This window comes from Castanea sativa, chromosome 4, assembly GCF_040712315.1.
Source record: "Castanea sativa cultivar Marrone di Chiusa Pesio chromosome 4, ASM4071231v1".
Taxonomy (NCBI): domain Eukaryota; kingdom Viridiplantae; phylum Streptophyta; class Magnoliopsida; order Fagales; family Fagaceae; genus Castanea; species Castanea sativa.
In genome coordinates this window covers 24,974,461-25,046,549 of record NC_134016.1, presented here as the reverse complement: position 1 = coordinate 25,046,549, position 72,089 = coordinate 24,974,461, and the positions used below count along the sequence as shown (strand labels likewise).

The 72,089-nt window shown below is 38.3% G+C and overlaps 2 protein-coding genes across 2 annotated transcripts; one reads left to right on the top strand and one right to left on the bottom strand.

Moving 5' to 3' along the window:
- Positions 1 to 21,933: 21,933 nt before the first annotated feature.
- LOC142631638 (mitogen-activated protein kinase kinase 9) lies at positions 21,934 to 23,272 on the bottom strand. The gene has a single exon (XM_075805854.1). It carries the CDS (start codon positions 23,121 to 23,123, stop codon positions 22,161 to 22,163), a length of 963 nt encoding a protein of 320 aa, XP_075661969.1. The 5' UTR covers positions 23,124 to 23,272; the 3' UTR covers positions 21,934 to 22,160.
- A 5,885-nt stretch (positions 23,273 to 29,157) lies between these two features.
- Positions 29,158 to 29,565, top strand: LOC142632627 (uncharacterized). Its single transcript, XM_075807000.1, has one exon. It carries the CDS (start codon positions 29,158 to 29,160, stop codon positions 29,563 to 29,565), a length of 408 nt encoding a protein of 135 aa, XP_075663115.1.
- Positions 29,566 to 72,089: the final 42,524 nt, after the last annotated feature.

The following is a 72,089-nucleotide window of genomic DNA, read 5'->3' as shown; positions in this document are numbered from 1 at the left end:
CGTCGCGAACAGTGATTAGTCTCTGGTTGAAAGTTTTGAGAATACACTGTGCGAAAGCAAAAAGAGATTCTATAGGCAAGATACGTACACATTTTGAGAATGAAATTGATTGGGGGGAGGGGGGGTAGATAACACATTGAATAAGAATGACATTAGAGAATGATTAATATAACATAGTTAGGTTCAAACTTATAGGCTTTAATCTTTTGAATTAGGTGGTATATAGGTTATATTAACTACTCAGTCAAAGGCTCTTTAAAGTGTTATCTCTCATACAAGTAGTATCAAAGCTCAAGTGATGGGTGGTGAAGGTGGCAAGGGTGTTCAGGGTTTGTTTGCTAGCGGCGACATAGCAAGTATAAAGGGCCAACACAAATGACCTAGAAATAGGCCCAACAAAGGATGGTGTGCGACAAAGGTGGCAGGTGTTTAGGACAGAGGCAACTTTTTGCATTTTGGAGCCTAAGGTAAAGATTAAAAAAAAACAAAATAAAATTTTCCCACAATATTTATTAACCAAAAAAAAAGTGGTTTGAGGTTTTTTTTTTTTTGAGATTTGTTGATTTGTTATTTATTGTTGAGATAGAAAGAGAGAGGGAGAGATTTCAGCTTCTAGGTCACAAAAAATTATCTTTTCTATTTTTTATATATTGGTATAATTCATTGGCCTCCTTTTCCCATTTGTTTTTTTCTAAGAATTTATTAACCAAAAGAATGTTGCCAATGGTGCTAAATCATGGTAAAGTGTGAGTTTCTAATGCACATAATTCTGCAGGCCAGTTCCCATGGATGAACATGAGAGGTTGAAAGCATAGTTTAAGATGATAAAATGTATTTTTTTTTCTTTAATTTAAGGAATTGAGAAGAGGGACAATTAGCTTTTTTCACATGATACCATCCAAGATAACGGCAGAATTGACGGCGGTATGGAAAATGTAACACGAGTTATTATTTAGGGTATTAACCATGCATTTTCAAAATTTAAAGTACAAAATATAATTTTGAGTATTTTTTAGGGTGGTAAAGTATAATTTCTCTAATTTTTAACCATAGCTTAACAATTAGAATTAACAACATTAAGATTTTTGAAAAAAAAAATAGAATATTATAATGCTATAAGAGATAATGATTTATTGATTAAATTTGCCACAAACTTCAAGAAATATGTGTCATTTCTAATAGTTTTGAGAGATGAAATAATTATATAATATGCCTTGAGTATACTAAGGGCCTATTTGAGAACAATTTATTTAGTTTTTTTTTTTTTTGGAAAAAAAAAATTGCAAAAAGTGTGCTAAAGTGTACCTTGAAAAAGTGAGAAAATGTGGGAAAAATTAATGTTTTAAAAAGTTGTACATAAAAACTAAAACTTAAAACTAATGTCAAACTCTCCCTAAATAGTTACTCTTAGAGAGGTGCGATCAAAAAATTGCTCTTTGTGAGGGTATCATTTTCTTAAATCTTAGAGGAGATTTAATGTAATTTATCTATTAGTGGGACGCAAAAAGCTTTGGCTAAAAACCCTAGGGAGTCTCTAATTAGACTAGAGAAACAACTTATTGATGAATATTCTTCTATCCTACTCCAGGAGGAAGAGTACTGGGCTCTGAAATCCAGAATTAATGCAGCAACTTTCGGGGATCGAAATACTTCCTTTTTTCATGTCACCACAGTAGTTAGAAGGCTAAGAAATAAGATTAGGTGTATCAAAGATGGCACCGGGGAGTGGATTGTTGAGGAAGAAGCTATGAAGGAGCACATTTTGAGGGGGTTTAAGAATCTATATTCCACTGGTTTGAGTATGTCCCCCATTTCATCCCCAATCTTAGAGTTTTCTTGTTGTGTTCTGATAGGGACGAAGATGCTCAGACCGTCCATGGTCATCACGCCATCAGCCGTCCAGAAGGTAGCGTCCAGATGAGTCTAACGGGCATGGTCGTCCTTGGACGAAAAACAAACCTACATCATTCATCCAAGGGAGGCGCACACCCCCGTCCTGAAGGAATTGGTCCACATGAAGACCCTTGGACGAGGTAATCTACACTTGGGAATTACTAAGTACATTTTACCACTCTGTGACTTACGCGTAACTTCCGGTGACCGTTTTATGAGAAGATATAACTCTCAAACGGTTGTAGGAGTTATCCATGAACCCCCGACCTCCTCAAATCTAGGAGAGGCTACAATTCTAATAACTGCTCCTAGAACACTATATAAACATCCGTTCAGACCAATGAAAAGTACGTTTTTACAATTCCCAAAAAGTTGGAATTCCAAAAATACAGGGAGAAAACTAACTTTGCCATCGGAGGGTTCTTGCCCGGCGATCCTGGTCACCTTTGATCGCTTTTCTTTGTCTTTCAGGCCATCAAGAAAGCAAGTGGTCCTTTCAAGTCCGAAGCATCCAGCCTACTGATTTTCTTTGCATCATCAGTTGGCGCCGTCTGTAGAAAAAAACAAAAAAACAAACGAGCACTGTTCACTGTTCTTTTCATTCGACTGTGTTTTTGTTGTCAAGGATTAGCCTTTCCCAGACAAAAGGCTGAATGGTTCGAACAAGATCAAGGGCTACTAGCCCAGGCCACCAGGAGAGTAGGGATGCTTCTAGCAACCCCCTTCGCGATCGCAGGTCAGCGCCTGTCATGCAACCGCCTTCTATTCAACATATACAATCCATGGCTGCCGCTATGGCAGAACTGACACGTCAGAATCAGGAGTTGAATAGGGAGATCAACCTCAGGAGGCAGCGCCAAGATGGGCACGCGGATGGACGGGCACCGAGTCAAGAAGGTGGAGGAGAAAATGTCGAGTTCGAAAATCAGACAAGGGGTACCGCTTCAAGAAGAGTGCCACACTTGGAAAAAGAGATGGACCAGATGAGAAAAGCCATGGATGAGATGAGGGAAAACATGAGGCGGGCGAACCTAGTGGATGATATGGTTCACCGAACGGACTCCCCTTTCACGGCTTCCATCAACAGTCACCCCCTACCTCCAAAATTAAAAATGCATTCTTTGGATTCGTATGATGGAAATCGCGACCTGTGCGATCACATTGCTACTTTCAAGACGACCATGCACCTTCAAGGGGTCTCGGACGAGATTATGTGTAGAGCTTTCCCCACCACACTTAAGGGACCAGCGCGGGTGTGGTTCAGTAAAATACCTCCAAACTCGGTGGGATCATTTGAAGCGTTGAGTAAGTTGTTTGTCAATAATTTCATTGGTGGACAGCGCCACAAGCGTTCCTCTTCTAGTCTGCTGACTATAGAATAAGGGGAAAATGAGAGTTTGCGATCCTCTATCACCCGGTTTAATAGGGAGGCCTTGACGGTGGACGAAATGGATGACAAGTTATTATTGGCCGCTTTCCACAATGGGGTCAATTCTGACTTGTTCATTCATAAGCTCTACGAGCAGGAACCACAGACTATGGCCGAGCTTTTCCATTCGGCCCAAAATTTTATGAATGCTGAGGACGCTATCATAGCCAAGAAAAGAAAAAGGGCAGAACACTCGGAAGCAGATTACCATCGTTATTCAAATCAGGGACCTCGTCCAAAGAAAGCTCGGGTAGACGAGAGGAAAGATAAGGATGGTAAGAAAGCGAGTTCCTCCACGAGGAATCAGCAATACACGCCCCTGGCTATGCCACTAGAGCAGGTTCTTATGCAGATCAAGGATGATCCGTCCTTGAAGTGGCCAGATAAAATGAAAGGAGACCCTAACAAGCGTAATAGGAGCAAGTACTGCCACTTTCACAGAGACCACGGGCATGATACGGACGAGTACTTTGACTTGAAGCAGCAGATAGATAATCTCATTAGACAAGGAAAACTAAGGAACTTCCTTAGACGAGACCAAAGAGATGAGAAAATGAAAGCCAAGGTAAAAGAATCATCACGTCCCCCACTAGGAGAAATAAGGGTAATTATAGGAGGAAACTCGACAGTGCAGTCATCCAAGTCAAGGAAAACATACCTGAAGGTGGTGCAGAACATCCAGCTATCCGGACGGCCTCCTAGGACGAGGGAAGTAGACGAGCAGGCCGTTACATTCACGGACGAGGAAGCAGGACGACTTCACCACCCACACGATGACGCGATAGTCATCACCCTACTCATTTCTGACTACATGACCAGGAGGGTGTTGATAGACAATGGTAGTTCTGCAGACATTCTCTACTACCCCGCATTCCAGCAAATGAGGCTAGGACGAGATCAGCTTTGACCAGTGAATTCGCCGTTGGTAGGATTCGGAGGAATGAAGGTGCAACCGGTGGGCACCATCACATTACTAGTGGTCGTTGGAACATATCCACAGCAGATAACCAAGGAGGTAAATTTCCTTGTTATTGATTGTGCATCGTCATATAATGCAATTATTGGAAGACCAACTCTGAATAGCTGGAAGGCGGTAACCTCTACCTACCACTTGTCCATCAAATTTCCAATCGAGCACGGAGTAGGCCAAGTACAAGGAGATCAGTTGGCCGCCAGAGAATGCTACTTAGCTATGCTGGCGATGGACGAGCATATACAGGCAATGAGTATAGACGAGAGAAGGATCGCGGCGGAGCCTACTGAAGTATTAGAAGACGTCCCTTTGGACGAGAACCAGCCTGAGAAGTTTACTAGAATTGGGGCGAGCATGGAAGAGGGGGCAAAGCACGCTTTGGTCCGGTTTCTGAAGAAAAGCCTCGATGTCTTTGCATGGAGTCATAAGGACATGCTTGGCATTGATCCAAGTGTCATTACCCATAGCTTGAACATGTGTCCTTATTCAAAGCCAGTGCGTCAGAAGAAAAGGATTTTCGCTCCTGAGCGAGACAATGCCATTAAGGAATAAGTACAGAAGTTGGTCGCCGCGGAGTTCATTCGAGAAATTTATTATCCAGATTGGTTAGCGAACGTGGTCATGGTCAAGAAAGCTAACGGCAAGTGGCGAATGTGCGTGGACTTCACTGATTTAAACAAAGCTTGCCCCAAGGATAGTTACCCATTGCCACGCATTGACCAGCTGGTGGACTCGACGGCAGGTCACAGAGTGCTTAGCTTCATGGACGCTTTCTCAGGTTACAACCAGATACAGATGGATGAAGCGGATCAAGAGAAGACCTCATTCATTACAAACCAAGGGTTGTATTGCTACAAGGTAATGCCCTTTGGTTTGAAGAACGCAGGGGCGACTTACTAGAGGCTGGTTAACCATATGTTCCGTCCTCAAATCGGGCAAAATGTGGAGGTTTATGTAGACGACATGCTGGTAAAAAGCCAGGACGAGGATAATCATCTGGACGACCTTCAAGAGACTTTTGATACATTGCAGTGGTATAACATGAAATTAAATTCAAGCAAGTGTGCTTTCGGAGTTTCGTCGGGGAAATTTTTGGGGTTTATGGCGTCGTACAGAGGAATTGAAGCAAATCCGGACAAAATTCAGGCGATACTGAATATGGAACCACCAAAAAATATCAAGGAAGTCCAGTCTTTTACCGGACGGGTCGCCGCCCTTAACAGGTTTGTCTCGTAAGCTACTGATAAGTGTTTGGCTTTCTTTAAAGTCCTTAGGAAGGCATTTGAGTGGACGGACGAGTGTCAAAGGGCCTTCCAAGACTTGAAGTCATATCTCATGACAGCGTCGCTGCTGAGTCCTTCTGTACCTGGAGAAAATCTGTATTTATACTTGGCAGTGTCCTCACACGCAGTAAGCTCAACTTTGGTCAGAGAAGAGGGGAGAATCCAGAAACCGGTCTATTACACAAGCCATGCAATGAGAGGAGCAGAAGGACGATACCCGATGATGGAGAAATTAGCCTTTGCATTGATCACGGCTTCTAGGAAGCTGAGGCATTATTTCTAGGCTCACATCATCAACATCCTAATAGACCATCCCATAAAGAAGGCAATGAACAAGTTGGAAGCTGCTGGACGGCTAGTACAGTGGGCTGTTGAGCTTAGCGAGTTTGATATCAGATACCTCCCAAGGAGTACGATAAAGGCGCAAGCATTAGTAGATTTCATCACAGAGTTCACCCCCAGCCAGGACGACCTGGACAAGAACGAAGGAATTGAAAGGTGGGTGATTAATGTAGACGGATCATCCACACTGTATGCAGGAGGGATTGGAGTTATACTGAAGTCCCCCGAGGGTGACAAGCTGGAGTACGCTACTCGTCTACAGTATCAAACCACCAACAACGAGACTGAGTATGAAGCACTACTCAAAGGATTGGAATTGACTAAGTCTTTAGGGGCGGAGTCGATAACAATCAGAGGAGATTCTCAACTAGTCATCAGCCAAGTAAATGGAATGTGTGATACTAAGGAGGACCGGATGAAGAAATACCTCAGCAGAGTGAAACGACTCGCACGAAAGTTTTCAGCGATAAGTTTTGTTCAACTCCCCAGGGAGGAAAATATGGAGGTGCCTTAGCAAAAGCAGCTTCAGCAGGAGTTACGGACGTGTACGACAACGTCCAGTATATGCCAAGCATAGACATTCCTGACATACAGCAGATAGGAGGAGGAGAAAATTGGATGAGTCCAATAGTAATTTATCTTAAAGAAGGAAGGCTTCTAGAGGACAAAGATGAAGCTAGGAAGTTGAGGGTCAGGGCAGCCAAGTACGTCCTCATAAATGAAGTGTTGTACAAGCGAGGTTTTTCTCAACCTTATTTAAGGTGCTTGGCTCCTGACGAGTCAAATTATGTTTTGAGGGAAGTCCATGAAGGAGCATGTGGAAATCATTCAGGGGCGAGATCACTAGTCCATAAGATCGTCCGTGCCGGCTACTATTGGCCTACAATGCAGGCAGATGCTAAAGTCTATGTCAAGGTATATGATCAGTGTCAGCGCTATAGCAATGTACCTAGACGGCCGTCAGAGTACCAGACCCCAATGATGGCCCCGTGGCCCTTTGCACAGTGGGGACTGGATATCCTAGGTCCCTTCCCCGTGGGAACCAGACAAATGAAGTTTTTGGTGGTAGGAATCGATTACTTTACCAAGTAGGTAGAAGCCGAGCCTCTTGCAGCAATCACTCAGCAAAACGTGAAAAATTTTGTATGGAAGAATATTCTATGTAGGTTCGGAGTACCCAGGGTATTAGTATCGGACAACGGACGTCAATTCGACAACGCACCCTTCAGGGACTTTTGCAATCATTTTGGGATCAAGAATCACTATTCCTCACCCTCCCATCCACAAGCAAATGGACAAGCAGAAGTAGCAAACCGTTCCCTGCTGAAAATCATCAATACTTGGCTCGAAGGGGCAAAAGGGATATGGCCAGACAAGCTACCAGGTGTTCTTTGGGCCTATAGGACGACTGTACGAACTCCGACAGGAGAGACTCCCTTTAAACTAGCCTATGGAAGTGAAGCTGTCATACCAGCGAAAGTTCATATGGCTAGTCACCGAGTGATGGAGTACCAGGAGAAAGAGAATGGGGAACAACTTCGTCTTGACCTCGATCTTATTGACGAGGTAAGAATGGATGTGGAGCAAAGGACAGCAAGGTACAAAAATCTTATGGCCAGACAACATGATGCCATGGTGAAACCCAGACGGTTCAGTGTGGGGGACCTTGTCCTCAAAAGAGTCTCCTTAGCAACTAGGAACCCAGCTTATTGAAAATTAGGACCCAATTGGGAAGGACCCTACAGGGTAATCAACTGCAAGAGGCAAGGGTCTTACTACCTAGAAGCTCTGGACGGGCGGAAGTTAGAGCATCCCTGGAACGTGGAGCATCTGAGGAGGTACTATCAGTGATAAGCAGGGACGAGGGAAGTCGGTGACAAAGTTACAGCTATGATTTGCGTGTTTGCTTATATTTACTGTTGTGTTCTTACTACTACTATGATGTGTATTAAGAATAAAAAGTGCATTAGTTCTTAAACTTTTGCACCATTTTACAAGCCAACTTATGAAAGACAAGGCTATGTATTTCCTAAAGTATTTTAATAAGGCACTAGCTTATAAGCATGTGCCATACCTGTGGACAATGTTCATATAATAATATGGTTTGAATTTCTAATGTATTCAATGCATAAATCTAATTTCTATAATAATACCCACAAGGGGGACAAAAGCCTAAGACGAATTAAAATCTTTGGACGCAGTAATACTCGTCCAAGCTTTCCTTTAAATAAGGATAAAGCAAAAAGTAAAAAAAAATGGCCAAGGCATACTCGTCCAAGCATTCCTTGAAATAAGGATAAAGAAAAAAGAAAAAAGAAAAAAGAAAAAGGGGCCAAGGCATACTCGTCCAAGCATTCCTTGAAATAAGGATAAAGCAAAGAGAAAAAAGCTAAGGCATGCTCGTCCAAGATTTCCTTTAAATGAGTATAAAGCAAAAAGAAAAGGCTAAGGCCCACTCGTCTAAGAAAGAAAGTAGGCATTAAGGCATAAGATTCCAAAGACGAGCAGCTAGTCAATACGAGTAAAATATAAACGTTATGAACTCCTTGCGAGAAGACGAGTAATAATTTCCTAAAGGACAAGCAAAAGTAATGCAGTCATCATTATCATCCTAAGTGGGTCGTCCATAAAAAAATCGCATAGACGATCATTCAACACTTAGAACATTGTTTAAAAGACAATTGCATAAATGGTAACAACAATGTATAAGCTCGTCCATACAATAGATAACAGATAAAGAAAATATTCTTTAGTCTAAAGAGGGTAGACGACCACCGTCCAAAAACCCTTATAAAATAAGCCTTAAAAGGCAACTATTAATAAACTCGTCCAGAACACTCTAGACGAGTTAATTGTACTTGAATACATTTTAAATAAAAAAAAAGAAAGAAAGGAGAGAAAACCAAACAACAATAGCACTAGTTAAAAAAAAAATTTCTTCAAGAGGGGGGGGCAACGTCCTGAGCTAGTTTGGTGGAAGCGTCATCCTCGATGTTGACATCGTCTGAGCCTGTGTGAAGGAGAGAACTTGTAGCAGCACCATGGTTGAGTTTAATGGTGCTAAAGTCAACTCCAGGAAAGTTGTCTATAACGTCCATCCTAAAATCTTCAAACCCTGCTGCATAGTTCGTGTCCAGTAGGTCAGTGAACTATTTGGACGCTTTGAACTCCTCCACTGCCTCATCTTTAGCTTTCTTGAGAAGAAGACTCAGCTCGTCATTCTTCTTTTGAAGAACGTCGAGACGGTCGTCCTTCCTAGCAGCATCGGATTTCAGCTCCCCCACCAAAGCCTTCAACTCCTTAGCCTCGTCCTTGGCCTTGTTTGCCACCTCGGCCCAAGTCCTACAGTCGTTCTTGATCTCTTCTATTCTTTTCTCTAGAAGGATCCTCGTCCTGTCCATCTCTGTGGCCTGCCTGGACGCAGCTATGAATTTTGACATTGCCTACATGGAAGATAAGAGGGTTCAAGAGATAAAAATAACATTGAATAACATAGTCAAACCAAGACGAGGCAAAAATGGTCACCTTAAAAAGATCGTGGACGCCGGAGTACTCAAACTCCATCAAAGACATGTCATAGCACGCAGCCACGTCCTCGCCTTTCACAGCCTCTTGGAATCGTTCCCAAGCCAAATCCTCGTTCTCCAATAAATTTGTAGAAATCCTTTGAGGAGGCTGGGACGAATCAGGGGCAGGGGACTTGGATGGAGTGACGCTAATAGGCATAGACGAGTCAATATCGACGACTAGGATGGACAACTGGGAGGAAGGAGGATCAGGCCTAGCAGTTTCGGGCCTGGACGACCCATGCTTGGCCTTCTTTCCCCGACGACTGGGCAAGCTAGCCAAGTCCAAGTGCTTGGACAAGCTTTTCCTCTTGTCTCCAGCAGCAGGACGAGGCTGGGTTTGAACTTCAGGTCTAGCCACCTCGTCAATCACCTCCTTTCCCTTATTTCCCTTCATGGTTGCCATTCCTGAAAAAACACGTGAACACATATACATACAAATAAATAAATAATAATAATAAAATAAAAATGAAAAATACATATATCTTTAAGAAAAGCACTCACGTCTACGGACGGTTTGTTCGTGCGCTAGGGCTTCAACGGACGGATCAGGGCCAAGTCCCCACCTGTGTAGGCGTTGAAGGGTCACCAGCGAGTGAAAATCTCTCTCAGAGTGTAGACAAGCCCTGTGGACGCGATCACGGTGGAACTTGCTCAAAGAAGGACGTCCAACAGCTGAAAAAGGAAGAGGGAAATTAAGGTTAGACCACTGTATGAAATATGACAAAACAAATAAATAAAAAAAACGAAGGAAAAAACATAACATACCTTCTGGACGAAGGTTCCCTAATTCTCCAGTGTAAGGGGCAAATGCATATCTACCAATCTCGATAGGATGCCCCGCCCAGAAACCAGAGACAAAGAAAAATTCTGTCTTCCAATTTCTGTCAGACAAAAACAAAGACTTAATCAATCTACAGTCATTGCCCCTAGCTGTAAACTGATAAAAGCCTAGAGATTGACTTATCTCGGAGGGTTTATAACAGTACAAGAACTCGTCCACGGTGATAGGACGGTTCCCATCAAATACCTCCCTCCATAAGACTTGCATAGAGACAATAAGTCTCCACGCGTTTGGGTTAAGTTGACACACTCCCAAACCCAGTCTAGTGAGTAATTTCCTAACAAAGGCATTTAAAGGAAATCTAAGCCCCCCTAACAAGTAAGCTTCGTAGACACCTATCCCAAAACGGGGTTGACAACACCATTCCCCTCGAACGGCTAACCTAGGGTTCAGATCGTCTGGGATTTGGAACCAGCTCCTAAGAGCGTCCAACCTCCTCTCATCCGTCTTGGAAGGGATTTCAATGGCACAACTATATACCGTTTCTTCTTCGTCCAAAGGGGAGGACGGCGGGATGCTTGTCGAGGTATCAGCCCCCGAGGCTATCCTCGTCCTAATATTCTCTTGAAAGGTCTCGACGGGAATTCCAGGAACACAGAGGTGTATTCCTCTGTTGTGTGACCATTACTACTACTGTCACCATTGGAGGTACTATAACTAGAAGAATCGTGATACTCATTTATGGCCTTGACTACACTGTCGCTAAACGAACAGGAAGCCATTGAAGACATCCTAACACTTAGAAAGGAAAGCTTGAGAGTTAGAGTAAAGGGAGTACCTGGCTCTAGACGAGAGATACTAAGGACGCAGAGAATACTCCTAGACGAGGCGACGGACGAGAATGTCAAAAAAGAAAATCTAAAAAAGTGAGAGGGGCATGAGAGGGAAACCACTATTTATAGGTGGAAAAGTCTCAGTAGATGACACCAATGAGAAAGTAACACGTGGCATCTGCCTCGAGAAAGTAAGTCGACATAACCAACCCCCTATGAAATGGTGACACGTGGCACGCTTCTTAAAAAAAAAAAAACTCGTCCTAAAGTTTGGCAATATGCTGCATGACCCCTGGACGAGGGGGCAACTGATAGGGACGAAGATACTCAGACCGTCCATGGTCATCACGCCATCAGCCGTCCAAAAGGTAGAGAGGGTGATGACCATGGACGGTCTGAGTATCTTTGTCCCTATCAAACTTCATTGGAGAGAGGGTGATGACCAAACTCTTTGGATGGAAAGCAAGGTTTTTATCATTTCCAGGGAGATCCGTCCTGGTGAAATCGGTCATGTTTGTAATTCCAAATTATGTGATGCAAGGGACTACACTCCCAGCCCACTTATGCGAGAAATTAGATAAGATTAGTTGAGATTTCTTGCAGGGTACTACCAGTGAAAAGAAAAGGATGCATCTAGTAGGGTGGAATAAGATCATCAAGCCTAAGAAGGAGGGAGGTCTTGGGATTTAGGCAGCGAGGGCAAAGAATTTAGCCTTACTGGCCAAGCTGAATTGGTGAATGAGCCAGGAAAAGGAAGCATTGTGGGCTAAAGTGATTTTAAAAAAATACTGCTCTTGGAACGAAAGAGGTCTAGAGACCTAGATAAACTCCCAGCTTCATCCAATTGGAAAGCTAGCAAGGCAGGCTTCCAAACCTTCACTGGAGGCATCTACTAGGGTGTAGGAAAGGGTAACAAGATTAAGGTTTGGTCGGATTGCTGGATCAGAGGTGAATCATTGAGAGAGTTGATTGAAGGTTCGCTGACACAACAATAGTACGATCTGATGCTTTCTGACATGCTCCTCGACCAAGGGTAGGTATGGAAATGCGATACCTTATCTTTTGAGCTGCCCCCAAGTGCCAAGGATAAGATTAGAGCCATCCCGAGGCATCAGGTTGGAAGAAGGGAAAATATCATAATGTGAAAGTATTTGAAGGACAGGGAATTCTCCACAAAATAAGCATATGTGCTGGTTAATGGTCCCCACAAACCAAATCCTCCCTTTTAGGGTCAATGGATTTGGAATATTGATGTGTTGCCAAAAGTTGTGAACTTCCTTTGGTTGTATATGCATAATAGTGTTCTGGTGAAACAAACGTTAGCTTCGAGGGGAATTGTATGTGAAACTAGCTGCCCACTGTGTAAAAACCACCCTAAAACAATTGGTCACCTATTACAGGAGTGTACTTATGCCCAAGAGTTTTGGCATAAGATTAGTGCTCCCCCTACAACTGTTAACTCCTTCACCAACACAGAGGTCAATTCTTGGCTTTGGGACAACAGTCACAGTAAGGCCTCCCACCAGTCTTCTATTCCATGGAGCTACGTCTTTTCCTTCACAATTTGGGATCTGTGGAAGCATAGAAACAAAGTGGTTTTTGACAATACCACGATAAACCCCAACTTACATAGGCAGAGCATAAGTCAAGCCTTGGAGAACTATTACTGTGTGGGGTAAGTGAAGAAGCAGAGAAGTATGGTAGTTATCCTCGTTCGATGGAAGAAGCCTTCCCCTAATTGCTACAATTTAAACACTGATGGGGCCTTGTTTGGAAATCCGGGTAAGGTTGGAGGGGGAGGGATTATAAGAGATAGCCTAGCAACTGGATAAAAGGATTTTCAAGATCTATCGAGTTTACAACAAGCATTATAGCAGAATTTTGGGCTCTTAGGGATGGCTTGCTGATAGCCATCTAGCTCAGTGTGCAAAATCTAGAGATCGAGCTTGATGCAAAAATAATTGTAGAATTAATTGATTCCAAGAACTGCCCTAACACTTTATACTCCTCCTTGTTGGCTGATTGTGGGTCTCTGCTGGACAGAATTCCTCAAACCAGGGTGAAGCATGTGTATCGGGAGGCAAATAGATGTGCGGATGCATTAGCTAGAAAAGGATGTACTATGCAAGAAGATTTTGTAACTTTTGACATTTCCCCCTCTGATGAAATATCATTTATAGTGTAATCGGATGTGAGGGGAGAAAGCTTTTGTAGGCTTACAGCCACTAACTTAGCCATTTTGGTCTCTTAGTTTAATGCTATTTCCTTTTAACCAAAAAAAAATCTATTAAATTTTTGATAAATTATGCAACATTTTAGAAAGAAAAAAAAAAGAAAGAAAGATAAAAGGACTTGTATTTTTTTTCCTGCTCTTTATAATAAAAGCGACAATGCCATTACAATGCTTTCGCACTGTGCATTCAGTGTAAAACACTGTGCAACAATGTAGCTTCAACAGTGCTTAGGTTTAGTGAGTTTTTTTCTTTTCTTTTTTTTCTTTTCATCTATTCAACTCTTTTGTTTATTCAACTAGCACTGTACCTACAGTGCCTAAAGTTGTTTTTTTTTTAATTTTTTTTTTCCAATAATCGGTTTTGGTTTTTTTTTTTTCTTTTAAATATTGATGTAAGCTAACATTTGTATTGTTATACAGACACAACAAATTTTACTATAATGCTTTCGCACTGTGCATCCAGTGCATTGGCACTGTGTAGCATTGTAGCTACAACAGTGCTTTGGTTTAGTGAGGCTTTTTTTTTTTTTTTCGTTTATTCAACCCTTTTGTTTATTCAACTGGCGTTGTAGCTACAATGCCTAATTTTAATTTTTTTTCAATAATCGATTTGTGTTTTTTTTAAAAAAAATATTGATGTAAGCTGACATTTATCTTGTTATACAAACACAAGAAATTTCACAATATTTTCACAATTATTGATGTGTCAATTTCTTACAAGTCGAAATAAAATATGAGATTGGTTTTTTTTTTTTTTTTTCAGTAATCGGTTTGTGTTTTTTTTTTTCTTTTAAATATTGAAGTAAGCTAACATTTATATTGTTATACTGACACAACAAATTTCACAATATTTTCACAATTATTGACATGTCAATTTCTTACAAGTTGAAATAAAATAATAAAATATGAAACTATAGCCAACCACAACTGAAAATAAATGTTTTAAAAAAATGTTACAACACTTATTATTATCACAATACACTGTAGCACTGCAGCTACAACAGTGGCACAGTGCTTTGGTATAGTTTTCACAATTATTGACGTGTCAATTTCTTACAAGTCGAAATAAAATAATAAAATAAAAATCAGTGTCCATTCGAAGCTTTTTCATGTTTGCCTATTTACTTTTTATTTTTGTCTCACTTTAAAAAATAAAATAAGTGTAAGTTTGTTGTCACATATTTAATATAAAAATTATAATTTTTTTTTATCTTATATTTAGCAAAAAGCTCTAGGCTTGTTTTGTGTTGTTGTTTAAACAATAGTTTTCATTGTTTAAATAACTGTACACTTATTTTTACAATTTTTTTTCACCCACATATATTTTCACAACACTTAAATAATGTTACTAAAAATCTCTTACCAAATAGACCTTTTATTGCCAAATGGACACTCAATAATGTGATGATACACAATAAATTTCACAACTGAAAATAAATGTTTAAAAAAAATGCTACAACACTTATTGTTATCACAATACAATGTAGCACTGTAGCTACAACAGTGCTTTGGTTTAGTTGTCACCTTTTTTTTTTTTTCTTTCTTTTTCAGTAATCGGTTTGTGTTTTTTTTTTTTTAAATATTGATGTTAGCTGACATTTATATTGTTATAGTGACACAACAAATTTCACAATATATTCACAATTATTGACATGTCAATTTCTTACAAGTTGAAATAAAATAATAAAATATGAGACTGTAGCCAACTACAACTGAAAATAAATGTTTTAAAAAAAATGTTACAACACTTATTTTTATCACAATATTTTCACAATTTTTGAGATGTCAGTTTCTTATAGATCAAATAAAAAAAATGCTAAGTCCACAACATTTTAACATTAATTTCTACCGTGTCTAAAGTTTTTTTTTTCCCTAATAATCGGTTTGTGTTTTTTTTTTCTTTTAAATATTTATATAAACTGGCATATATATTGTTATATTGACACAACGAATTTCACAATATTTTTACAATTATTGAGGTATCAATTTCTTACAAGTCGAAATAAAATAATTAAATATAAGACTGTAACCAACCACAACTGAAAATAAATGTTTAAAATATTACAACACTTATTGTTATCACAATATTTTCACAATTGTTGAGATCTCATTTTCTTATATATCAAATAAAAAATTGCTAGATCCATAACATTTTAACATTAATTTCACAACAAATCATAGGTAAGCTATTATTGATGGATAGCACTGGAGTTACAATACTTTTGGTTTATTCAACTAGCACGGTAGCTATAGTGCCTAAAGTTTTTTTTTTTTTCCAATAATTAGTTTGTATTTTTTTTTTGAAATATTTATTTAAGCTAGCATATATATTGTTATACTGACACAACAAATTTCACAATATTTTCACAATTATTGACGTGTCAATTTCTTACAAGTCAAAATAAAATAATAAAATATGAGACTGTGACTAACCACAACTGAAAATAAATGTTTCGAAAAAATGTTACAATACTTATTATTATCATAATATTTTCACAATTGTTGAGATCTCAGTTTCTTATAAATCAAATAAAAAAATGTTAAATCCACAACATTTTAACATTAATTTCTACCGTGCCTAAAGTTTTTTTTTTCCCAGTAATTGGTTTGTGCTTTTTTTTCTTTTAAATATTTACGTAAATTGGCATATATATTGTTATACCGACACAACTAATTTCACAATATTTTTACAAATATTTAAGTATCAATTTCTTACAAGTCGAAATAAAATAATAAAATATGAAACTGTGACCAATCACAACTAAAAATAAATGTTTTCAGAATAACAATAACAATGTTATCAGTTTAAAACCAATAATAACTTGTTATTTGAAATTTGTTCTAAAAATGTTATGAATGTAGCATTTCTTTCAAATAAAATAAAAAAATATCTATTCGAATCTTAAAAATAAAGATATTGTGAAAATATTATGATATTTTATTATATTTTTAAATTTTTTTTTAATATAATTAAATTAAGTAAGTCAAAATTCATAATTCTACACATAAAATCTATATTAATTTTCTCACTGCTAAGTTAGCACGTGCAGCCAACACTAGTTCTTTATAAAAACTAAAAAGAGCGTCATCATTTTAAAATGTGGAAAAGTCACGCATGACATCATGGAAGATTGATTGCACCCAACTTGGTATCACGTTTCGCAGCAACGAGGAGCCTCTGAGGTTCACGCATCCAGAGTTGTGTGATTTAGACGGATTTGTCTTTTTTTTAAATATATAGTGGAGTTATTTGCTGACTCATGTCTGGTCCCGCTCCAGTATTTGTGGATCGAAGCTATCTCGAAATATCCACTTTCACAATCTTCTTTTTAACAGACTATAACAAGTACCATTTTTTTCAATGAAAATGAAACATCGACCGTTGATCTCCTTGTTACAAGAATATTATGTGCTTCATTGAAGGGCCAAGATCTTGTTAACAAAATGTATTTGCTTAGAGCCTTAAAAATGGACCTTGCATTGCATAATTTGCATTTATGTGTTGCAAGTTGGTACTAGCAACTTGCAAAAGTGGACGCAGACATGCCAACTAATAATAAAGAGTAATTAAACCAAATGAAAACCTGTCAAATGAACAAAACAAAACCATTTGATGGTTTTGAAGGAAACTGAATAGGGACAAGTCTCGGAATGCAGTAGCCCCTACTATTATCTTTAATTGTATACTCTACTTCTACCATTGGTTTTGGGCATAAAGAGCACAATTTTGTTTGAATAGTAAAATTTTTTAAATAAATATTATTTATTATTTTATCTGTTTTATAAAAATGTACCTTTAAATAAATTTATCAATTTTTTTAAAAAAATTATTTTATGATAAGGTAACTAAAAATGTGTCCTAATTAGATTGATTTTTTAAATATTTATTAGTTTTCTTTTCAAATAGTTTTAAAAATAAGGTAAGGTTATAATAGGAATATTAGTAAATTAAATAATTTTATTTTTAGAAACAAAACAATATTTTGGAACATCTCAAAATGAAATAGAGGACAAACAAATTGGGATAAAAGGAGTACTATTTAGTTTCCTTTCTTGCACTGGTTATATTAAATTCCAGTTGCATTACTTGAAAACTGACCAGATTTCAAACTTTTTGGCTTTATTTTGAAGCTAGTATTTTTTTTTTCAAGTCACAAAATGGCAAGGATTAGGAGTGTGTATAGAGTATAGTTCACTGAGGTGTGGTTGGTTGATTTTATACATATTGAAAACATATATTAAATGTAAAATAAAATTTTTATATTAATAGGTGCAGTGTGTGGGTGCTGTTTTTTATAGTTTTTTCGCAAAACCCAAGCAGTTGTTTGTGCGGTACCACGCTTTAGGGTCGGTTTTAGTCGATTTTGGTGCAATTATGTGATCAAACCAATTTTTTACACCATAGCGATGATGATCTTAACTCTTAAGGAGCAGGACTATCTGGTTATGCATGACAACTTGCAAGTTGCGAGGGGGGGCTACCTAAAAGGTTGTGTAAAAAGATTTACGCAAATGGAAAACCTTCAAAAGGTTGTGTAAACAGAACTCAAAAGAAAGGTTGTAGTGGAAACAAAACCACGAGTGTAGTACCAAGACCTTTTACTTTATACTTAACACCACGTGTGTCGCATTTTCGAGATTTTCGCACTCTTTTATTCTTTTCTTTTTTTGCAATTTTGCTTCTTAAAAGTTATGTAATGTGAATCTAAATCAGAAAATTGAATAGAAGAAAGTTGGGTAATTTGAGATTATTGAGATATTTTTAGCTTTTATTTTATTAATTCCTTGAGCTATAAATAGTTATCAAAACCGGACCAATAGTTGACCCCATTGAATAATTAGTTGAATTGTAGATTTATTTATTAACTAAATAATATATTTTATAATTATAAAAAGCAACTAATAATATTACTCCATTTAGGTAAATTAATAAATTATAACAATAAAAAAATTACATTATATGACCCAAAGTTAGAGAATATAAAAAATAAATAAACACATCATTCACACAAATCATCTAATAACCAAGTTATTTAGTTCAAAGGTCTTGAAACAACATATCTCATTGAAATTCAAAATAAATTTTTAGTTTAATTGTTAAAACCTAGAGCATAACAAAATTATTTAAATCTCTAAATACAACCGATAACTTCAAAGGTTAATGATTTCAGTGGTTTAATTCAGTTTTTTTTTTAGTTTTTTCACAGATACACATGATTTTTTTTTTCCTTTTATCTATGGATTAAAAAGATTAACTCATGCAATTTGTCGGTTTACACAGTTTGATAATGGATCATTTCATATTCAGTATTTTTTTATTATACATTTTCTCTCTCCCCAAACTCTTTCTTCAGACTTCTCTCTCTTCTTTGGCCAACCTCTCATCTTCACCTTCACCCCAATCTCTCCTCTCTTCTATCTACGGTGGTTTTGGCAGTGGGTTTTTTTTTTTTTTTTTTTTCTAGTTTGTGCTGGTTGTTCTTCCTATCTGTGGGTTTTTTCTGCCCTTTTTTATTTTTTGGTTTTCGTTGGTTTTTCCCCCCCGATTTGTGGGTTTTTTCATGTTGGTCTTTCTTTTTCTTTTTTTTTTCCTAGTTTTTGCTAATTTGTTTGTGGGTTTTTTTAGGGGTAACAAAATTGGACACGACTTGTAAACCCGACATGACATGATACGAAATTAGTAGGTTATATGTTAAAGCTTAATGGATTCGTGTCATATTCGGGTTAACACAACTACCTTGTTTAATAAACGGGTTAGATTAGTGTTTATCACATGGAAGTCATTTGACCTATCTGACTCGTTTAATTAAATGATATTTTACCAATATACCCTTCGAACCCTAGATATATAAGCTTATTAGTTGTTGTGACTTATTTTCTATGACATATTATGATTGATTATTTGTAATATTGATATATGCTTTAGTTTTGAATGATTATTTGTAATGTAGTCACTCGTTAGTTCTAAATTTTGTATTAAAAATGTTTATATGTTTGGTTTTTCATAATTCGTATCAATGTGGCTCATACTAAATTTTTTCTTTTCTTTTCGTTTTGATAAAATCTAATAAACAGGTCGACACAATTGACCCGTTTAATAAATGGGTCGTATTAGGGTTGAGAAATTTTGACCCATTTAATAAACATGTTGGATTAATGTTGACCCATATAATCGGATACTAATTAGTCGACACGACGCGACACGAACCTGACACGCAACCACAAATTGCCACCCCTAGGTTTTTCTGCTCTTTTTTTTTTCTAGTTTATCTACTCTCTTTTTTTTTCTTTTTTTTCTTCTTCGCTGGTCCTTGATGGGTTTTGGTCACAGCGGTTGGACTGGATTGGGTTGTCGGTTGATGCAGTAGTGGTGGGTTGTTTATTTGTATTGTTGAGTGATATATTATTTTATTGCATTTGTAAGGACACAATTTGCACCCAGACCCAACCGTGTGAAAGATGCAGGCCCAAAAAGTCTTATACAATGAAATTTGTAGAGCGTGGGCTTGAAACCTATGTTTTATGGATATTGGATAACAAGTATGATGGGCTAGATCTCCAATACCTGTGCAATGAAATGATTATATGACAAAAACTCTCCTTGGACATAAGCCGAGGATGACTTGTATTGCTCTTTCTTCTTTCAACAATAGATTATAGTTGAAGGTGGTGTGTACAGTGTTTTCTCTTTCTTTTCCCAATCCCCTTTGTTGAATGCCTTTCTTTTCCTTTTATATCATCTTCCTTCTTCCTACCATCTTCCACGTATGGACCAGATCACCAATTTAGATACTTGTCCCATCCACCGCCTTCTTGAAATCCTCAAACAATAGCTGTAACACTGATCACTACTATTCAGAGGTCATTTCTCCATTAATGCGGCCAAAGAGGTAGGTGCAGAGCCTTTAATGCGGTGGTAGCAGCTTTCTTTAAGATATTTCTTATTCACTCCTTCTCCCTGTGCTCATATGGAACACATCCTCCCTCACCAGATCTCCTAGAATTCTCTTATATACATCGGGGTGTATGGTATAACCTTTACTTCACATAGCCGAGGAGATCTCCCTCCTCGGACCATTTCCACCAACTTCTTTCGTAATAATTTGCTTGTGGGCTTTTATATTCAATGTAGTTATTACCACTAAGACCTCCTCAGATGAGTTAATATCCTCGGACCAAGCCCAAAGCCCAAAAACATATTCTGACCCTTCTGCCTCCACAATATTATTTATATTATTTTATTGTATTGAATGTTAAAATAAAATCACTAATGTTGGATGTTTTGCAAAGTAAAATGGTATAATGGATAAAGTAACATTTTTTTTTATTATCAAATTTCTAAATTTTTGACACCATCAACACTTATGCTCTAAGAGCAACCACATCAGTTAGTCTAAAATTTTCATCTAGTTTAGAAGAAAAAACCTACTTTTTCTATTTTCCACGCTCACTTTTACAAAACTCCCACATCAGTTTATCTATTCTACACATTTATTCAATAAAATAATCATTTCTTTTTAACACTGTCATCTCTCAACACAACCCCCACAGCCACCGTTATCAAGCAACCACCGTCATCAACCCAGCCTCCGGCCTCCCCCTGAGCAACAAGATCGACACCAGCATCCAACCAAAAAAAAAAACAGAAAACCATAAAAACAACCCAAAAACCCACATCAGAGAGTGACCCACATCCATCAACTAATGGTGGCTCTAGTAAATCAAGCCACCATCATCAACCTACCAAAATCCAAAAACCCATTTATCAGAAAGAGTGAGGGACGACGGTAAAGGTCAGAGAGAGTGAGGGATGGCGATGACCTGAGCAACAACGAGCAACGACTTGAGCAACAACGAGATCGAGCGATGCCGGCTTGAGCAACAGCGAGATCGAGCGCCGGCGGCTTGAGCAACAGCGAGATCGAGCGCCGGCAGCTTGAACAACAGCAAGATCGAGCGATGCTGGCTTGAGCAACAGCGAGATTGTGGGTGTTGCTCAGGAATGAAACAGGGAGAGAGAAGCTGAGAGTGAGAGGCGTTGGTGTTGCTCTTGCTCAGTGGGAGGAGAGAGAAAAAAAAGAGCGAAAAATGTTTTTTATACCGTACAAAGTTAATAATAAAATGTAGGATAAAAGAGCTACAGTGTCCGTGTATATTTACACGGACACTGTAGCTCGTGGATGAGTTTACAAACTTTTACATGTTTTTACACCCACTAATGTGGCACTGATGTGGGTGTTTTTTTGCTCAAAATGTGTAAATTTTATCATTTTTTACATTTTAGAAGATTTTACATGGGCTCATGTTGATGCTCTAAGGATGTTGGTCACAACAGTTTTCCCAACCCAAGGCCCGTTCAAAATAATTTGACCCCTACATTGACAATTTTAAATGGAGTTTTTTAAAAAAAAAAAAAATTTATTATATATATATATATAATTAATAATTTTATATCTCAGTTAGCTGCAAACTTTCAATTAAGTTGATTTTTTTTTTTAATGAGCGCAAGTGATTCCTGGTCCGCTAAGATAAACCTGTGATTGATTCTAATTTTCATAGAGGTTATCACCACTTATTGGCTTATTGTGAATCAAAAGTGTAAAATGTCCTTCATTCAATTCCAAAGCAGTCTTTTACTGCTAGAACTTACGGAACAGCTAAAATCAGAAGAGTGAAAAAGAATGTACAACTAGGTAACGGTTAAAAAAATAAAACAAGGATTCGGATCCGGATTATATATACAAATTACAGAACTCAAAAAAAAAACTAGAGCCCCAAAATGGTCAGATCTGAAAACCCGACCCTGAACCATCATTGAACTCCGTTATCTCGGATCTTTACACACAAACGGGTGGGTCAAAAGCTGAGCCACCGTCCACCTCTTATTAGACTCCTTCTGCAAACAACATTCAATAAAACTCCGAAACTGTTCGGAGGCTTGCTCCGGCAAGCTCGGCGGCTCTCCGAAACAAATCGCGCACATCAGGGTCGCCCAGTCGGGTCTTTGACCCGGAGGCAGAAATGGAAAATGACCCATATACAGCTCCAACAAAGTTAGCCCCAAACTCCATATATCACCAGCGTACCCATTGTAGTTCCCGCCATAGGTGTCCGGGTCGAACCGTTCGGGACTCATGTACGCGCACGTGCCAACGTAGGAGTTACACGCGTCCAACGTACGGCACATGATTTTGCTGACACCGAAGTCGGCGATTTTCACTTCCATCTTATCGTTGACCAACAGATTCGAAGGTTTAAGGTCGCGGTGGATGATTTTGTGTCCGTGGAGGTAGTTAAGGCCGTTGAGAACCTGACGCGCCACGTCAGCGAGTTTGGGTTCAGAGAAAGTCCCGTGGGTTCGGAGCAGCGAGTCTAGTGTGCCTAAATTCATGTACTCCATCAAAATAGCTATGTCACCCGACGGTTTCTCGAAGATCCCGTGGCAGCGGACGACGTGGGGAGAGTCGGTGCGGCGGAGGATTTCCATCTCTCTGAAGACTTGGCGGCGGAGAGTGGGGTCGGAGTCGCTATGGACGACTTTGAGAGCGTAAACAGTGTTGGTGCGTTTGTGACGGACTTTGTAGACCGTGCCACCATTGCCGTGGCCTAGAACTTGGAGGTTTTCCAAGTCGGCGTAAGAGATTGAAGCACCTGAGGTGGCGGTGGAGGTGTTGGTTGTGGTGGTGGTGGTGGGTGGGAGAGGTAAAGGGAAGCGAGGGCGGTGGTCGGAGCGTTCTGGGATTGGGAGGCGGAGGTTGAGCTGGCGGCGCTCTCTAACTAGTGCCATGGAATGGAAATTCAAACTAGGGAGATGGGTAGATGGATAAGTAGAGGGAGTGGCGTAGGATGAGATTGGGGGATGGAGTGGTTGTTGTTAGAGATATATATATAACAAAAGAGAGAGAAAAAGGCACGTGGGTTAGTGGAAGTGGACTTGTGATAGTATGAATAGATTAGAAGGAACTAGGAAGGTGGAAGGATAGGGGGGAAGTGGGGTCCACATTATTAGAAGATTCATTGTTGGATGGCATTGATTATGGGTGTGGTGTCACCTTTTTTTTTTTTTTGGGCAACTATGTTTTGTTTATCTGCATGTGATTAAATAGCCTATAGCTTATAGGCTGCCGCCTCTTTTTTTATTATTATTGAAATGGACAATTTAAAAAAAAAAAAAATTTTAAGGGATAATTCAGATCAGATTTTGGAGAATAATTACTTCAGAATATAATAAAATATTTCCACTTAGTTTTCAAGGTAGCAAGTTGGCCGTTATTTTTAAAGGTTTGGTACTTCTGGATGATGATGGAATGGTTGGAACATGTACAACTAAATTAGAACAGAGCATGAATGTGAAGTTGGTGCAATTAATTAATTTAATCATACCCTTTAGTTCCGAAATAACACCAAATTTATAAACAAAAGCTATCACAATAATCATAGAAAGATAGGTCATCTGATCTTTGGTTTTTTTTTGTTTTTTTTGATAAGTCATCTGATCTTACTTAGACTATTGTATAAGTGCGTGTACAATAGAAAAAGTATCATATTTTAATTAAATCAAAATTTATACATATCAGTTTATGTAAAATTGTGTAAAAATACATAATAATTACAATAATTGTATGAATTTATTTTGCATTTTATTTTTTATTTTTTATTTACATATTTTAAGAAATGAAAGAAAAGACTAGAAAATGATTGTTGTATGTAAAAAAAAACAATTAAAAATATCAAGAAAAGTAATAAAATTAACACAAAAAAAAAAAGATTAAGGTTTTAAAAAACAAACAAACAAAACTCATATAATGAAACAAAAAGTTAGGCCCTGTTTGGTAACGGTGTTTAAACAACGAGAATACAACATATATTTTTCCGCACTTTTTCATTTACACGTTTTTTCACAAAACTTAAATAACGTTACTAAAAATCTCTTACCAAACGGGCCCTTAGCTTCTCTGTATTTATGGTTTACAATCTGAAAAGTACTGTAGCTGAAAATAATATGTTTAATCTTATTTAGCTAATTATCCTAACTGATGATTAGATATGGCACGGTTATTATTTTTCTTTCTTTTTGTCGAAATTACTCTATGCTAATAAATGATAAATTAAAAAGTAAGCAACCGATTTGTTGAAAGACAGTTGATTACGGATACAGAGTAGAGCCAAAATTGAAGCGAAATGCCAAGCACGCCTCTTCATTCATGTTAAACGTTTCTATAAAGGCCAAGCACTGCTCAAAAGATATAGAAGTTGGGTATGTGCATGTGGGAGCCGTCTGACGAATAAAGATTAAAGAGATTCCAAGACGGCAAGCGTGAGACAAAGTTAAAAATTAAGATTACGACCCTTGACAATGATTTAGAGCAACAAAATAACACTAACTAGTGCATTTAAAATAGCAAAAAATGTGATAATTGCGACAGAAAACTTTAAAATGAGAAAGAAACGATTGTGCTAGCCGAACGATAATGAAAATGGCTAAGCTTGGAAATCCAAGTTGGGGCATCAATTTGGCTTGTTTTATTGGTGGGTACATTAAATATCGATGTGAGTGTAGATTGGATACATTGAACTTGCTAGAAACTGGAGAATGGCCATGTGTATGTATATCAATAGGGGGTCCAATATTGGTTGATGTCGTTGTCGCATAACGATTAACGAAAAGGATTTTCCATTGCTAGCCAGAAGAATAAATAAATTACATTTTCTAAAATTAAATTAAGAGCATAACTGGAATTAAGTGCTTTTTTTTTGGGTACTACTAAGAATGTTTGTTACTGAATTTAGTACTTGCAGGATCCATTCTTCTTTTTCCTTATGGTACAAACTAATCCAAAAACTTGTACCCATGTTTATATTTGTGATCCAAATTTTTATATATATATATATATATATATATATATATATATATATATATATATTGATAAAGTTTCAACCAATAACATTCTCTTCTGATGAATGTGCTCTTTATCATCAAAACAAAACACCAATTAGTTTTTTGTTTTAGGCAAAAATTTAATTCAAAATCTCTTATATAATCATTCAAGACTTTACCAGTTGAGTTAACTAGAGTCTACAAATTTATATAACTTAAATGAAAAGAAAGTTAATATATTATTTTTCAAACAATAGCAAAACCAAAAACTCAGTTACACACAACGCTTGGTCCACGACCACACTAGAATTATACTCAGGAAGAGTTAATAAAAAAAAAAAAAAACACGTATAAGACTTAAGAGAAAATTTACAATAATATCACTAAAGTTTAATAAAAGAAAAGAAAAATTAGCTTAAAATAGATGGCGAAAATATTATCATGTAAAACTGAATTTTTATCAAAGCAAAAAATTATGATACATAATATTATTTAAAATAAATAATAGATATCTATCAAATTTCTTGAATATTCTAGTTATATAATTTTAATTAAAGTATTATTTTAAATTCAATGAAAATTTAATCACAAATTCACCTAAGGTAAATTATGTTTTTAATTTAAATATATTTTTTATATAATAATTTTAATGTATTTATAAAGAGTTACATGCTAGTTTGCTAGGCACACAGATTACAGTACTTCTTCTCTGTGTTGTAGAAGCTCATTGTCTCCTGGGAGGCTGGGAAGTAAACATCCAGGGGCTTAAAGCACCACTGTAAGAGAATAGAAAAAAAAGGACATATTGTAAAATACTGGCCTTGATCATGTTCAAAATTTTAATATGTTTTCTTCTTGTCTAGCTTTGTTCTTTTTTGGATAAGTATTTCGTCCAATCCATCATTTGGATTATACAATTTTCTTGTACTTGCCGTGCTCAGCAAATATCAAGATAATTGGAAATTAGAATCTACATTGTCTATAAATTGTTCAAAATTCAGTGATGTAACTTTTATGTAGTTTACACTAAGGTTTTAAAAATTGGACCAGTCAACAAATGATTTGGTGAATAGTAGGTTTACCCGGTTACATAACATAACAAAACTAGAAAATGATAAAAAGTTTATAAAAAAAAAAATTTGAAGAGGATAGGTAATAGGCAATTCAACAAATACTATGTGACAAATTGTTATTGGCTATTACTGAAGAACAAAAAAATAATTTCAGTTGTAAGTTCAAATTAGCTTGCTACCTAAAATTTGTTGTAAATTTGTTATAAATGGAGTAATTGTTATTAATTGAATCAATTCCTATTAAGGAAAGAGAAAGTGCGTCCTAGGGCTTAAACGGTGTCCTATTGATTGTTGTTTTAAAACTTTGGAACATTAAAATGTATTCTTGCTAAGAATACAAATTCTTATAACTTACTTTATCCTCGGAGTGCTTTGATAAAATTCTTTGGTTGATAAGAAGTTTCCAAATCTTGCATGATTGAGTAACTAGAAAGTTTGCACTTCTTGCTCGTTTTGCAAGAACTCCTCTTTTAGTCGTCTCCTGGAGATAGTTTGCTCTCAATCAGGGACGAAACTACATTGGGGTTAAAGGGGGCCATGGCCCCACCCAACCTTTGAAGAAAAATTCCCTAGTATATATATTAACATAAAAAAATATACTTTTGAGTCTAAAATTAATATACTTGGCCCCCTTCTCCCAAACAATTTATAAGCTAATCCATGAAACAAAAATGAAAAAAAATTATTAAATCATTTATTGTCTAGTTGTCTCAAGAATATCAAGAAAAACATTTTGCTAAACATTTGGACAATTTACAAATCCAGACAATAAAGAAAATTTACAAAACAATTCACATATTTAGATAATAATAAAAAATTCTTTGAACACGGTCTAAGTTAAAAATATATATATAACAAATCAATTATAAATCCTAGCAAAACAAATCACAAAAAACTCAATAACCTCTACCCAATTTCTACATCTCATTTGAGAGCTTTTTGTCCCTCTCAAGTAACTCCATCTCATAGTCACAGAGACAACTTCTATGCTGCTAATCACTCCATCCACACACCAATTAGTGTCACCAACAACTTGGATCAATTGGTGTCTTTAACTCAATCCTTGAAAAACATTTGTTCTTTTTAAAGATCTACTGCTCATTTGGATCAATTGGTGTCTTTTAAAAATTTACTTTAACGATGAATTATTAGCATTAATTTATTCTTGATTATAATATCTATTATTGATTTAAAAAAATACAAAAAAAAAAAATTAATGCTAATAATGCATCGTTGTCAACATTTAGTATTAATATTCTAAGTTTTTAAAATTCTTGAATAAAGAACTTTGGCCCCTCCTAAATTTGAATCCTGGTTCCGTCTCTGCTCTCGATACTCCTCTCTTGTGTTGATCTCACTAAAAAATTTGCTTAAGTGGAATCTTAATTGTGATTCCTCATCCCCAAAAGTTTTTACCCACTTTATCTAATGATGCAGACAATTGTCAATTGTACTCTAGTTTATATGGATAGATGATGACAAAGTTGTTCCATAAATCAATCTGAAAAGAAAGAAAATAAGTGGATAAAAGGAAAGAACATTAGTGTAGCGTTGGCCAAAAACCCTCCGATGATCAAGTTAGATTGTGATGAAAGGATTCACTTGCTTTAATCAATCAGAGAGTAAGAAATGGCTAATAATTGTAAGCATATGATTGTGTACATTTTCTTTTCCTATTGTATGGGATTTATTGCCCCTTTATTCTTTGTATGAATGAATATTTACATTTATGGGTCGAGAGATGTTAGTCATAATTATCAATCTTTTATCATATTCAATGGTTATTTGTTTGTTAGAGTCGAGGCGTTACTCTTTAGTTGTCACTTGCATTAAATGGCATTATGAGATCATTCATCTATCAGATGGATGATCATTAAAAATGAACACACATCAACATCTATCACAAAAAGTATTAAATAAAATATAATAAAAATTGGAAAATTCTACCGCTTTGTTTGTTTTGCTGAAAAACTTTCTGTAAATGTTCTGTAAAGATAGTTTTCCATATTTTCTAGTGTTTGGTAGCACAAAAAAATTTGGTCAACGAAAAACTATATTTAGTCAATGGAAAATCCTAATAAAAACAAGGCTTGTTTTTTATAGGTTGTTTTCCAAAAAAAAAATAAAAATTGGAAAACAATCTCTCTCTCACAGTACGCTCTCACTCTTTCTCTCTTCTCTTTTCTTTTTCTTCCCCACACCCTCACTATCACTAACTCAGGTCTCTCCTCTTCCATAAATCACTCTCCCTCACTCGCTCTCCATATTTCTCATAACTCTACTAACCATGCAGGCACCTCTTCACCTGAGACTCAGAGACAGTTCTAGAGAGACTTGTGGCAGCTTAGAGTTCCGAATAAACTCAAGCAGTTTGCTTGGCGTGCATGTAATGATGCCTTGCCAACGTTGTCCAATCTGGTTCGGAGACATATTGCCCAACTGAGGTTTGTAGCGCCTGTCAAGCCCAACCCGAGGACACCCTTCACGCCCTTTGGTCTTGCTCAAAACTTGAACCGGTTTGGAATCCACTGTCTTGGTCACAGCCTTCAGCTAATGCCCACACGTCAAGCTTCTAGGACCTTATTGACAGATTTATGCAAGTCAAAGAAGATTTCAGGTCCGAGATATTCATCACCATAGCCTGGATGTTGTGGAATCGCCGCAATGCCATGAGACTCAACTTGCCAGTCTAGCCTATCGACAGAATTAGTTCTTTGGCTGGAAGCTACCTTCAAGAGTTCCTGGACACTATTGACCAAGCACCAATAGCCACGGACCCTCCTTCGCCTCTGCAATGGCAACCACCAAGTGAAAGCAAGTTCAAAGCTAATTTCGATGCCGCGGTATTCAAGTCTTCCAACCAAGCAGGGATGGGCGTCATCATTCGGGACTGGCGTGGTGAGGCTATTGGCGCACTATCCATGTCCGTTCCTGCAGCACAAACAGTAGCGGAACTAGAAGCCCTTGCGTGTCGCAGAGCGGTGCAGTTTGCAGTGGAGCTAGGACTTCAAGATGTTGTTTTTGAAGGTTACTCTCTCCAAGTGATTCAAGCTATCTCACAAGACTCTTCAGATTTCTTGCCTTATGGTCACATCATTGAGGATATCCGAATCCACCTTGCTGCATTTTCTACTGATGATTTTATATTTAATACTAGGCACTGCAACGTTGTAGTAGATGCACTAGCCAAAAAAGCCAAGAATTTTAGGGAGTCTCGGGTTTGGATTGATTCCCTCCCCATGGATATCGCCCCTCTTGTAGCTTTTGACATTCATTGAGCATGGTTTTTTCATTGAATAAAAGCCCAGGCTACTTACAGTCTGGTTTCTCCAAAAAAAAAAAAAAAAACTTGCAAAAGAAAACATATTTGCAACAGTAATTATTTCATTTCTCTCTACCAAAATCCCAATTATTTACTTTGAATTTCAAACTTGATTTTATTTTTTCTCTAAGAAATTTTTGGTTTGATGGATTCTTGGTAGAAGTTTTTTTTGCACATTAAAGTGCTAAAAAAATAAAAATAAAAATAATAAAAAAGAAGAAAGAATGAAGTAAAAAACGAAAATTTTAAACATAGTGCCTATATGGCTCTAAATTTGTTTTACATAGGATAGTCTTTTTTGCTGACAGATACATTATGCAGATACTATGTAGTGATGATATATTATGTAGATACATTATATAAATACATAATTTTGAGTAATATTAAAGACTTGTGGTTGACCATAGTAGACAATTAGTGTACCAACAAAAAGAGTAGACAATTAAAAGTTATTGTTATTTGTACTTATTAAAGATGTATTCCCCTGTCAATTTTATATATATATAGACAAATGGTTGATATATAAATATATATATATGTGTGTGTGTGTGTGTGTAGACGTTTCTGTCCATATATATGAGCAAGATGAATGGTAGAGATCATGAAAATTTGACAACTAATTTTGATTGTACCTATTGTCAAAATTTTATTATGAAAACCAAATTCATTCTTGTTTTTTTTTAATATTATTTATATTGATTACATTAGTTGATTTACATAATACACGTCTTAAATTACACAAGAAATATAAAAAATAAAAATAAAAATTTGCATACCAAACACCAGAAAACATTCTTAAGCTCATTTTCAAGGTCGTTACTTGATAGGAGAATGATTTAGCCCATCTCCAAGTCGTCCATACAGGTCGTCCATAGCCCACCTACTACCATAAACGCCCTCAGAAACTTACCTACAAGTGCCTCGTCCAGGGAAGAAGAGCTCAAGACGAGGTACGCACCATCAGAGTGATGCACTCGTCCAGAGTGTCGACATCCTCGTCTTGAGCAAATTCACCCGTTAGGCGAAACAACCCCCGCATGTGAAACAAAGCACGCCCAACTGAGGAACTCAAGGACGAGGGTGTCACACTTAGGAAAATCTCCAAATGAGATATAATAATCCCTTATCCCACGCATAACCGCCAGGTATCCGTTGCGAAACAAGAGCATAACTTCCAAACGGTTATGCAAGTTACGTTTGATTTCTATCTCTCCTTGAAGCCAGGAGAAGTTCATATTTTGGTAACCGCCTATGATAACACTATATAAAAGGTCATTTCGGACAAACCCAAGGGATGTTCAGTTTTTACTCCAAAAAATTTGGAACTCAAATAACTTAGAGGAAGAAACTAACTTTGCCATCGGAGGACTTTTGGCCGGCAGCCCCGGTCGCCTTTGATACGCTTTTCTTTCTTTTTCAGGCCGTAGAAAGAACCAGTAGTCCTTTCCAGTCCGAAGCATCCAGCCTACTGATTTTCTTCGCATCATCATTACTAAACACTGAAAAATGATATAGTTTTCTAGAAAAAGCTCTTTGAAAAATGGACCATTTTCTAGAAAACGTTAATGCTGAAACAAACAGAGCGTACAAGCCTGTGTGTTTAAGCTATAATTAAGCTAGTTTAGAGCTTTACATTAGTGTGTATAATAAAAAAATGACTTACATTAGTTAGTGTATAATTGTGTAAATTTACAAGTGTGCTACAGTAGTTATGTAAATTTACACTGACACTATTCATTTTGCATTTAGTTTTTCATCAGTTCTTTATGTGTCCTAATAATAAAGGAAGAAAGTGGATAGTAGTTGGTGTATGTGAAAAATAGAAATAATTTTAAAAAATAAAAATTTTAATGAAATATAGTGTAAAATAGATAATTTAATGTGAGATATTTTGAAAAGTATGTAATATAAAAAAGAAAATAAGTTTTTATGTTAAAATAGATAATAATAAAAATTTTGCACAAGTTGATGTAAATGAATCTTGAATTTGGCTTATCCCAATATTTTTTTTTAAAAAATATCATTTTATTTTAATAAGAGACTGCCACATCATTCACTAACTAAATAAAATGTATGAATTAAAACTCACCACCACTTATTATTATATATTAAAAAGAAAAAAAAAAAAGTTCAGTCAAAAATAGTACAACAAGCCAAACCATAAATGTAAGTGTTTTATGCTTAAATGGTCGGAAAGCTACGAAAGCTAAAAAATCATTAATGGTGTCGGTCTGGCAATTAATCTAAGCAATGACGTCTGCACTTTTGTGAGTGAAAGCAACCATCAGACTCTAAGACTAAAAGACAACTGTGTCAAGCTTCGTAGGAAAGTCTGAATATTATTATAATTAATTAATTGTGTGATATTTTATTTGTATTAAAGTTTTTTTATGTTTTGTTTTGTTTTGTTTTTGTATTAAAGATTTGAAACCGTTGGTTCGCACTGCCTTCCTAATTTCATTTCAAATTGTGTTGTATAACTACTAATAATTTCAAAATTAGTTTAGACTCATAGAAACGCAAGCTTTGGTCCACATAGTCACCTGTAGGCTGTAGTTTGTCTTGTTAGTAAAGTTGAAAGTGTTTGCATCTGCCAAACCCAAACTGCGACTCATTCGATAAAAGTATCTATCAACCAATTCTTTTTCTCCCCCATAAAAAAAAAAAAGGCCTATTTCTTTTCTAAGCTATGTGTTTCGTGTGACGTGACTCTGAGATATCTTGTTTTGGAAAAGTATACACGAAAACTTCACTACTTGGAACCGTCATCTTTAGTTGACATAAATATCAATATCAATATCAGTATTATCATCAAGTAATAACAATCCATCGCACACACTCCACGCAGTATGTGTTGATAGTTGAAGAGGATAAAAAGTATGAGACGGATCTTTCTTCAAGAAGAACGACGGAGTGAGGTCGACGGATTGATACCGCGAGGATACATATAGGACGGACCTAATATTTGGTATCCGTCCAGTATGAGTAGTTGTCATAAATTCTTAATTATACATCACACGATATGTCTGACGTGGCTTTGCTTTATCTCCACACAAGCGTGCACACCGGGAGTTCTTGCGTTACATGTTTGACCATAATAAAAAGACTCTTATATGGAAAGGAATTCTAAGAGATACGCAAAATTCACGAGTCACTCTCCTAGAAGGAAAGAACTTCTTGACCAAGGCGTGAATTTAGGCCCAACGCAACTATAAATACCCAAAAACTCTCACAAAGCAAGGTATGCATAATTATCTCAACTCTAGCACTCTAGGGTTGGAAAATAAGACTCTAACTTGACCTTCGGAGGGTTTTTGGCCGGCACCACACCGGTGCTCTCTTTTAGGTCCTCTATTCTCCTTTTGTAGGTGTTGCTTTGGTTTGAGGAGTGTTTGTAGCTTACTGGTGATTTTTCGGCATCATCAGTTGGCGCCGTCTGTGGGGAGAAGAATATCGACTATTCAGCCTTTGCTCTATTCCTGAGACAAAGAGTTGCATGGTACTCACTCGATCAATGGCAACGAACAACAATCAAGGCGACGAACCGCACGCCACAGCTCTAGAGAGGCAGGTCCAAACGCTTGCAGCGGCGGTTGAGCGCCTCACCAAGCAGAATCATGATTTAGAATAACAATTGCGACAAAGGAATGCACACCCAAGTGCACTGGAGAAAGACCAGGAGGGTGCTAGTCCGAAAGGAAGGAACGTGGAAGGGCCTGAGGGTAGCAACGCTTCGACTAGACCGGAGCAGCAAGAGACCAACCGACCATCCGACCATCCGTCTCAGACACCTTGCCGACTCACATAGTTGCTGAGATGTAGGAGATGAGGGAACGTATGGATGTGATGATGAATGCCCTTAGAGGACAAGTATCCAGCGACTTGGACGGCCTAGTCCATAGAACGGATTCGCCTTTCACAGCGCTCGTAAATTCATGCCCCCTTCCTCCAAAGTTTCGCATGCCTCACGTGGAGAATTACGACGGATCCAAGGACCCATTGGATCACTTGGAATCTTTCAGAACCCTAATGCATCTTCAGGGTGTACCGGATGAAATCATGTGTAGGGCTTTTCTCACCACTTTGAAAGGGCCTGCGAGGGACTGGTATAGTAGGCTGACGCTTAATTCCATCAGCACTTTTAAGGAATTAGGCGTGCAGTTCGTATCACACTTTATAGGAAGTCACCGACATAAGAAGTCTACTACGAGTATATTGAGTATTAAGCAATGAGAAGACGAGACATTAAGATCATACATAGCCCGCTTTAACAAGGAAGCTCTCTCGATAGACGAGGCAGATGACAGGATACTTGTGGCGGCATTCACAAACGGGCTACGAAAAGGGTAAGTTCTTGTTCTCTCTATGTAAGAATGACCCAAAGACTATATCCGATGTGTTTTACAGGGCGACGAAGCACATGAACGCAAAGGATGCCTTGCTAGCCCTAGAGGACAAGCCCAGAAAAAAGGAAAGACAGGACGATGTGCAACCGGACAAAGGATGAAAAATGGCAAGATCCGGAGAGCGATGAGAAGACCGACGACCCAAACCGCCTTCGGGAAGATTTACGAGCTTCACCCCCCTCACAGCCCCAATTGACCAAGTGTTAATACAGATCAAAGATGAAGGAACCTTGACGTTCCTAGGCATGTTGAAGGGAGATCCGAACAAGAGGCCAAGAGATAGATACTGCCGTTTTCATGGCGATCATGGCCACGATACGACGGATTGTTATGATTTGAAGCAACAAATTGAGGCCCTCATCAGGCAAGGAAGGTTGCAGAGGTTCGTGAGGAAGGAGAGAACGGATCAACTCCAGGAGCAGAATCCCCGATGGGAAAACGAGCGTCCCAGGCCACCAGTAGGAGATATACGGATGATTGTAGGGGCAATACTTCTGCAGGGTCATCCGAAAAACCTACTTGCGGACGGTTCAAAGCGTCCAGTTGACGGGTACTTCACCAAAAGCGACACGACAAGATAGCCCCAGCATCGGGTTTACGGAAGAAGATGCGCAACGCCTTCACCGCCCACATGACAACGCGCTCGTGGTCAGCATACGGGCGGGGGACTACAACATGCATCGAGTTTTGGTGGACAACGGGAGCTCTGCAGATATCCTCTATTACCCCGCATTCTAGCAAATGGGGATTGATAAAGAACGACTGGTCCCAATGAATGCACCCCTTGTTGGCTTTAGAGGAACAAGGGTCTATCCTTTAGGCGTCGTTACGTTGTCTGTAACGGTTGGAGATTACCCGCAGCAGATAACTATGGATGTTTCTTTTCTCATGGTTGATTGCTCTTCAGCGTATAAGGCCATCCTCGGACGGCCCACTCTCAATGCATGGAAGGTTGTAACCTCTACCTACCATTTAATGATCAAATTTCCTACCGAATATGGAGTTGGAGAACTGCGGGAAAATCAGGTGGCTGCACGGGAATGTTATGTCGCCATGATGGAAATGGATGATCACCTACAAGCAATGAACATCGAAGAACAGAGAACAACGGCGGAACCGTTGGAAGAGTTGGAAGAAGTACAACTAGATGATTCTAGGCCTGACCGAACAACCAGAATCGGCACCCTCACCGACAAAACAATCCGACAAGCGCTCGTATTATTCCTCCAGAAAAATCATGATGTTTTTGCATGGAGTCACGAGGACATGCGGGGAATAGATCCAACAGTCATAGTTCACAGGTTGAACATATCATCTTCCTTCTCTCCGGTCCGACAGAAAAAGCGGGTGTTTGCCCCAGAACAAGATCGAGCCATAGCGGAAGAGGTGCAGAAGCTACAAGAAGCGGACTTCATACGCGAGGTGTACTACCCTGATTGGTTGGCGAATGTAGTAATGGTCAAGAAGTCCAATGGGAAGTGGAGGATGTGCGTCGACTTTATGGATCTGAATAGAGCCTGCCCCAAGGACAGTTACCCACTCCCACGTATTGACACCCTTGTAGACTCCACCGCAAGACATGAACTTTTGAGCTTTATGGATGCTTTCTTCGGTTACAATCAAAACAAGTTGGATAAGTCTGATCAGGAAAAAACCTCATTTATAACAAGCCGGGGACTTTTTTGCTACAAGGTAATGCCTTTCGGGCTTAAGAACGTGGGAGCCACGTATCAGAGACTGATGAACAAAATGTTCACGCACCAAATTGGCAGAAATGTGCAGGTTTACGTGGACGATATGTTGGTAAAAAGCGTAAAGGTGTTTGATCATCTGAAGGACCTCCAGGAGACTTTTAATACTCTTCAGACATACAAAATGAAGTTGAATCCGAGCAAATGCGCGTTCGGAGTAACTGCAGAAAAATTCTTGGGATTTATGGTGTCCCAGAGGGGCATTGAAGTCAACCCGGAGAAAGTAAAGGCGATTATAGAGCTGTCTCCTCCAAGGATGGTAAAAGAGGTACAAAGCTTGACCGGGAAGATAGCGGCTTTAAACAGGTTCGTATCAAGAGCAACGGACAAATGCCTCCCATTCTTCCGAACGCTAAAGAGATCTTTCGAGTGGACGGACGAGTGTCAAAAGGCTTTCGAAGAGTTGAAGACATATCTCTCCGCTCCGTCGTTGCTTAACCCATCTATGTCGGGGGAAGAATTGTTCCTGTACCTCGCCGTCTCCTCAGCTGCGATCAGTGCAGCTCTGATCAAAGAAGAAGGAAAAGTGCAAAAGCCCGTGTACTTTATAAGCCGGGTATTGAGAGGAGCAGAAGAAAGATACCCACCAATGGAAAAACTCGCATTTGCTCTTGTGACTGCGGCCCGGAAGCTCAAGCCATATTTTCAAGCACACACCATAAATGTCCTGACAGATAGACCCCTACGAAGAGCAATGAGCAATCCTGAATCGGCTGGACGGATGGCTCTATGGGCAATCGAGCTAAGTGAGTTCGATATCCAGTATCAGCCACAGACGGCAGTGAAGGGACAGATATTGGCGGACTTCGTTGCTGAATTCACTACCGCAGAGGAGCAGGGGGCAAAAGAGACGCCCACTTGGAGAATTCACACAGACGGATCTTCCAATAAGCGCGCTGGGGGTGCTGGAGTCGTACTCCACACCCCGGAAGGAGACAAGATTGAATGCATGATCCGTCTGGACTTTCCTACTACTAACAACGAAGCAGAATATGAGGCCTTGGTTGCGGGGCTGGAACTTGCAATAGTGGTAGGAGCTAAGAAGGCGGTCGTCTACTCCGATTCACAAATCGTGACCAGTCAGTTTAATGGGAGCTATGATTGCAAGAATGAGAGGATGAAAAGGTACCTTGGGGAAGTGAAGGGTCAAACGAGTGACCTCCAATTCACGATGATTCAAATCCCAAGAGAGGAGAACTAGGAAGCGGACCGACTGGCGAAGGCAGCTTCGACCGAACCAATGATCGTCCCGAAACAGGTATTATCCTTTGTCCAGCTTTCATCATTATTAGATGACATTAGCATGCAAGAGGTAAGCAATGAGGATTGCTGGACGGCTCCAATTATGGCGTATCTGAAGGAAGGCAAGCTGCCTGATAACAAAGAAAACGCGAGGAAGTTGAAGGTTAAAGCTGCCCGGTTCGTCTTGATAAAAAATGTCTTATACAAACGAGGATTCTCCAGACCATATCTAAGATGCCTCAGCTGCGGAGAAACAGACTACGTGATGAGGGAGATCCATGAAGGAGTTTGTGGGAACCATTCTGGATCAAGGTCTCTAGTGCACAAGCTACTCCGTGCAGGATACTACTGGCCAACAATACAAAAGGATGCCCATACATACGTTAGAGCTTGTGACAAGTGTCAATGATTTGGCAATCTCATTAGGAAGCCGACGGAAGAACTTACCCCAATAACGACTCCATGGCCGTTCGCACAATGGGGGTTAGACATCATGGGTCCATTCCCAACAGCAGTACGGCAACTGAAGTTCTTGGTGGTTGGTATTGACTACTTCACCAAATGGGTGGAAGCAGAAGCTCTGGCTACTATCACGGAGAAAAACATCCGTAGCTTTGTGTGGAGAAGTATTATTTGCAGATATGGAATTCCGAGGGTGCTCGTTTTAGACAACGGGAAACAATTCGACAATGACACCTTCAGAGACTTTTGCTCTCAACTTGGAATCAAAAATCACTACTCGTCACCTGCCCACCCGCAGGCCAACGGACAGGTTGAAGTCACGAACCAGTCCTTGTTGAAGATTATCAAGACCCGGCTCGAGGGGGCAAAGGGCATTTGGCCGGACGAACTACCAAGTGTTTTATGGGCATACAGGACAACGGCGAGGACACCGACAGGAGAGACACCGTTTAGGTTGGCGTATGGTACGGAGGCCCTTATACATGCAGAGGTAGGATTAGCAAGCTACCGTGTGGAAAGCTACGATGAGAACAAGAATGACGAAGCTTTACGTTTACAACTCGACCTTGTAGACGAAGTCAGGGCAGCAGCTGCACAAAGACTAGCGCGATACCAAGACATGATGACAAAACATTACAATTCCAAGGTCAAGCACAGGGATTTCCAGGTGGGAGATCTGGTCTTGCAAAAAGTACTTGGCGCTACAAAGGATGCCTCCCAAGGAAAACTGGGTCCTAACTGGGAGGGACTGTACAGAATCATTTCATGGCATAGGAAGGGAACATACTACTTGGAGACGTTAGACGGAAGAAAGCTGAGCCATCCATGGAACACAGAGCACTTGAAGAAATACTACCAGTAGTCGAGGGGCGTAGACAACATCTACCTCTCCAGTTTATTTTTAAACAGTCATAATTTTTATTTATTAGAGCCAAAGTTCTTTTTTTTTTTTAAATTTTCCATGAACAATATAGTCTACCGGTATGTCATAATGAGAGTAGTTTTTATTTAAAACGTATGAATGAACTGTGCTCGAAATCTACAAAGTCCACACTTTGGACGGACCCCTATTAAGTCCATATAATGGACGGGTCATCCAAAATGGATAAAAAATCTACGAAGTCCACATAATGGATGGACTACTAAGTTCACACAATGGACGGATTATCCAAAATGGATAAAAAATCTACGAAGTCCACATAATGGATGGACTACTAAGTCCACACTGTGGACGGATTATCCAAAATGGATGAAAATCTAGTCCACACTTTGGACGAACACCTATTAAGTCCATATAGTGGACGGGTTATCCAAAATGAATAAACATCCACCAAGTCCACATAGTGGACGGACCCCTATTAAGTCCATATAATGGACGGGTCATCCAAAATGGATAAAAATTTGGTCTACATAGTGGACGGACCCCTACTAAGTCCATATAATGGACAGGTCATCCAAAATGGATAAAAAATCTACGAAGTCCACATAATGGACGGACTACTAAGTTCACACAGTGGACGGATTATCCAAAATGGATAAAAAATCTACGAAGTCCACATAATGGACGGACTACTAAGTCCACACTGTGGACAGATTATCCAAAATGGATGAAAATCTAGTCCACACTTTGGACGGACATCTATTAAGTCCATATAGTGGACGGGTTATCCAAAATGAATAAACATCTACCAAGTCCACATAGTGGACGGACCCCTATTAAGTCCATATAATGGACAGGTCATCCAAAATGGATAAAAATTTAGTCCACATAGTGGACGGACCCCTACTAAGTCCATATAATGGACGGGTCATCCAAAATGGATAAAAGTAAAATCGTCCACATAATGGACGGATCTCTATTAAAGACCACATTGTGGACGGGTCATCCAAAAAGGAATGAAAATTATGTCAAGTCCACAGTATGAAGGGATCTCTAAATCCACATTGTGGACGGATCACCCAAATGGATAAAAATTGCCCGCACAATGGACGGATCAACCTACGAGGATTATTATGATATTATTTCACATAATATACGGTTCATAAAATAGACGGAACGAAGTTAACAAAATACGACGATTCAACAGAATAAGCTAAGTAAAATTTCATAAAATGAAATGCTCACAATTAAAATACGATAGTTCAACAAAATAAATTACAACGGTTAAAGTTTTGACCGTGATATAAAAAAGAAAAAGAAAAAAAAAGAGCTGCTACTGATGCTTTGGGGATGTATTTTCATTCCTCTGATCGTCGTCTGGTTGAATTGGAGGGAGAGTTTGACCTTCGTCAGCTGGAGCAGTGACGGCAAGCACATCGTCTGTACTCTCTGAATGGATGGACTGCGCAAGTGTTTACCCTTGAGCGTCGATGGAGACATGAGACACGTCTAGGTCGGGATAAGAGGACTTAACCTGACGGATGGCATCGTCGAATTCGTCAGCGAAGGAACTCCCAAGCTCTACCAAAAGAATGTCAGAGTCGCGATACTCCTGGACCGCAACTTCTTTTGCATCGCGGAGTTGGGTCTTCATGTTCGTCAGCTCTTTTTCCTTGTCTTTTAAAATTTGACATAACTGCTCATTCTCCTTCTCCAGTTCACTTCTAACCTGCTCCGAGCACTTAAGCTTCCTATCCGTGTTGATCTTCCAGGTCTTCAGGTCGTGAAGCTCATCCTCCATCGTCTTATTCTTCTTCCTAAGACGGTCCATAGTTGTCTCGTGATTGAGACAACGGCCCATTAGCCCTTTCATCATAAGCATGGCCTGAAAGCAAAAATACAACACTATGAAAATGACGGATGAAAAAGAAGGTTGCAAAAGTTAGATGACGGGTTAAAAAGTACCTGTGCAATAGTGAAGAGGCCCATCTCTCCCATCGCCTCCGTCACGTGGTTGCCAAGGTCCTCATAATCGTCTGCCGTCATGATGGATGAGAGTTTTTCTAGGGCATAACTTGAGTCTTCCCTAAGTAGGACGGGTGGCTTCTCGCCGGTAGGGATTGGACCCTTCATTAAACCCTTACCCTTGCCATGCCTGACGGGTGGTTTCTCGGCCTCCAACGCTACGACAGGCTCTAGGGTGGTCTTTTGTTTCTTCGGCAGACGGTTGATCTTTTCCGGTTGATTCCGTTTTGATGGAACGGATGGAACCGTCCCCTTGGCTTGACCGACCTCTTGCTTCTTCTTCGCAGCTTGCTGCTTGATGAAGGCTCTCCTCTTGGCAGCGTCCATTTCTGCACATCAAAGACAGATGTGAAGTGTTAGAAAAGCCCAAGTAAAAAAGACGGATAGAGTTCATGACGGTCTTACGTTTGCGAACTCTGTTGTCGTAGCGACGAGCGGCAGGAGTGGGTTCGGGGCCGTCACAATACCAATGGAGTTTGTCGAGGGTGACTAGTTGAGCCCACGTTCTCTCCTCAAGCTTCGTCTTGTTGAAAATTTTCTCCAGGAAGCTCCACTTCTCTAGATTAACTTGTGGATGGTCCCGAGCTACAAAAAAGACGGTTAGACTAACTTCCAAACAAAATCGAGTTTTAAATGGACGGGAGCTTAAAGCAATTGCCTACCCGACGGAGGCATAATGCCCCATGTGGTGTCGACGGGCATATATGTGTTGTCCCCTGGACGACACATCCATTCGTCCCCTTCTAAGAAAAAATACCTACTCTTCCAGTCCCTATTGGAGTCGGGTGTCTCACAGACCAGCCTCAATAACGAACTTCTTGCTACGAAGCTGTACATTCCTTTTGACTTAGTAATCTCCGTAGGACGGTAACAGTGAAAGAATTCTTCCACCGTCAACCTTCGTGCACCGTCGGACATAGCCCCATACAAGACCTCTACGCCTATGAAAACTCTCTAGGCATTTGGGGAGATCTGAGTGACGGATAGGCCAAGATATTGAAGCAGACGACGGTGGAGAGAACTCAAAGGGAATCTGAGCCCTGCCTTAAGTGCTTGCTCATAGACCCCAACACCGTCGACCCCCCTGTAGTAGCAATTCTCAAACTTATGGGAAAGACAGAGACGGACGCCGTCAGGAATTTGGTACTTGGCCCTAAGTGTTTTGAAATGGAACTCGGTGATTATGGACCTAAAATCGTTCACCGTCCATAGCGGTAACATGACGAACTCTCTAAGATCGTCTGGACCGATCACGGATTAAACGGGTGGATCGACACCATCTAAGTTATCACTTGACGAGTCTGAACTATCAGTCTCCAAACCCTCATCATCTAGGGAAGGAGTGGTAGAGGACGGATTCCTTTCTTCACTTGAAGTGTCAGAATCTCTTTGACCTGACGAGAATACCTCATCGTAGCCTGCCCCGTCGCGGACAAACGATTGATTACTCGACGCACTAGACATTACCTACATATATGACGGTACAGTCTAAGACACCGACGGATCTACAAAAAGTGCATATATATATAAAAAAGAAAGAAAAGAAGAAGGGTTCAAAGCACATACCGAATCGAGATCGAGCAGATATGAAGTGACGGATAGTCTAGCAAGACGACATGAGTGCACAATATAAATGACGGATGCACTCTGATTGCAAATCTTTTATAGGCGGACAAGAATGAAGGAAGAAAAGGTAAGCTTTTATAGAAAGAAGGGCATGGAATACGAAGGGTCACCTTGTTTCAGGAGAACAGCAAATCAATAAGGGTTACGTGTTCTTCGTCATAAATATTGGCCATGTGTCCTTCGTCATAAATAAGCTTAAACCGACATGTCTCAATAGGATGCCATAAGGACGACTGCCACTCCATGAATCCGTCTGATATTCAGCGACGGATTCAAGGAGTGAAGGGGCAACTGAAGAGGATAAAAAGTATGAGACGGATCTTTCTTCAAGAAGAACGACGAAGTGAGATCGACGGATTGATACCGTGAGGATACATATAGGACGGACCTAATATTTGGTATCCGTCCAGTATGAGTAGTTGTCATAAATTCTTAATTATACATCACACGATATGTTTGACGTGGCTTTGCTTTATCTTCACACAAGCGTGCACACCGGGAGTTCTTGCGTTACATGTTTGACCATAATAAAAAGACTCATATATGGAAATGAATTCTAAGAGATACGCGAAATCCACGAGTCACTCTCCTAGAAGGAAAGAACTTCTTGACCAAAGCGTGAATTTAGGCCCAAGGCAACTATAAATACCCAAAAACTCTCACAAAGCAAGGTATGCATAATTATCTCAACTCTGGCACTCTAGGGTTGGAAAATAAGACTAGAACTTGACCTTCGGAAGGTTTTTGGCCGGCACCACACCGGTGCTCTCTTTTAGGTCCTCTATTCTCCTTTTGCATGTGTTGCTTTGATTTGAGGAGTGCTTGTAGCTTACTGGTGATTTTTCGGCATCATCAATAGTCTTAATAGAAAATGGGAGAGTCAGTTGACTAGTTCATTAATTAGCACTATTATTTGTAATTCAATTATTGTAATTTTAATTGGATTAGAAGAAAGCTAAATTTTGCAGCCCAAACTTGCTATTAGGCTTAAAAACTAGTTTTGTTACAATAGAAAAGTTAACGTAGGCCTTGAATGCATTAATTTAAGAAATGGTTTTAGAAATTTTTTATTGAAAAAAAAAATTAATTTTTTACAATTTTATATGAAAGTGGTGTCAAAACATTCTTAAAATAATTTATTAACAATTGTCTTAAAAATACTTTATAACATGACCTTTGTTATAATAAACATAAAACCTGTAAAGTTTGTCTTGAATGCTTGTCGGGCTGATCGTATTATTGGAGATCCTCGGTTTGATTTAATAAATTTGCACAAAAAAAAAATCATTTATACACATTGCAGGAGCCAAAGAGCTAATTATTAGAGCTTGCTCCTACTCACAACTCACAAATTGACAATTGCGGCTCACAACTCACAACTCAAACCCGACTACAGGTTTTGCCATGTCGCATGCTAACCTGATTTTAAGTTTTGACGCTAACATGAAACTAACTGTCATATTTAATGGTGACTCACGTCATATTATGCAATAACTTCATGAGTTTGTGGCTAAGGCCCAAAATTTGTTGCAGTTCTTTTTTCTTTTTTTTTTGAGAAAGAAATTTGTTGTAGTTCTAATTGCTATGTTTTATTTTAAGGTGGTACATTATATATATACCAAATGTTGGAGACCAATGCAAGACTATTAAGTCCATGTTCTTCCTCAATGGATGGGATGAGTAAGGTGTGGAAGGGGATTTGGAAAATTAAGACACCAAATAAAATTTGTCATTTCATTTGGCGGGCTGCACACGATTCTTTGCCTACCAAACAGAACCTCAGTCACCGACATGTCCCTGTTGAAGCTTCTTGCCCTTTGTGTGATAAGCATACAAAATCGTTGATTCATTGCCTGTGGTTGTGCGACCATGCTCAGGCCGTATGGAAATCTAACATTTGTTTTGCCAAGTACTACAGGAAGCAATATCAGGATTTTCTGGAGTTATTGGGGGAGGTGATGAGTACTAGGTTAGGTTTTCATATTTCTCTATTTTCTACTATTTCTTGGTGTCTGTGGCAGAGGCGCAATCATTTGAGAGAAAACCAACCAACTTGGCTGTTGAAGGAAGTCAGGGATAGAGCGAGAGCTTTAGTGCTGGAATTTTTTGAAGCTTGCCAGTCTGATTCAGGTCCGAGTGTTTCCGCAACACCTATGTGTTGGTCTCACCCATCAGAGGGTTTCTATAAGGTGAACTTTGATGCCGCTTTGTTTGAAAGTTCGGGTTGTGCAAGTATTGGGGTGGCGATACGAGACTCAGATGGGGAAATTATTGCTACTTTGTCCCAAAGAATTCCTCTTCCTCATTCGGTGGAGTTGGCTGAAGCAATGGCTGCTCATAGAGCAGTTGTAAATGAGCCTATACAAGGTGATGGTTGAGGGTGATTGTCTAAGGGTGGTTTCGGCTTTGAAGGCTTCAACTGGCTGTAACACATTGTACGGGAATGTAATTGAGGAGACTCACCGACTGGCTCCTCAATTTCAGTTTTGCAGTTTTAGTCATGTGCGAAGACGAGAGCCAAAAGAGCAGTTTCATCTGCAGATTATGATGTTTGCATAGAAGAACTACCTTTGGATTTGGAAATTGTATTCCCAAACTGATGTTATTTAATTAAATGATCGTACCATTTTCTCAACGATATATATATGTACGTATGTATATATGTATGTATCTTTTTCAAAATTTTCAACCACTTTAGGTAAATAGCAAGGTCACCGATAATATTTTCCTTGTCATATCTAACGGTAACTTAAGGGCTTATTTGGTTTCAAAAAGTATTGTATCCATTTTTCATTTTCTTTATTCTATATTCAAATCCTGAATTTGAATATAGAAAAAAACACAAATTTTCTTATTTAATAGTGTTTAGTAAATTATTTTGAATATATAATTTGCACATAAAATAAATCATATCTAGGTTTGGTCATTATTTTCCTTCTTTTTTTTAAAAAAAAAACGTAACTTTTCTCACTTATACACATCACATCATTAAAAAAAAACTTTTTGTTTTCACAATTTCTACGAATATGCCAACATATACGTATTCATGAAAAACGAAAACTCTAAGAAATTGTATTTATTTTTTGTATTCAAATTCAACTTTTAAGATATTGAAAATGAAAATTAAATAAAAATGCTAAAACCAAAGCAGTATTTTAATGGTGGGACCCGCTACAAAACTAAAAATTAAAAAACAAAAAACGATGTTTTTAAAAAAAAAAATAAAAAATTAACCAAAGGCCATAAGTAACTTTAAGCAATGACGCTAGATGATTTTATAAAAATTTTAAAACTTTTTATTTCTAGTTTTATTTTTAAATGTTAGTCTATGATAGGGTCCTAATAGGAACAGTCATGTTAAATCCAATAGTAGGTACTGCCAATGCCATGCCGCATGCCAACATGTTTCTTTTCCTTTTTCTTTTAATAATTTTTAATTTTTTGGTAACTTTTTGGGTAACCTTTATATGTTTCTTTTCCTTTTTTTCCTTGTAATAATTTTTAATTTTTTTTGGTAATTTTAATTATTTTTTAGAAATTTAGGACTGGTTTAGTACTGTTGTTTAAATAATAATTTTCAATATATAAACAACAATAATATTTTTTACACGTATTTTTTTAACATTGAAAGCTAAACGACAGTACTTAAACACTATTATCAAACGGGTCATTATGATTATTAAGTGAGTGACATATAATAGTAACCTTACACACATGCAATGGCAAATCACATCATAGTGAGCAATAACTTGATTACTGTCTCATAAAAAAAAAAAAAAAAAAAACTTGATTACTGTAGGTGGCTATAACTTATAATTATTTTATTATGTAATATTAGAATGTGATAAAGTCATAAATGATTTCTAACCTTTATTTTTTTCCCTTTATTTCAAAATTGTTGGTCACTTTAGGCACATAGTTGCAAGTTTTCTAATAATAATAATAATAATAATATTGTTACATTCAATAGTAACTTATGTCAAATTGTTTATAAAAAAAAAAAACTTATGTCAAATTAAACTCTAAATACGATTTTATAACTTTTTTTTATGAGGAGATTGTAACTATATATATATATATATATATATATATATATATATATATATATATATATATATATATTTAAAAAGATGAATTTAGTACATCATGAGTAATAGTAGAGTCAATTATTTACTTCCTTGGCATATTTAGTAGACGCAGCAAACAGGTGGGTCGAGTCGAGTCTGGGTCAGGTCAATCGGGTTGCAGACTGGGTTGACCCATATTTTTCATATGAATTTTTTTTCTTTCTAAAAACATGTATTTTCCCAAAACATAAAATAAAATTACAAATGCCTTATTGGATAACTAATTTGACAAAGAATAAAAACATATAAGAATTTTACAAGTCTTTTTATCAAATGAACCTATTTATTCAATATTAAATTAATATGCAATCACAATTATTGGGACACCCTTAAAATTTTAGTGTAAAAGAGATGTGGGATACTATTGTATATTGAATAATTTGTCCATTAGATTGAAGGATGTATGAAGGATATTTCCATAAAAATTTGATTTTAAAATTTGTGCGCTCCCACTTCCTTTAGATAAAATAAATAAATAAATAAATAAAAGTTTTCCTATTCTAGTTTTTAGGAAGGCAATTCCAACGAGACGCATTGTCACTCTTGCTTGTCATGGGCTCACAGGCCCTTATCATCAAATCCAAGCACATACCTTTAGTACCAAAAAGCCCATAATCCTCTTCTTCCATTCCAACAATCCACAACGAAAGATCTCAAGCCCAATAGTGGTGTGTTTACTTCACAAACACACACACACACGCACGAGTGGGTAATATTTACTAGGTGAAAATACCAGTTTGGGATCAGTTCATTGGTAGAAATTAATTTGGTGCTTGTTATTTTCAACTTAAAGTTAATAGAGCCAATGGATATATAGAGGAGCATACTGTCGATAGGGAAGGCCTCCAAACAAAAAAATGGTTGCCATTAAAAAACTAAAATCTACAAGCCAGCAAGGCCACAAGGAGTGTTTGGTAGGTTTAAATCCTCCTTTGGTTTTAATACTTTTTTTTAAGAAGAAAATTGCAGATATTAGATTAGAAGAACTCAGCCAAAATCGGCTAAAGTTATAGAAAGGAGGTGTGGAAGAACATCCTCCATCTACACCGACCGCTGATATGTCTTTTAAATTATAGAAAGAGACATTCCAAAATAGACGAGAACTTATTGTGACTTTTAAATTAGAATTATAAAGGAAATAAATATTACTAAAAATGGAAAAAACACAAATTTCAGGGGCTAAATGACGGAATTTTACTGAAAAACAAATTAAGTTGTGGCCGACGGCGACATTGTTTTATCCCAACATCATTTATGTGACCAAATTTCATGCAATTTTGTTGATGTTACTGATGACTTCTACTAGTACTTTTCTATTTCTTAAATTTCTCGCGCCTTCTACTAGTACTTTTCTATTTCTTAAATTTCTCGCGCGCTGACTTCTTGTAGTCTCTTTGCTTTAGAAAAGTCTATTTTGTTTATTGTACATCATTATCTAACTTCGTTAATGAGGAATGGGCTTCATACAGCCCAAATAAATAGGATTTTAATGTGGAATGCACAAGTTAATGATGAAAAAAAAGAAATTACAATACTTATATTAAAGTACAAAGCCTAATTCTTTTGAGGTGTAATGATGCACTTTCAAGCATGAAGTTACAAGCCTGCCTTGATAAATCTGATGCAGGACTCTTTTTTTTTTGGTAACTAGGATTTTTAATTAAAACAAACTAAGAAATACAACATCGGGGGTAACAAACACCCCTTGCATCAGCCAAGAGTTGGTACATAATACAAGGAGGAGAAAAGTGATAAACAAAAGAACTAGAACTAGAACTAGAAATTCCCTCCTTTGCCAAAATATCAGTACAGTGGTTCCCTTCACGATGGGTATGGCCAATACTAGCATCTTCAAAACACTGGAGTAGGGACCAGCATTCAAGAATGAGTTTAGAGTAAGGATGTGTAACAAAAGAGGTATCATTCTAGGAGCTAATGATGTCAGTCACAGCTTTGGCATAAACTTCTATCAGCAACTTCCTGATATTTTCATTTTTAGCTAGGATAAGGCCCTCCCTAAGACCCCAAAATTCTACTGCCATAAGGTGGGTGAAGCCTATGGATTTAGTGAAGCTCGCGATCCAGGATCCATTGTGGTCTCTTAAAAGCCCACTAGCCGCTGTGAGGCTTGGATTTCCTTTGGCAGAACTGTTAGTGTTGAGTTTAAAGAAGCCAACGAGAGGGGGGGTCCAACCGATGTGGGTAATGTTGTTTTTGGTGGGAGCATTGTTTGTAGGGATTAGGTGCCACATGTTATGGGCAAGGGATTTTGCACGGATAGAGATAGCTTGGGCGGAGAAGGGAGTGTGCTCCATGATAAACTTGTTGCGGCCTACCCAAATGCACCAAGCAGTAAGTGGGGAAATGATGTGCCACGGTAAGGTATTGTGGTCGGGAGTTGTAGGTGTTGGTTAAGAGATGAGCTTGAGCCAGTTGGGAAGGTCAAGGGTGAAGAAGTTATGGGGTAGGGCAGGGTGTAAGGAGTTTTGCCAAATGATTGAAGTGTAAGGACAATCCCGAAGGATATGGATGGTCATTTCAGAGGACGAAAGGCAGAGAGGGTAAGCGTCTTCGGGTAGGATGCGGCGTTTGAAGAGATGATTCTTGGTGGAGAGGCGGTCATGGCAAGCGAGCCAAAGAAAAGTTTTAACATGAGGGAGAGTGTGTGACTTCCAGAGTTAGTTCCAATTGGGCGTGGTATGAGTAAGAGGAAGGCCCGAAGAAATGAGTTAGGCTGAGTAGGACGTGAAATTACCGTTGGGAGAGTGATTCCAAGAAGGGCTATCGTTGAGGATGGAGTGTATGGGGTGCAGGGTGGAGTGAATAATATTGCGGATGTGAGGGGGAATGTCAAAAGATGAGACAGAGAAGTCCCAATTACCATTGCTGTCCCAAAAATCTTTCACCTTAAGGTTCATGTCATTCACGTGGAGGGGCCCCTCGATGAGATTACAAAGTTTGCCATGGCCCGTCCAATTGTCAAGCCAAAACCTGGGAGTTTCTCCATTACGGATGAGCTAGCAAGTGCCTTCCTCACAAATATTATGGGCTTTTTGCAGGCTTGTCCAAACAAGAGATTTTCTTTTTGTGGCTTCCGAAGAGGGGGGATATTTCTTCCTAAAGGTTTTAGCCCATATGCTATTTGGGTTGAGGCGGAGCTTCCAAACCCTTTTGGAAAGCAAAGCTTTATTGAGACTAAGGTTGCACATAATACCTAATCCACCAAGATGTTTTGGTTTGGTGACCGTAGACCAGTTGATAGCATGAATTTTTTTTCTCAATGGAGAGTCACCCCAGAGGAAATTCCAGTTGATCTTGTCAAACTTGTGGCAGATTTTTGTAGGGAGAAGGGTGCATTACATCAGGTGAGTGGACATTACTGAGGTGACGGAGTTGATGAGCACAAGTCGGCCTGCCATGGAGAGGGATCGGGATTTCCATCCTGAGAGTTTGGCAAGGATTTTTTCAACAACAAGGTTGAAAGCTCTCTTATTCCGATCATCGGAGATGATGGAAACACCGAGATATTTCCCAAAATCTTTGGTACCCTTCATTCCTAGTTCCCTTTCAGCCGTGGCAACGTTCGCTTCATTGGTATGGGTGGAAAGGAAGAGCTTTGACTTGCCATAGTTAACTTTTTAACCTGAGATGGTGCAGAAGGTCTCTAAAACCCTATTGATAGCGAGGCAGTTTTTCTTTGTGACTTTGGCGAAGAGGATGAGATCATCAGCGAAAAAAAAGGCGAGAGAAAGATGGCCCATTTCTTGAAGTGTTTATACCTCGACCAGTTGGCAAGAGAAACTTTAGTGTTGATGAGCTTCGCCAAATATTCCATGAAAGGATAAAAATATAAGGGGAGAGTGGATCGCCTTGGCGGATGCCACGAGAGGGAAGGAAAGGATCAAGCTTCTCACCATTAAACATGACCGAGATATTGGAGGTTGTAATACAGGCCATGATAAGATTAATCCAGTCATTTGGGAAGTTAAACCATTTGAGGACATGGTGGATGAAGTTCCACTCAAGTCTATCAAAAGCTTTTTCCAGATGGATTTTGAGGGCCATGAGACCTTGCTTGCTCTTGGAGATGGTCATGGAGTGGATAACTTCTTGAGTTAGGATCACATTATTGCTAGCTTTCCTACCCGAAATTAAGCTTGATTGAAAGGGTTGAATGAGATCGGGGAGGAAAGGTTTTAGGCTATGAACGAGGAGTTTTGTCACATTTTTGTAAAGGGTGTTGCATAGGCCAATGGGGCGGAATTAATGCATAGTTTCAGGTCTAGATGATTAAGGGATGAGGCAGAGAAGTGTTGAGTTTAAATTTGTGGGCATGGTTTTTGTTAGGAAAATATTTCTGAAGAAGTTGATGACCGACAGACCAACTATGTTCCAGTATCGTTGGAAGAAAACGGGGTGAAAACCGTCGGGGTCCGGGGTTTTGTGGGGTTTGAAGGAGAAGATGGCATTTTTAATGTCTAGATCAGTTATGTCACTAAAAAGAGTGTTGTGCACCTCTTGGGGTAGCGCACATGGGTGGGTGTGGTATTGAAAGGGGAGCGTTGAGGAGGTCATCTTAGCAGTGTAGAGGAAAGAAAAATGGTTTGATATCATGTCCTTAATTTCATGGGAGGAATGAGTCCAGTCTTCGGCAGCATTCTTGAGGCACCAAATCGTATTGTGCTGGTGGCGGCAGAGAGTTTGGAGGTGAAAAAAGCTAGTATTTCGGTCTTTAAGCAAGGTCCATTCAACACGAGATTTAAGTGCCCAGAAGTCTTCCTCGAGGAGGAGGATGTGTTTATATTCAATTTGTAGGTCAGTTTCAAGGTTTTGGAGGAAAAGGCCGTTATGGTTGCAGAAATTTTTGGATGCCAGCGAGGCAGGCAAGAATTCTTTTTTCCCTGTGAAAAATGTTGCCAAAAGAATTTAAGTTCCAAGATTTGACTCAAACAATGAAGTCATCCATGGCTGCCTCGATGTTTTTGGGGTGTTTTGACCAGGATTGATGGATGACAGAGTGGAAAGAATGATCGTTGAACCACATGGTTTCGAGGCGAAACAGTTTAGGGCCGAAGTTGTTGGGGGGGGGGACTGTGGAGAAGAGTAGGGTGGTGATCCAAAGAGGTTCTAGGGAGGTGACACATAAGAGCATCCTCGAAAAGGAGTTTCCATTGAGGGTTGAATAACGCTCTATCTAGCCATTTCATGATGAGGCCATTATTTCTTTTGTTTGACCACGTAAACTTGGGGCCGCTAAAACCTAAATCCAAGAGGTTACAATTATGAAGGAGGTTATTAAAGGCTTCAATACGTCTATGACTAGGAGGGGTAGAGCTGAGGCTTTCATGGTGGGAGAGGATGTCCTTGAAATCTCTCGTTAGGAGCCAAGGAAGGGAGTGGGAGGTAGCAAAGTCAGCTAGGTCGTCCCAGAGATTGAAGTGTGTTTGTTGATCGGGGCTAGCATAAATGGCAGAGAGGATCCAGTGGGAGTTAGGATTAGAGGAACATACCTGAACAAAGACGTGGATGGCTTGGTCCGTGACAGAAAGAATGTCTAGAATGGTGTTTCTTTCGTTCTAAAGAATCCATATTCCACCACCAAAGCCCACAGCATCAGAACGGCAAACATTTTCAAAGCCAAGTGAAGAGTTGATATCTTCAGCTCTTTGACCAGAGATGCGGGTTTCCATGATAATGACAATGGCTAGACGATGGGATTGGATGAGGTCGAAGAAGTTTTGGCGGAAAAAAGGGTTGTCTGTACCCCTATAGTTCCATGTTAGGATCTTAATTGGAGTTGGGTTGAAAGGATTGGTTAACAATGCTAGTCCTGACCTCCATGCTAGTGAAGGTGTTGTCGTCAGGGAGCATTCCTGAGGGATGATAATGGTTCTGTATGATGGCAGTGGGCTTTGAGGCAGGTCTATGAAGAGTCTGAAGAATGCAATTTGTGGTTGAACCGTGCAGAGAAGCTTCAATTCCTCCTCCCCCATGCACGTGAGGTACAGGGTGTTGTTTGATAGGGAGATGGTAGTCAGGACATCTTCTTAGACTGCGGTGGCATTCAGCTTTGAATGAGTCAGAGAAGGGTTTAGTTGGTGGAGAGGGTCGTTGGTTCTTGGTTGTTGGGAGGAAAGTATATCACCGATGAGACGAAGGCCAGGTCTTGGGTTACAAGAATGATCACGCGGCCTAGTGGGGTGTTTAGTGGTAAGGTGTGGGCTTAAGCCCTCCAGGTTCGCTCCACTTCCCTTTCTATGTGAGCCCAGAATGGGCTGGGGCATTGTTGAATCCATCTAAGCAAGTGATTCCCAATGGGTCTTAATCGATTTTGAGAGAGCGAAGCCCATCGGTCTTTGCTTCCTGGAGTGAACAGGGTTGAGTTCGGGGGGAGCTAAGATGCATTGGTTTCTCACGGCGAGCTCATGGTTGCCAAATAGAAAGGTCTGGGTAGGGGTAGATAGGTTAGGAGAAGGTGGAGAGTTAGAAGGGATAGAAATTTTCGAGGGAAACGGAGGGGTAAGGTTAGAAGCATGCAAAGGTTTTGATGTGTGGTCTCTATCATGAGAAATATCATCGGCATAAGAGTTGAGAATTTTTATCGTCAAAGAGGAAGGGGCAGATGAGTTGCCTAAGTTGTAAGTTGACGTGGTAGGTGAGTTTGGATGAAAATGGGAAGCTGTCGTCGATTTTGATGAGTAAGTGTCATCAGATGGATTAGACGTCTCCATCTTAGTTTTGCTAGCTTTCTCTAGCTGTGGGTTGCCGTTTTGGAGCTTTGGGGTAGGTGTGGATGTGACATGCACAGTTGGAAATGTTGGGTTGGTAGGAGGTGTAGGGTGGGAGATGTCATTGTTAGAAGGGGTGACATTCAAAGTGATGTTGTCACGTGTATGGGATTGTGGGTGGAGGTTGTCATGTGGAAGGGTCGCACGTGCTTAACAGGGCACACGAGTTTGTTGGTGTTGCTTGTGAGTTGGACCAGGTTGTGGTGGATGGGTGGGGCCGGTGGTAGATCCTGGAGAGGATTTCCTGGGTTTTTGTTTTTTGTTTTTTTTTATAATCATCCACTCTCCAAACTTGTCGATAGCCTCACTGTCTATTTAAATGTGTTTGGTATGGATGTCAATTGTGCGCATCCTATGTGAGAATATGTATCTTTATTTATTCATGAGGTTTTGACAATTACTTTTGTCTTTTTTGCCAAGTGCCATGTCTTTATTACTTTCAACCCCACAAGCTTTGGCTAAAAAATCTTTTTTAGGAATGGCAACTGGCCGGGTTTTTTCATACCTAGACCCGACTCATGGGCCCGGACCTAGTCCATTTATTAAGCATTTTTTTTTTGGGGCCCAGACTTGCCCCGTGGGCCTCGCCTAGCCAAGCCACTTCAAGGCCCAATCTTCAGCCCCTAATAATGGCCCAATAAAAAAAATTATGTTTTCCTGAGAAAAAATGACGATATCATTAAACTAAACAACTACATCCAAATCAGTACAAAGTCTATTGAAATAAACTCCATTACAGTCATCCTTTAAGGTCTTAAGCAAGTCCACAAGCGAATTGGAAAACAAAAGGAAATCTACCTCTTGATCAACACCTATTCTAGCTAAAATCAAACTATTCACAGAAACCAAATACATTTGAAATCAAAATCTAAAACAAGCACATACAAGGAACATCAAATCTTAACAACCAAATCTAAATCCCCAAACCCACAGTTTAAACAAAAAGAATTCAAATCCCTAAACCCACTAATCAAATAAAGAAAAAATGGAAGAAGAACATTAAAAACCATTGCCGTAAATCACCATCGTTGTGGTCGTTGGCTTCAGCTACCACAAAACTCGGTGCAAAGCAAATATAAGGAGTAATTGTTAGGATGTGTGCCCTTAAATCCTATTGTATGACGCCGTGTATGACATTATGTATGACTTAATGTTGTAATTTATAATGTTGTTTTATTATAATCTAAAATAATAGTAACATGAATATCGGACATTATCATATAGTCCATGAGATGCATAGTATGTGATTTATGTGAAAAGTCACAGAAGATATAAATCACAAGTTCTTTGTAAACTCGAAATTATGGTTCGTAGTCGGTGATGAAATTGAGTATTTCATCTATGAAGACTATAACATATCAACTAAGATGATTTGTCTTGATTATGGAAGTAGAGACTTCTAGTTGGTATGTTGGTATGTTTTAAGAGTTAAGACATATTGAACTGAACCGCTGTGAGTTTTATTATTCTCCTAACGACTGTCAAATGAATAATAAATGTCACGACTTCTATTTACATGAACTCTTAATCTTGAGAGAATAATGGACCTGATCATGAAGTGTAGGTTGCTTTGATATATCAAAAGTGAGATCTAAAGTAACAGTCAAAACCCCAGTATGTTAGGCAGCCACATTTAGTGTTGATGAACATATATTCTCAAGATAGAGTTCATAGTCTCTTAACAGAGATAAAAAATATTCTCTTGAAATAAGTTTAATGGGTTTGGTTATCCAGAGTATTAGGCCTAATCACTTTAGTAAGGAGTTACTAAGGTATATATTTATGAAATTGGATTTCATAAATATATGGTGAATAACATAGAGGATTAAACCAGGTACTCAAGGATTAAGATGTAGTAATTTACAAAGTGGCAATCTACATTTATGACTTTGTATTACTACGAATATTTTATGAAGGGGTTGCATGTATAATAAAGTCTTGAGATATAATTTATAAAAAAAGTCTAGAGTGCAACTATATTTATATAGTGGTATTAAATATAGTTAATGGTAATTTTGGACTTGTCAAGAGTTAACAAAAAAGCCCAAGGCCCATTGGAGCTAGTGTCTTATTGGTTCCTTTTGGTCCCACTATAAACCACATACTAAAGCCTAATTAGAAAGGCCAAAAAAGTTAGCCCAATTAGATAATCAGTTATAAGGAGAGAAACATACAGAATTTTATTAAGAGAGGTTATGAAATGGTGTGTATGTGAGTGTGAGACACTCTCTTATTCTCCTTTTTGAAAACTGATTGAGAGATTACACTTGTCATTGTATATTTAAAACAAAAAAAATATTCAATTAAAAAAGTACTAAAGATAAGTCAAACTCATAAATCTAAGGGTCTATTTGGTACATGTGTTTAAACACATGTTTTTAGTTTTTGACAAAGAAGATAATACCGTACCGTACTGGCCGGTACGGCCATTTTTTTTCATACTGGTGAATTGACCGGTACCAAAACCCCCTTAATTCGTACCGCTTTGAGTACCGGCCCATACCGGACAGTTTCGGCCTTACCGACGAAAATTGTATGTTTCGGCCGGTAAATCTAAACCGGGCCAGTACCAAAAAAAGAAGAAAAAAAAAAACCCAAAAATCAACAGTTTTTGTCGTCACAGCCACTCACCACCATGTCGCCGATCACTCCCATGTCTCCAACCACTTCCATTTTGTCAATCGCAGTCTCCCCACCTGCTTCAGCTTCTTCTTCCTCGCCTTTTCACTTCTTCGTTCTCTGTTTTTCTTCAACTTTTCCGCTAGCTTCTTTGTTCTTTGGTTTTTCTAGTTTTGAATGCCCACTAGTATATCTTATTTTGTAAGCTAGAGTCCCACTCCCACGTGAATGTACTAAAGTCATTACATGAGTCAAAAGTTTTCAAAATTTTCAAACTTATCTCCAAGCCCACGTGTCCTAGTTTTAACTTTTGCACATTGATTTTTATTTCTTTTGCTTTTTCATTACTGCATTTAGTAAGCACATGTACTTAGTACTATTATTAAACTACAACTCTTCTTAAAATAAAAAGCTATACTACAACCATAATTTTTAATAATTAAAGGAATTATTATTATTGGTTAGACTTTAAATCATTTTATATTTTTAAGAGAATATATATATATATTTAGCGGTAATCTCGAAACGGTACACCGGTATTAATCGGTACCTGAAATATATCGTACTGCTGGCCAAACCGGTATAGCATCCGGTACGGTATTGACTTCCTTGGTTTTTTAATAACATTACAAATATTTTCACACTTTTTTATATTTCTAAAAAATACAAATAATATTGCTAGAATAACGTTACCAAACAGCCGTGTTTTACGCATAAATGGTCGGAAAACTACGCAAGCGGCTAAAATATCATTGATGGCGTCGGTCTGGCAATTAATTTAGGCAATGACGTCTGCACTTGTGTGAGTGAAATTAAAGCAACAATAAGAATCTAAGTGCCCGTTTGTTTCAACGTTTTGAGCCCAAAAAGCACATTTTGAAAAAAGCCTGCCCTTTATGTGTGTTTGGTTCAGCACAAAACGCAACTTTTTGAAAAAAGTTGTGTTTTATATTTGTGAAAAAACGCGCATTTGCAAAATAGAGCTCAGAGCTCCAGTTGCAAAACGCGCACAATCACGTTTTCTTGGGTTTCTTTTTTCCCTAAATTGCCCATAGGTTCTTTGTACTCAAAAATCACAACGGTAACAACAGATTCTTGATCTTTTCTCTCAAACATCTCTAAACTCAATCTCAATCAAACATTCACAACAGCTACATTCACAACAATCATTTCTCTTAAACATCTCTAAACTCAAGTATAATCAAAATACAAACTCAAAAACACAATCTTCAAATTAATCAAATCATAACAATAATAGCAAAAAAAAAAAAAAAAAGAGACAGTAGCCATCTGACCCACGGTGGAGCAATCAAGCAACCCACGGTGGACCAAAAAAGAGACAACGCCTGCCTGTGTCCTTCGATCAACGGTGGAGCATGCAATTGCTTGTTCTTAATTTCTCTGTTTCTTATCATTGCTAGAGTCTTCAAGTAGAAATAGAAAAGGTAAAAGAAAGAGAGAGCAAGAGAAAGAAAGAGAGAGCTGGAGAAAGGGAAAGTGCATCTAGAATGCGCTAGAAAAAGAAAAAGAAGAGTAATAGATAGAGATCGGAGTGGGGTAGGTGGGAGTGGGGTAGGTGTGTGGTGGAGAAAAAACCAAGAGAAAAAAAAAAACATATGGAAGTAATAAAAGATAGGTGGGTACTATTTGTGACATTTAATAAAAGATAGGTGTGTAATATTTAATAACTATGATGTTATAGAGTATGCGGTAGCGCAAAAATTGTGAGTACCAGAACAACTCATTTAAAAGATAAGTGTTAATAAAATTTTATTTTACAAAGATTAATTATAAATTAGTATTATGACATTTTATTATATTTCTAAACTTTTTAAGTTAGTACTATTTTTTTTAAGAAAAAAAATAGTACTATTGACAGAATATTTTTATAACAATTTCATAATAAACTTTAAATAGTAAGTTGTTATTAGTTCTCATCTAGACCTACTATTGACATTTTTTTTTTCCTACCATTAACAACTTGTTATATAGACTTTATTGTGAAATTTTTGTGAAAATATTGTGTCCATAACTTGCATTAAAAGAGGTAATTAAAACAAATAATTCTCTTTATATAGACATTGTCCTTTTTAGTAATTTACCCTTGAAACTGCAACTTTTATAAGTGCTAGCCAAACACTCAGTTTTTTGAAAAAACTCTTTTTCATTATGCACTTTTTGAAAACTCCAATTTTTCATTATGCATTTTTTCAAAAAGTCCAACCAAACTCACCCTAAAACTAAAAGACAACTGTGTCAAGCTTCGTAGGAAAGTCTGAATATTATTATAATTAATTAATTGTATGATATTTTATTTGTATTAAAGTTTTTTTTTGTTTTTTTTGTTTTGCTTTTGTATTAAAGATTTGAAACCGTTGGTTCGCACTGCCTTCCTAATTTCATTTCAAATTGTGCTGTATAACTAACTAATTTCAAAATTAGTTTAGACTCATAGAAACGTAAACTGTGGTCCACATAGTCACCTGTAGGCTGTAGTTTGTCTTGTTAGTAAAGTTGAAAGTGTTTGCATCTGCCAAACCCAAACTGCCACTCATTCAATAAAAGTATCTATCAACCTATTCTTTTTCTCCAGGTACGGAACAGGATTCAAATTTAGGGTGTCAAATTTCTTTTCATGGATTTTAAAAAATTAAAATATTAATACTAAAGTTTGATAACAATTCATTATTAGTATTAATTATTTATTTATTTTTTATATTTTCTTTAAAATTAATAATAGATATTATAATCAAGAATAAATTAATGCTAATAATGCATCGTTAAAGTAAATTTTTAAAAAACACCAATTGATCCAAGTAGGCAGTAGATCTTTATAAAAATAATTTTTTTTCAAGGATTGAGTTAAAGACACCAATTGATCCAAGTTGTCGGTGACACTAATTGGTGTGTGGATGGAGTGACTAGTAGCACAGGAGTTTTCTCTGTGACTATGAGGTGGAGTTATTTGAGAGGAACAAAAAACTCTCAAATGAGAGGTAAAAATTGGGTAGAGGCTATTGGGTTTTTGTGATTTGTTTTGCTGGGATTTATAATTGATTTGTTATATATATATATATATATATATATTTTTTTTTTAAACTTAGACTGTGTCCAAAGAATTTTTTTATTATTATCTGAATATGTAAATTGTTTTGTAGATTTTTCTTGTTGTTCAGATTTGTAAATTGTCCAAATATTTAGCTAATTTTTTTTCTTGATATTCTTGGGACAAGTAGACAGGGGTGATTTGATAATTTTTTTCATTTTTGTTTCATGGGTGAGCTTGTAAATTGTTTGGGAGAGGGGAGCCAAGTATATTAATTTTAGACTCAAAAGTATATTTTTTATGCTAATATATATACTAGAGAATTTTTTTTTTCAAAGGTTAGGGGGGCCATGGCCCCCTCAGCCCCAATGTAGTTCCGTTTCTGTTTTTCTCCCCCTTAAAAAATAAAAACCTATTCTTTTTCTAAGCTATGTGTTTTGTGTGGCGCTGTGACTCTGAGATATCTTGTTTTGGAAAAGTATACATGAAAACTTCATTATTTGCCACTGTCATCTTTAGTTGACATAAATATCAATATCAGTATCACCAGCAAGTAATAGTAATCCATCGCACACTACCGCGCACTCTTGGTGCGGTGGTCACTCCACAAGTATAAAAACTTGTGGGGTGTGGGGGCAAGAGCCGGGGTTCAAGCCTCCAAGAGGAAGTTTCACACATGTTTACACTTAATTTAAGTTAGAGTAGAATTTTATCTTATATAAATAAAAAATAAAAAATAAAAATAACAATCCATCGCACAAACTCCATTCAGCATGCGTTGATAGTCTTAATAGAAAATGGGAGAGTCAGTTGACTAGTTCATTAATTAGCACTATTATTTGTAATTCAATTATTGTAATTTTAATTGGATTGGAAGAAAGCTAAATTTTGCAGCCCAAACTTGCTATTAGGCTTAAAAACTAGTTTTGTTATAAGAGAAAAGTTAATGAATGCCTTAAATGCCTTCATTTAAGAAATGGTTTTAGAAATTTTTTATCGAAAAAAAAAAATAATTTTTTACACTTTTATTTTATTTTATATAAAAGTGGTGTCAAAACATTCTTAAAATAATTTATTAACAATTGCCTTAAAAATACTTTGTAACATGACATTTGTTATAATAAACATAACACCTATAAAGTTTATCTTGAATGCTTGCCAGGCTGATCCTGATCGCATTATTGGAGATCCTCTATTTGATTTAATAAATTTGCAAAAATAAAAAAAAATCATTTATACACATCGCAGGAGCCAAAGAGCTAATTATTAGAGCTTGCTCCTACTCACAACTCACAAATTGACAATTGCGGGCTCACAAGATAGCGTCTTGTTGAGAAAGCAATTGCCTCTCAATTGTCAAAATGTCTCGATTTAATTTATACTTTAATACCTTTTTTTTCATTGAAGTGAAATATAAAGAAATATTTTCTATTTTATTAATATTTTTCCTTAAGACTTAAATATTATAAAAGAAAAATAAGATAGAAAAAAAGAAGAAGAAGGAGATAATTCTACACATTTTTTCTTTTTTAAATCCGTTTGTATAATAACAATAAACACAATGACAACAACTGCATAACTTGAACAATAACTCCATTTTAATCGCTTTCGATGGTAACGTTGTGACATATAACAACAATTTTACATAAACTGACTAATAAAATCCCTTTGCATTGAGCGATAATTACACCGTGCTATATCTTTTTTTTAAATTTTAATTTTTTAAGATTATGAAGGGGTCCTAGTAGGACAACTTTGCCTAATTCGAAGATAGGCTGCGCCATGGTGAACGTTGACCCTTTTTTTTTTTTAATTTAAATTTTCTATTTTTGTTCACTTTTGACAAACAGGTAACTCATATCAGTAACATTTCATCCAATGACAACTTAGAACGTTCATATAAAAGATATCAAAAAAATTTAACATTTAATATTTAAAATCTTAAAAACCTATTTTAATAACTAACTTTACAATATACCCAATATTAAAAATTATATTTTATCATATAACACATTAAAATAATATATTTCACAGGTCAAAAATATACAATACCGAAATCCAATTTTCATTAAAAAAAAAAAAAAGCCACATTTAGCCACAGCAACCACGCCTCAATCACGTTCAGCCATCGTCACATCCCCAACCACCACAGTCCCAACAAATTGCAACCCACCCCATCTAATATATATAATCACCCAAAACCACCATCCCCGCCTCCCACAACCTGCAAAATCAACCCAGCCACCGAAATCCATCAAAACCCACAAAATCAAAACCCAATGATATCAATTCACAAGACCCACTGCAGCCCAGCCACCGTAGCCCAGCCACACCCAGCACCGTAGAGGGAGAAGAGAAGAGCTTGGGTTTTTTTTTTTTGTGTTCGGTCAGAGAGAGAAGGGTAGAGCATGGATTATTGGTAGTGTGCGTTTTTGGGTTCGATCAGAGGGAAAAAGATCTTCGATTTTTGGCGGCATGGGTTAAGGGAAGGGATGCTGCGTGGGAGAAGGGAAGGTAGCTTGCCAGCATGGGTTGAGGGAAAACTAGAAAAAGAAAAGAAAAGAGAGAGGCTTGTGGCGCACGTGGGTGGGGATTAAAAAATTGATATATGACTTTAACGTTCAGCTACAGTCAGCTGCTATAGATTGTAGCTCTCTGCAACTGTAACTGGCTGTCAAAAATTTTAACATTTTAGCATGTTTGATGTAGTAGGTATTTTGGTTGTAAAATTAACATTTTTAGCATTATAGCATTCTTGATGAGAATACTTTTACGTTACCATGAGTAATGTTGCTGATATGAGTTACCCTGCTTGTCAAAAGTGAACAAAAATAGAAAATTATAGACTTCAAGCTTTTGATCGCAAGTTCGCAACTGTAGCTTCCTCTCTTTTCATGGTTGTTATGTTGAATATGCTATTATGGATGCGGAAGCGAAAGCATAAAGTATAGAACACAATAACACAAGAGGATTACGTGGTTCAGCCTAACGGCCTACATCCACAGAGGAAACCCTAAAGGGCTACATCAATAATATATTAGAGTGTAGTACAAATCCTGTATTACAATGAACCATAACATGTGTATATATAGTAGACTAAACCCTAAACTAATAGACTTCTAGTACAAGTAGGAAACTTGGCTTGCACACAAAGTAGAATTAGGCTTAGGCTTATGCTAATGGGCTAATATATCTCTAACACCCCCTCTCAAACTCAAGATGGAAACTTGATGAAATCTTGAGATTTGATTAGGTTGAAAAGATCGCTTGAATGAAGTTTGGCTTTGTGACGGTGGCTTGAGAAAGGCAATGGTCTTGCAGTGTTAATGCGACTTCTAACGGTGACATGACTATACCGGAGAATTTTGACGGCAGTAGTGGAAAACCAAAGAAGATGAACGCAGCGAAAAAACACCTAGGAAGACAAAAATTGCTCTTAATACACCGTAAGGACAGAAAACCATGGCCATAGGAAGGCAGCTCTGATACCATGTTAAATATTAGCATTGATACACTATGTTGAATATGCTATTATGGATGCGGAAGCGAAAGCATAAAGTATAGAACACAATAACACAAGAGGATTACGTGGTTCAGCCTAACGGCCTACATCCACGGAGGAAACCCTAAAGGGCTACATCAATAATATATTAGAGTGTAGTACAAATCTTGTATTACAATGAACCATAACATGTGTATATATAGTAGACTAAACCCTAAACTAATAGACTTCTAGTACAAGTAGGAAACTTGGCTTGCACACAAAGTAGAATTAGGCTTAGGCTTATGCTAATGGGCTAATATATCTCTAACAATGGTAGAATATGATAGGATCACAAAAGATTGCATACCTCAAATACAATGATCGGCTACGGTCATGCTATGTGATAACTCTTTTTTTAGTCAATTTCAAATTTCCTAGTCACTGTGGGCAAATAGCAACAGAATCAAACGGTAATAACGTTGTCACATCCTGAAAAAGAAAAAGAAAAATGCACATCTCTAGAACCTTGTATTTCCATGTTGTAATATATGCCGTCATAACCCACGTAGATGTTGCTCATGGTGATGCTTGCTACTAAAGCAAGGCACACAAAATCCGCAACCATATAAGAGAATCTAAGAGCCTGAGAATGGTAGAGAGTATAAGAGTTTCTTTATATATTTATAACAATGCAGGGTTACACCCCATTTTGTAAATCTCAGTAAATAGGGCAAGCTTGGTTGGCTGGGTTATACCCACTAATGGGCGACCCAATGTCAATCGGTCGAGTCAGTTTTGGGTTTAGGTGGTGCTATGGTTAGTTTCAATTGGTGCTAAAGTTCGCTGGAAACTACAAATCGTTGTCAGAAACTGCAAAACTTTGCCAGAATCTGCAAATTTTTCACTGGAATCCGTAATTTTTCGCTAAAATTTGTTGTAATTTGGCCAGATCTAGTCGAGATCTCTCCAGATCTAGCTTGATCTTGCTAGATTTTGTATATAGCTCCGGTTAGGTTCACGTGGCTTAGGTTTTGTAGAAGAAAACTCATCACTCAACTTGTCGATGTTGGTTCTTAAAAAAGGAGACCCATTACCGACTGACTAGAGCTTTGGTTCGGGCTAGAATCGGGTTGACGTCGGACTGTTTGGATGGATTTTCGGGCTCCGGCTGGGTCTAAACAACCCTACATCCAGTAGAATTTTTATTTTTATTTTTACTATAACATTGCCCCGATAGAACAATTATGTCAAAGCCGACTACAAGTTTTGCCATGTTGCATGCTAACCTGATTTTAATTTTCTATGCTAACATGAAAATAACTGTCATATTTAATGGTAACTCACGTCATATTATGCAATAACTTCATGAGTTTGTGGCTTAGGCCCAAAATTTGCTGCAGTTCTTTTTTTTTGAGAAAGAAATTTGTTGTAGTTCTAATTGCCATGTTTTATTTTAAGGTGGTACATTATATATATACCGAATGTTGGAGACTAATGCAAGACTATTAAGTGATTAAGTCCATGTTCTTCCTCAATGGATGGGATGAGTAAGGTATGGAAGGGGATTTGGAAAATTAAGACACCAAATAAAATTCGCCATTTCATTGGGCGAGCTGCACATGATTCTCTGCCTACCAAACAGAACCTCAGTCACCGACATGTCCCTGTTGAAGCTTCTTGCCCTTTGTGTGATGAGCATATAGAATCGTTGATTCATGCCTGTGGTTGTTAGACCATGCTCAGGCCGTATGGAAATCTGACATTTGTTTTGCTAGGTACTACAAGAAGTAATATCAGTATTTTCTGGAGTTATTGGGGGAGGTGACGAGTACTGGGTCAGGTTTTCATATTTCTCTATTTTCTACTATTTCCTGGTATATGTGGCAGAGGCGCAATCGTTTAAGAGAAAACCAACCAACTTGGCTATTGAAGGAAGTCGGGGATAGAGCGAGAGCTTTAGTGCTGGAATTTTTTGAAGCTTGCCAGTCTGATTCAGGTCTGAGTGTTTCTGCAGCACCTATGCGTAGGTCTCACCCATCAGAGGGTTTCTATAAGGTGAACTTTGATGCCGCTTTGTTTCAAAGTTCGGGCTGTGCAAGTATTGGGGTGGCGATACAAGACTCAGACGGAGAGATTATTGCTGCTTTGTCCCAGAGAATTCTTCTTCCTCATTCGGTGGAGTTGGCTGAAGCAATGGCTGCTCGTAGAGAAGTTTTATTTGAGCAGGAAATGATCCTATACAAGGAGATGGTTGAGGGTGATTGTCTAAGGGTGGTTTTGGCTTTGAAGGCTTCAGCTGGCTGTAACACTTTGTACGAGAATGTAATTGAGGAGACTCAGGCTCTGTTTGGTTTATGCCTCACCCATATCTCATAATTCATATCTCAATTCTGTAGCCATACCAGAGTTTGCCCAGTCCAATGACTTGTTCTGCATGCTTGTTAACATAGAAGGCTTCACATGCCCATGGAAGGATTCCCTGGTTGAGAGATTCTGCCATTGAAAGTGAATAGTGACAGGATATCCATGATACATCTGTGTGTCTGTGAATAGTACCGTCGGACCCAACCATTGGTGCTTCCTCCAAGGAGGTCGACTTCTGGGTCTCCTGCTTCATATCTTTCTTTGAGAATCTGCTGGGAAGACTTCTTCTTTCTTCTTTTCTTATCTTCTTCAAATATTTCTTCTTCTCTGCATTCTTCACAATCACAAACATCCCACCATATATGGCCTGTGGGTGATTTTCCTTCATGCAGGGTTTTCCATTTTCTTGAAATGCTTTGATCTCAAGATCATCAAGACCTTCATAAGAGACTGGGGAGCATCAGTTGGAAAGACTCACTTCTTCTTTTTCTCGTGGTGTCCTAAATCTGACTTCAACTTCACCATTCTGGTTTCTGATGAAAAAAGGAGTGCTAGACTGAATTGGCTGAGATGCTTGATGGAGAGTCTCATATTTTGTAATCTATTTGTCTGAAAAAAGTTTTTTCATCTGTTCTTTATCCAACTGTCTTGGAAAAAATGTGCACGTAGGCGTCATGCCTGGATCAACTTGGATCAAAAGAGCATCATTGACCGGCAGAACTCGGTATGGCTACATCAAAAGCATGGTTCCGGAGTCTCGTAAGCAAGTTGGTAATGAAGTGTGGCAAGAAAAGTATCCGGTACTTGAGAGGCTCCTGTAATCCGAACTTGGACTTTAAGAGCATCACATATGTGAGGATCTCTCGAGAGACATGTTGAAATTGGGAAAAAGGGTACAAAGACTGTTCGCATTTGTGTAGTTTGGACCGTACCAATCGCATTGTGATATTCCATAAATCTAGAATCAAGGAGAGCAATTCTAGAAGCTATAGGGAGTCCTTTTCTGCCATGAAAGGTGAGTGCAAGTCTTACTGCACCAAAATGGAGGTGAGTATAACCTTGTCTTTGCCATGGAATGACAAACTCTCTGGGAAGAGCAAGAGTGATAAAATTTTCTTTCTCACTGACTGAAATATTAAACCGGTCAAATTTCGAGGCTTGGACATACTCTTTGACACTGAGGGTTGAGAAGGACCTAGAAATTTTTTATGGATTTTTTGAAAGTTTTTTGGGGTTTATCAAACACAAAGATAGGGATTTACAATGGGAAAGTCCGTAATAGGTATTTTACTATCTTCGTGAATACGGGAGATTTCATAGATACTCTAACTGCTTGCGTAGATTTTCTAAGGGAAAGATCACAAGAAAGTAATGGTAATCGTTGACTGCCGAGATGATGAACTGGAACTAGCCATGACTGTTTCTAAAATGAAGAACAATTTTCCTAAGATCTGACAGGACTAAAACGCCACTCCTAGGCTCACGTCCACGAGACTACTCAGGAAAAATAATTCTTTGAAACTTTTTAGTACAACTCCTTAGTTTTCTACTTGATTATCAAATCCCGTTTTCTGATGTGATTATCACAGAGGATCCACAATAAGTGGTAACTGTTAATCATAGAGCATACTAATCAGGACAATAATTCAAGTGTACTAATCAAAGGAGAGAGAAACTGATTTGGAGGCTTTACCAATTTCTGGAAAATATTGCATGTAGATGGATGTTGAGTGCAAGGTAGGCAACATAAAACTGCTAGTACTTAGGGAAAGGTAGGCTCTGATACCACATATAGGGAGAAGTGGACGAAGAAGTAAGTGAAAGGGGACAAAACCAAATGTAAAAGACTAAAGGACGAAGGAGACTAAAAGACAAAGAACAACAAAACTACAAAACTAAGTTATTTCATGAACTTAGGAAGCTACGAGAGAAGAAATGGAAAGGATGAAATGTGGATAAAGACGAGACAACCACAAGACGAACATAGGAGGGTGTAAGAAGATCATGGAAGCTTATTAATAATGGCATATATTACTAGAATACTATAGAAAATAACAGAATATGAGATAGAAATACGTAACAAGGTACAACAAACCGATAGATATTATAATGTTGAACAAGTTTTTTACGACTCAAGACATGATCGTAAAATATTACACAAGCTAGCCGACTCTCTAATTTTTCCATCTTATTCACTCTCTCTTTTCGTTCTCGCTTCCTCTCGCCAAACTAATGATACAAAGGGCCTTTTTATAGGCAAACATCTTACAAGAAGACGAAATAATTTACAAGTAACAAAGCGTAGTCCGAGTTCTTGCTTTACGGTGTTGGAACGGCTGAGGACGCAAGATCGCTTCGCAAAATCTTCTTCTGACAACGAAAATCCTGGAACGGAAGTAAAGGACTAGTGATAAGTCATGCATACTTGAAAGGAGTGTGACGGCAAGGTGGAATAGGAGGCCAAGACTTCTGGTTCTCCAATGTGGTACCTGGGTCCATGTGAGAAGGTGTCGACCTCCTTGGAGAACCTTCAGGAAGGTTTGATTACTATGTCCTTTACCCCAGATCCAGAAAACAAAAAATTCCATCCTTTTCCCCATGCAAAGAAAATCATGTTCAAAACCAACAAAACCAGAAACCACCCTTAATCCCATATTACCAGAAAGTCCTTCCCCAGATACAAAAATGTCAACCCAAGCCTCCCAGTCAAACCCACACACAAAAACCCTTACCTTGTTACATGTTTGACCATGCATCACCCTCATACTCACAAAATTTCCCTCCCTTAGAAAGTTTTGACCACCCACAAGCCAATGTAAAACATGTTTGGAAGATAAAAAAACCCTGTTGGAACCAATCCAGATGGAAGTAAAAATGTAGTCTCATCACCGAAGCACCTTGGCAAAGCGTAAAATGCGCAGACAGAATCAAGTCCTTTCAAAAATTCTTGACAACCAACAAAAGTTGACTGAAGCGGTATCCAATACCTTTTCATCCTCAAATTCCCTCATTGAAGATTTGAAGAAGAAGATAATGTCAATTGAACAAGAATTGGAGACAATTGTTTCTACAGTAAAGGCTTTGTCTATATCCTTTCCCCTCATTGGGCAAAAAGAAAAAGAAAAAAAACGCGAGTTGTTGATGCAACTCCGATTTGAGAACTCACAGAAAGCAGCTACTCAAGCTCTTCCAATGCAAGTTTACATGCCATACCAACCTCGTCAATCACTGTATAAGGATCTATCCATACTAGTACTCTCACCGTTTTCCCCAGTTTCCCCATACCAAAACCCCCAACCATTAAACATGACACACCCAGCTCAAAACCCTTTTAAACCATGTGGACTCTTTCCCAATATACCAAACCCAACACCACTACCTCAACTCGAACCCAGACTTGAACCTCCAACCAAACCACAAAATGAACCTCCTCCCCTCAAAAAAGACAAAGAACCATTATACCAACCACCAGACCCAACCATTGGTGCTTCCTCCAGACCCCCAGATATGAACCTGTTAGCCATAAACACTGACCCTCCAAACCCGATATCATCATTTCTCATAACTTTAACTCTTCAAGAACAAACAAAACCCTTTATTCTTCCAGTCATTGATGAAGCAGATCTTGACTTAGATGAAGTCTTCATGACTGACCCAAAAGTAGAAGAAGAAGATGATGTCCTTCGTCCTAAACAACCTCCACCTCCACCACCAATATTCCCTACACCACCTGTCATCCCTGATCATCATACAAGATTAACCTACTCATCAACCACAGATTCAAAACACTCGTTCACCCTTGATAATGATTCCTCCTTCAAAATGGCATGATGAAATTTTCAACATGTATTCATGGTGTACAACAACTTCAAGCCCCCAAACAATACAACCGGATAATTGCCAAATTTGTAGCAAGACTCACAAAGTAGACCGAGACAATGGTGGATTAACCTTGGAGAATACGGCAAAGACAAGCAGCCCGAGTAACACACTCGAGGATTTTTTCACGATCCTCCATAATGAATTTCTTGGTTCATTAGCCCATTACTGAAGTAGCCAGAGATGAATTCTTATTGATGAAATGTCGTTCTTTTGAAAGAAAAGATTTGGAGAAACACTTTGACGTAATGTCAAGCGGATATTATGCCTTTAATGGCATGGATGATGTCAATTCCAAGCACACTTTCTTGAATTCTTTTCCAACCACTTGGTGATGAAACTCTTCGCATGATGAATCTTCAAAAATCACCTTGCAGAAGCCTCTTGGAGAAATCTATCAACATGTCCTCATTGCTTTGGAAAAACTTTGCAATCAAAGAAAGTTTCTTTCGAAATTGACAAGATCCATAGCAAGCTCAAAGACAATTGCAAAAGAAAAGATTTGCGGATTAAGTGTTATGATAAGAATTGTTCTTGCCCCACAAAGAGAAGAGGTCATTATAAGAAGTACTCTTGGAAGAAGAAATATTCTCATCCAAAGAAGAAATTTTTCAAAAAAGAAATGGAAGTTTCTAAGAAAGCAATTCAAAGAAAAAAATTCAAAAGTCTCGTTTTGTATGTAGAAAAGTCCTGGCCATTTTGCAAAAAATTGTCCAAAGAAAGCAAAGCAAGAAAGCTTTTAGAGCAAGCTGATTCATGCAGATGATACCCCATTTACGGATGTGGAATCACTCTTTTCACTTGATGATGATTATTCTCCCCAAGCCTTGGCGCTCATAGCCTATTCATCCTCGGAAGACGGAACTGATTCAAGCATTACGAGATGATTCGATCCAAATCCAAACCATATACACATCTCACCTCTATAGCCCCAATAATTGGCCCCCGCACCAATAGCCCAAGTTCACATCCTCCTGGATACCTACTCCGGACCCATCCCGGTGATAGCCTTGTTTGATACAGTGGCAAAGAACAATTCTTCATCCTAAGATTTTACCGGAAAATCTTTGGATGTCCCATCATCGATGTTCGTAGCAACCAATGGAGAAACATTCCCGATCACCCGTAAAAGTAAACCCATTCACATTAGAATATTCCCAACCCTTACCATTAAACATCAAGTCCTTGGATCTCCTCTTACCAGACCTCCTTATAGGATTTGACCTCCTTCACCGATACCTAGCCTCGATGGTCTTCAAAAGGCCTCTTGCATAAACAACACCTTCTCACATGGACCCTGTGTACCACATTTGTTTTCACTAAACCCCTTTGATTCCTTGAAAGCTCGGATCATCAATGAATGCGTCACCACCCACTCAGAATTCCTTCTCAAAAACCCAAAACCACTATGGAAAAACCCAGCCTTTTTCATAACCCTCCCCTTCAAAAAGAATGAAGATGTTAACCCTACAAAAGCTAGTCATAGAGGTATGAACCCAGAACACTTGTCCCTAGCTAAGCAGGAGTTAGCTACCCTTCTTTCAGAAAACCTCATTGAACCCACAACTTCTCCATGGGCATGTGAAGCCTTCTATGTTAACAAGCATGCAGAACAAGTTCGAGGAAAGCCCAGATTGGTAATCAATTATCAAGATCTTAATCATTTCCTTGCTGATGACAAGTTTCCACTGCCAAACAAAAGTGCTCTTTTTCAGCATCTTTCCAATGCCAAAGTATTTTCAAAGTTTGATCTTAAAGCAGGATTTTGGCAACTTGGCATCCATCTAGAAGAAAGATACAAGACAGCTTTTTGCATTCCAAACCACCATTATCAATGGACGGTAATGCCTTTTGGTCTCAAAAATGCTCCATCTCAGTTCCAAAAAGCAATGGTAACTTTGTTTCAACCACTGTTGTCAAATGCATTAATCTATGTAGATGATATCCTCCTCTTCTCAAAAGATGCAGAATCCCATGAAAAATTGCTTACTGAATTCTACAATTTAGTAAAAGCTCAAGGGATAATGCTTTCAGAAATGAAAATGGTCATAGGAGTATCCTCTATTGATTTTCTTGGAGTAAACATTTCAGATGGAAAGTATACTGCGGCCTCACATAGCCTCTCTCTTAGTGAATTTCCGATATACTCACCGGCACCAAACGCAGATTCCAACAGTTTCTTGGAATTGTTAACTACATGTCGATTTCATTCCAAAAATTTCCGGACACGCAGATTGTTTGTCCAAGTTGTTGAAAAAATCTCCTCCAAGATGGAATTCATCATACAAGAGGCAACAAGTTAGTTGAAGAAATTAGCGGAAAAGCTTCCCTTTGCCGATTCCAGCAGAAAAAGGATTTTACGTACGGATGTAAGTGATGAATATTGGGCGAGCTCTCTTTGAAGAAATTAATGGAAAAAGAAGCATTTGTGGATACAAAAGCGGTGTATTCAAGCCTTCGTAACTCCATTATCATTCCACTTTCAAAGAAATTCTCGCGGTTAAACATGGTATTGAAAAGTTCCAAGTCTTCACCTCCTTGGTCACAATTTTCTTGTAGAAATGGATATGTCTTCCTTCCCAAAAATGCTCCAAACTTAAAAGAAAAATGCTCCCCCATCCCCATCGTATGGTCAAATTGGTTTTCACAATGGTCCTTCCAAGTCAAGCACATCAAAGGTACAGATAACCTTATCACCGACTACCTTTCTAGAAAGCCTCCATCCTCCATACCACAAAATTCCTCCACCCTTATGTGTATACCCAATAACCGACCCATCCTCATCCTCGAGCCCTTCTTCATCCTCGCACCCTTCTACTTCATCCTCCAATGACATCATGGACATAATAGAAACCCTTCCCTCGGACATAAAAGACCAAATAAAAACCTAACCCTTCAAGCCGGATCCAAAAGAATCATCCAAGTCCTCCATAATTACCTCACACAAAACCGAACCATTTCCTTGCCATTTACCCAGATATTGAGCAACCATGGAAAACCCCATTTGCATTTTGGATAACACGATGGAACGTTGTTCATTACCTTTACATGTGGTACTTACTCAATGAGTACTACTTATGCATTCACTTTGAACCACGTTTCTACTCATACATTTTTCTTCATGATAATAAATATTTTAACAAATTTTGGCATGAACTTTTAAAAAATGATGCTCATGATGGTCAATGGTCCAAGTATCACAAAGCAGATCACCCCAGATTTGGTCAAAAATCACTTCAGACATGTATAGTTGCAAAGCCTAAATTCCAAAAATAATGTTCAAACAGATGGAATTGTCCACCCTCCAGATGTCCATCGTGGCAACAAATGCCGACGGTACTATTCGCATACACACGATGTATCACATATCCCGTCACTATTCACTTTCAATGGCGAATCTCTCAACCAGGGAATCCTTCCGAGAAATTGTACCCGCCGACCCGTACATTTGCGAGGCAATGGCCCTCATCAACACCATTGGAAATGCCCGATTAGTTTGATTTTGATGATCCCTATTACCATAATCCTGATCCAGATGCAGACATTGATGAAGAATGGTTTCAAGGAAGAGATGATTAGGAGAAATTATGTACAAAAGGATATATGAAAAAAAAAAAAAAAAAAAAACGAAAATTGTGGGACCCACTTTGGACCCATTTTTGTCTTGGCCTCCTATTCCACCTTGCCGTCACACTCCTTTCAAGTATGCATGACTTATCACTAGTCCTTTACTTCCGTTCCAGGATTTTCGTTGTCAGAAGAAGATTTTGCAGAAGCCAAC

Bases quoted from the DNA above. Each gene is read 5' to 3' on its own strand.
- LOC142631638 (XM_075805854.1), bottom strand. From the start codon at position 23,123: ATGGCACTAGTTAGAGAGCGCCGCCAGCTCAACCTCCGCCTCCCAATC.
- LOC142632627 (XM_075807000.1), top strand. From the start codon at position 29,158: ATGGGCGTCATCATTCGGGACTGGCGTGGTGAGGCTATTGGCGCACTA.